We start from the raw sequence: 60,948 nt of genomic DNA on the forward strand, positions 1-60,948 counted from the left end.
AGCTGGGTCTCAAAACTGTAAAATTTGTGGCATTATCTACAACGTAGGTAGAATACATGACAGCTACTCAAGCATGTAAGGAGGCAACATGGATTAAAAGGTTATTGGATGAAATCGGGCACAAACAAGATAATGTTTTTTTTTTTGTGACAGTCAGAGTGCCTTGCACATTGCAAGGAATCCAGCCTTTCATTCTTGGATGAAACACATTGGAGTCCAATTTCACTTTGTACGGGAAGTAGTAGAAAAAAAAGTGTTGATATGCAGAAGATCCATACAAAGGATAACATAGCTGATTTTTTGACCAAGCTAGTGAACATTGACAAGTTTGAGTGGTGTAGATCCTCAAGTGACCTAACGGAAACGTAAGCAGCAGGGAATGACAAGATTGAAAATATTTGTGGAGATGCGTTTAATTCTCAATTAAATCTCCAAATGGGAGAAAAGTTGGCAAAGAATTACAATGCATTAAATGCATTCAACAAATGTGGGCTGGTAACATTCATTTATTGACTAATGTGGGAAAAATAATTGAACGTAGCTGAAGACATTAATGAGGGGAAACAATTTTCAAAGACACGCAAAGAAAATTATTCAAAAGGAAAATTTAGACGAAAAAAGCGCCACGGACAAAAAACTCTATAAATAGAGCTCCCCTCCCTTCATTTCAATTATCCTTTCTTTGAGTTTTCTCTCATCTTATAGCATTTAAGTGCTTAGTTATATAATATTTTTGAGGTGTTTGTTTTCCTGTATTAAAAGAGTGTATGTTCTCTTTGGAAACACAGTGAGTGAGTTGTTCACCATAAAATATTATAGTGAAATTCTTTTCATCTTGCTCGTGGTTTTTATTCTAATAATTTTTAGAGGTTTTTCACGTAAATCTCGGTGTCTAATTTATTCTTTATTTTCATATTTATTATCTCAAATTGCCTTATATGAGACCAATATTCATATGATTTGGATATATTTCATGATAGGAGATTTAGATTTTTACAGTTATTTTCTGATAATTGTGACATTCACGATCTTTAATATGTGCTGGAATATGCAACATGTCAATGACCAATTGCTATCTCATTTCTCTTGTTGTTAAAATCTGCGAAACGTGTTTTTTTTTTTTTGTCAAAGTAATGAAATTAAGTTATAGTTTTGAATATTTTTTTCGGTAATATTTTAAATACTACTTAGTACTGTTTGGGGCGATTGGGCTCATTCCAATTTGTATCAATTTTTTGTTGGTTATGGATGAAAAGGTGGGTATTAGTTAGAACTTATCATTGGTATCTTTAAGTTCCTAATTTTTCCTTGTATAATCACTTACTGTACAAATAGTTATTTGTATAAACATGTCTTCTGTAATGCCAAAAAATTTCCTCTTGAAAAGGAATCTAGCCTATTAGTAAGGGACTATTAGTGTCGACATCAATTTTTTTTATTTTAATTAATTTTGGTATGTAAATTACTTATCATGTGCAACACATAAGAATCTCTCTCTCTCTCTCCACACACACACACACACACACACACGCAGAGAAAACGATATCTAAGTCTCCCTCCCTCCCTACACACACACACACACACAGAGAAAACGATATCTAAATAAAATTGTGGTGGATGATTATCCTGTGCAAGGGCCTGTGTTCTAGGTATTCTGCTAAAGTGGTTGATATTTTCTTGAGATCCATGACTTAATTCATAGAGGTTCATTTTTTCCTACTTGAATATATGTTCCCCTGCATCATAACATTGGTTTTGGTGATTGCATTTTTAATGTCACATGTTTTTCTTTTTCTTTTTTTTTTTTGTGTTTTCAAGTTTCTTTTCAACAAACAGCACTTGAATAGTCACCAGGATTGTTGGGATTGTTGGTGAAGGTGAGTTTGTAGAAATATGCAAGTGCTTTCCTTAATCTCAACCCTCAATCCTGTTATAGAGCCTTTGTGTGGTGACCCCATCCAGAATCACCTACTAATCAAGAGCTAAGCATGCAATTAACCTAAATAACAATAATCAGAGATAATTGCGGAAACGGTCAATAAACAATAGTTGTACAACCCAATCGAAGTCCAGAATAACTCAAACTAAAATATACGGTACAACCATATCGAATCAAAACAGTACTGATAAACTAAATCAACCGGCTACTCAATGTTCTCCTCCACCTCTTGAACCATCCAACCTGAGGTCTGTCCCGTGGGAATGGAGTGTCCAAGATAGACAAAACCGAGGACGTGAGCGATAAAAACGCCCAGTACAAAAGCATGAGTATACAAACTTAAATGACATGTGTTGGAATATTTCATGTTCGCAATATTAATTTTGATGTTAACAAAACTTGTTATTTTTGTTTCTAATGAATTTATCTAAGTGCGCAGATGCTGAAACTGATCAGGCTTCGAACTGATCAGTTACCGAGCCAAAACTGAAGTTATCGAGACGCTAACTGAAAGTGCCAACTGATTGCCCAAACTGAATCAGTCCAAATAAAGTATCAAAGACCAGTTCAACTGATTGTTCAGTTGATAGGTGATTCAGCAGAAGCCCGAGTTCAACTGATTGTTTAGTTGATAGGTGATTCAGCAGAAGACCTTCAGAAGTCCGGCAAGCTGATGAAGAGCTCAACTGATGAAAAGCCCAACTGTCCAGTTCAACTGAATCAGCGAAATCATTTCAGCTGACGAGCCAACTGAGTTCATCAAACTAGCTCAAGACTAGTTCAACTGACTAGTTCAGAGCATCAGTTAGGAATCATTCAGTTTGCAGAACACGACAAGCTTATCTAATAAAATCCAGCTACGCACAATGATACAAAAACAATTATACTATCAATAGTACAATAATCGACGTTGCAGAAAAGCTTAAGGCCAAAATGTTCCGAAATAGCCGCCGGAAAAGTCGAGACACAAATTTCAAGAAATGCATTCAAGGTGCAACTGATACAATTATTGAGTCTCACTGTACGATCAAGCTTCCCACCTATAAATAGAAGATGAAGATCAGTGAGAATAAAGTGGGAAAAACAAGAGAGAAAAGAAAGGGCACGTATATTGCATATCATCTTACAAGGAAGCAATCAGCCCAGTCGAGGGAATACACAAAAGTTATATCAGCTTAGTTTAGAAGCTTTTTTCCCTCAGTGTGTGAGAACACCTTCCCGTTGTATTCATTGTTCAGTTCTCAGACACACACACACACCAACACTCACAAATACAGAGAGTGGAGCTTATAGAATAGCTGAGTAGGTCTTTGCACAAAGACATAAAACAATATGTATGTAGTCTTTGACACACAAACGTTAAACAAGTGTTGGCTGAAAGGTGTTGCCTTCAGTCTAGGCTAGGAGTTCAGATTAGGCAGTAGTGTAAGTCCTAAGCTGAGGGAGTTTGTACAAATCAAAATTTTCTAGTGAATCCTACCCGAGGTGATAGAAGGGGTGACATAGCAGCAATTGAAATCTCCGAACATCCATAAACATATGTTGTGTGCTTAAAGTTTAACTATTGTTTTCAAATTGATTTGATCATTTCGAGCTGTTATCAGTTCAGTTTTCACCATAACTGAACTGATATAAGCAAGAATTTATCCCTCACTTTTCAGTTATTCAGTTTACACAAGTTTAAAAGCTTTCAAACTTAACAGCTTTCTTAACGAATGATTACTTCGAGTATTTTTCGTTTGGTTCTAAACCAAACTCGATTTAATTCATTAGTGTTTACATTCTTAAAACACGAGCTATTGAAGCTCATGGAGAATATTGTGTTTGAAGCACCTTCGCAGGTGTTAGAACCGATCCTTCAACATGCATATGCTATGATATGATATCAAGGTAGTCAAGAAACATGAATCACAAAAGATCTCAACATGCTCAGTCTAGAGGCGCCAAGTGGATAGTGCCGCGCGGCACTCCTCTGGGTCACTACATCCACTACAAGATCAGACGTGGACCTGAAAAGTCCCGGATCACCAAAGCCCTCCCGATCCATCAACCACTATGTACTCTCGGTGTCCATGCGTCCGCAAGACAGGGCTGAACGGCCCCACAAGATATAGCTTATCTCGAAAGAGATACAACTCAATAGTAAAGGCTATCTCAAAGGAGATACGACTCAACATGAAATGCAACATGCAGCATAAAGTGTGACATAATTGCTTGCATCATATGACATATATCAATGCAGTAAAATAATCATGCAACACATATAAGAATGTGTACTCGACCAGGATATCTCGGATAGTACTTTTGTACCTCTATCACTGCAATCCTAATCCACAAGAAAAACCAGGTCTAGTCCAAGCCTATACATCAAGTGAAAACCATCACTAAAACATATCTACCAAACTTAACTAGAGTATCAAATACTCCTGAAATAATAATGATACAATTCCAAACCTTCGTCCGTCGTCAGCCCGCTGATGACGATGCTCTGAGTCCAACATTTCCAAGTTCGAACAGTTCGTTCCCTGACTTCTTCGTTCCCTAGCTGCCCTATCCAGACTACTCTGCTCAGTTCTTTCTGGACTGCTCTGTCCCGTTCGGACTTCTCCGCTCTGTCCGGACTGATCTGTCTTGTTCGGAATGCTCTGCCCTGACTGCTCTGCTCTGTCCGGACTGCTCTGCTCTGCCTTGCCTGGACTGCTCTGCTCTAACCTGTCTGGACTACTCTGCTCTGTCCGGACTGTTTTGCTCTGTCCTGCCCGGACTGCTCTCTACGATGGCTAGAACTTGCACTATAAACACACAATACCCCCTTCATAGTGAGAAATCCGACCTCAGTTCGGTATTCCCGAGCCTTATCATGCATGGACGTGTCAACCCAATGCCATGCACTTCGACACCTGTCCGGCCACCTGTCACTCGGCCACATGCACAAAGACACATGTCCCAACTTGTGACACGTTACTGGACACCTCAGCTCAAAATCCCGACCTCCATCTTTGCTCCCTCACTAACATACTAGTTCGGACATATTCCCTAGAACCAGTTCGGCTCAGCCACTTCTGCTCAGCCACGTCAGTTCAGTCACTACCTAGGCTGCCATGACTTCTGAAATAAGCTATGGCGGTTCCAATGTAAATTAACACATGATTTACTTAATTAAAGACACTTAATCATGTTTGATTAACTTAGTAGAATTCGGGCTACTACATTCTCCCCCACTTAAAAAGATTTCGTCCTCGAAATCAGGTTTAGAGGATGAACAAAAATGAATAATAATATCGTTATTACATCTCAATTGTTGTTGAATACAACTTATATTTGGATTACAACTGAAAACACAAATACATCCAAAGTACAAATACAGTACAACTCAAAAGAGCTCTGGATGCTTTAAACGCATACGGCTCTCTAACTCCCAAGTGGCTTCTTCAGTACCTCTGCGCTGCCACTGAACTAAGACAAGAGGAATGATCTTATTCTGCAACACCTTGTCTTTGCGATCGAGAATCTGAAGAGGTCGCTCCACGTAAGAAAAATCCGAATTAAGTTGGACTTCATATGGATGTAAGATGTGAGACTCATCTGTTACATACCGTCTCAACAAAGATAAAATGATAGCAACACGAACGCTTTCCATACCCTTCTGATGCTTGAAGTTAAGCCCCAACGAACAACAATCCTGGACAACACTAGACATAGCACTGGTCTGGAGTGCAGAAACTCTCACCTTGCGACTAAGAGCATCGGCTGTGAGGTTCGAAGAACTTGGATGATACTTTATCACAGTCATAATCCTTAAGTAGATCTATCTAACGACGTTGTCTCATGTTCAACTCAACCTGAGTGAACAGATACTTCAAACTCTTATGGTCAGTAAAGATTTCAAACTGAACACCGTGCAAATAATGACGCCAGATCTTCATCGCAAACACAATAGCTGCCAACTCCAGATCATGAACATCATAATTCTCCTCGTGAGATTTCAACTGTCTGGAAGCATAAGCGATCACATGACCATTCTGCGTCAACACACACCCTAAGCCTTGTAAAGAGGCATCAGTGTAGACACTGAAACCATCAGATCCTGACGTTAACACCAAAACAGGTGCAGAAGTCAGAAGTCAGCGAAGCTCTCTGAAACTATCTTTTCACTCAGATAACCACTCAAATGGAACATCCTTCCGAGTAAGCTGAGTCAATGGTCTAGCTACCTGAGAAAAATTCACGATGAAACGACGATAATACCCTGCCAGACCCAGAAAACAACGAATGTCGGCCACTGTCGTCGGACATGACCAATTCAGCACTGTCTCAATCTTGTTAGGATCCACAAAAACTACTTCCTTGGAAATCACATGACCAAGGAATACCACACGATTAATCCAGAACTCGCACTTACCCAACTTAGCATACAATCGCTTCTCGCGAAGAATCTGCAACACAGTCCTCAAGTGCTGGGCATGCTCCTCCACACTGTGAGAATAAATCAAGATATCTTCGATGAAAACCACAAAAAACTGATTCAGATAATCTTGAAAGACTCGGTTCATCATATCCATGAACACCGCTGGTACATTCGTCAATCCGAATGGTATCACTAGAAACTCATAATGTCCATATATAGTACGGAATGCAGTCTTTGAAATATCAACATCTCTGACTCTCATCTGATGATAACCAGCTCGCAAGTCAATCTTGGAGTACACAGAAGTACCCTAAAGCTGATCGAACAACTCATCAATACGAGGTAATAGATACTTGTTTTTGATCGTCACACAATTTAGCTAGCGATAATCAATACACAGTCGCATAGATTCATCTTTCTTCTTGACAAACAAGATTGGAGCTCTGCAAGGTGAAACACTCGGGCAAATATAACCTTTAAGAGGATTTTGAAATCCATTTTAATTGACATTTTTAAACATATTTTAAAATATCAGCTTTCAAATGTCCTTCTTAGAACAACTCGTTCTGATACCAATTGATGGATAGTGTGGACACCTGCGAAGGTGCTTCAAACACAATATTCCCAATGAGCTGCAATAGCTCGTGTTCTAAGAATGTATGCACCGATGAATTAAACAAGTTTTGTGTTAAACCAAGCGGAAATACTCGAAGTAATCCTTTGTTAAGAAAGCTGATTGATTTAAAGGCCTTTTTAACTTGTGTAAACTGAATAACTGAAATTAAGGGGATCAGTTCTTGCATTTATCAGTTCAGTTATGGTGAGAACTGAACTGATAACTGCTTGAACTGATCAAATCAATTGAAAACAGAAGTTAAGCAGTTAAATACACAAGATATGTTTATGGATGTTCGCAGACTTCAACTACTCCTATGTCACCCCTTCTACCACCTCGAGTAGGATTCACTAGAAGACTTTGATTTATACAATGATTTGTATTAACCCACTCAGTTTAGGACTTACCCTACTGCCTAACTGAACTCCTAGCCTAGACTGAAGGCAGCACCTTCCAGCCAACACTTGTTTAACGTCTGTGTGTCAAAGACTACATACACAAGTTTATTGTCTTTGTGCAAGACTCACTCAGCTAATCAATACCCTCTTATTTTCTGTATATGTGAGTGATCGTGTGTGCGTGTGTGTGTGAGAACTAATATATGAATACAACACAAAAGTGTTCTCACACACTGTGGGAAAAATACTTACAAACTAAGCTGATAACACTTTGAAGTGTTCCCTCAAATCTGGGCTGATAGCTTCTTGAAAGCTGGCGTGCTTTACGCGTGCCCTTCTTCTCTCTTGTATTTCTACACACACTTCTATATATTTGTTGATGATCTTGGTCTGGTATTTATAGAGGCATGTATGAATGTACACCAAGGCTCATCAAATATGTTCGTTGCAATTTGAATTCGTTCCTCGAAATGTGACTGTACTTTCTGACAGCCATTCTGAAACATTTTCGCTTTAAACTCTGCCGCAACGTCTATTATTGTCCTTTGACTAGATTAAAGCTTTTCTTTAATGTGCACAGCTGGAGTTCATTAAAATAAGCTTGTCGTGTTCTGCAAACTGATTGATTCCTAACTGATGTTCTGAACTGGTCAGATGAACTGATCTTGAACGGTTTTGGTGAAATCAGTTGGCTCGTCAGCTGAATTGATTTTGCTGCTTCAGTTGAACTGATCATCTGGTCTCTTCATCAGTTGAGCTCTTCATCAGCTGGTCGGGCTTCTTAAGACCTTCTGCTGAACTGACTGTCAGCTGATCAATCAGTTGAACTTGTCTTTGATATATTAGTTGAACTGTTTCAGTTTGGACAATCAGTTGGCGCTTTCAGTTTGCATCTCGATAGCTTCAGTTTTGGCTTGATAATTGATCTGCGCACTTAGGTAAATTTATTAGAAACAAAATAACAAGTTTTGCTAACATCAAAATCAAGATTGCAAACATGAAATGTTCCAACAATCTTCTCCTTTTTGAAAATCACAAAACTTGAGCAATTAAAACGATTTTAAAATTTAAATTTTCAATTTACTGATTCTCTCCCTTTGTGAGAATCAAAAACATTTAAGGCGATTTAAAAAGAATTTTTCAGTTCGAGGGATAATTTTAAAGAAAACTCCCCCTCAAAAATTGAATTAAAAACGAGTTTAAAAATATTTTTCAGTTCGAGGGATAATTTTAAAGAAGACTCATCCTGAAGAACTGAATTAAAAAATCCCCCTTAAAAATAGAATCATTTACGCGATTTAATGACTTGTATTATACATTAAGCACACCAACATGTGTAAGGGAAATGCTACTACAATAGCAAATATTAAACAAAGTTTATACGTAATAGAATTGAATATATCAATAACTGGTTGCTTTGAATGCTTTGAAATGCTGCATCGATCTTGAGTCACTTTTTGCCAGAAGAGCAGCTAATTTGCCTTAGACTTGATCTCTGTGCTATCTAACTCGTCGAGCTGACTCAAACTGGACTCAACTGATGCTGAACCGCATTGATCATCTACTCTGATATGATATGGCAATGAAGCGGCGGTATACTGCTGATGATTAAGCTCTACTTTAATCATCTAATATTTCATCGTGGCAGGATTTCATCTGTTGATCAGCTGAACTGGTAAGATGGCAATTGAAATCTTGTCCACCGATTAGTTTAGCTTTTCTGCCATCAGTTGAACTCAAAACCCTGCAAGTTGCTAAAACAACAAGATCCGGAGTAGAGAGAAGTGGCTACAATGTTAGTTGCAGATCCAACAATCTTCTCTCTTCCCATGGTAAGCTCATATAAAATTTTTAAGAGGATTTTGAAATCCATTTTAAATGACATTTTTAAACATATTTTAAAATATCAGCTTTCAGATGTCCTTCTTAGAACAACTGGCTCTGATACCAATTGATGGATCGTGTGGACACCTGCGAAGGTGCTTCAAATACAATATTCGCAATGAGCTACAATAGCTTGTGTTCTAAGAATGTATACACCGATGAATTAAATCGAGTTTGGTGTTAAACCAAGCGGAAAACCTTCGTTAAGAAAGCTGACTGATTTAAAAGCCATTTTAACTTGTGTAAACTGAAATTAGGAGATCAGTTCTTGCATGTATCAGTTCAGTTATGGTGAGAACTGAACTGATAACTGCTCAAACTGATCAAATCAGTTGAAAACAGAAGTTAAGCAATTAAATACACAAGATATGTTTATGGATGTTCGGATACTTCAACTGCTTCTACGTCACCCCTTCTACCACCTCGAGTAGGATTCACTAGAAGACTTTGATTTATACAATGCTTTATATTAACCCACTCAGTTTAGGACTTATCCTACTGCCTAACAGAACTCCTAGCCTAGACTGAAGGCAGCACCTTCTAACCAACACTTGTTTAATGTCTATGTGTCAAAGACTACATACACAAGTTTATTGTCTTTGCGCAAGACTCACTCAGCTAATCAATACCCTCTTATTTTCTGTATATGTGAGTGATTCTATGTACGTGTGTGTGAGAACTGATATATGAATACAATACGAAAGTGTTCTCACACACTGAGGGAAAAATGCTTCTAAACTAAGCTGATAACAATTTGAAGTGTTCCCTCAAATCTGGGCTGATTGCTTCTTGAAAGCTGATGTGCTTTAAGCGTGTCATTCTTCTCTCTTGTATTTATGCACACACTTCTAGATATTTGTTGATGATCTTGGTCTTGTATTTATAGAGGTAATGTATGACCGTACACTAAGGCTCATCAAATATGTTCGTTGCAATTTGAATTCGTTCCTCGAAATGTGATTGTACTTTCCGACAGTCATTCTGAAACATTTTGGCTTTAAGCTCTGCTGCAACGGGCATTATTGTCCTTTGATTGGACAAAAGCTTTTACTTAATGCGCACTACTGGATTCCATTAAAATAAGCTTGTCGTGTTCTGCAAACTGATTGATTCCTAACTGATGTTCTGAACTGGTCAGATGAACTGATCTTGAACGGTTTCGGTGAAATCAGTTGGCTCGTCAGCTGAACTGATTTCACTGCTTCAGTTGAACTTCTCAGCTGGGCTCTTCATCAGTTGAGCTCTTCATCAGCTGACCGAACTTCTGAAGATTTTCCGCTGAACTACATGTCATCTGATCAATCAGTTGAACTGGTCTTTGATATATCAGTTGAACTGTTTCAGTTTGGGCAATCAGTTGGCGCTTTCAGTTTGCATCTCGATAGCTTCAGTTTTGGTTTGATAACTGATCTGCGCACTTGGGTAAATATATTAGAAACAAAATAACAAGTTTTGTTAACATCAAAATCAAGATTGTGAACATGAAATGTTCCAATAATATATTTGTTTAATATGATATAATTATTTGTATTAATTTATGAAAAGCTAAGCTCTCGAGCTTATCACGAATTATTAAACAAAATAATTTTAGCTCGAATTTTTTAGAACATGTTAGAGTTCTATAAATTCAAATATGAATCGAATGTTTTTTTAGAAATATCGATTCGTTTGCACCCCTGGTCATCACTATTTCCTTTTGTTCAAATATGCTGACACAAAGATAGTATCAATGTCATTTCTTTCACTTGAAGCATAAACGAATTTGGATTTATTGGCAGTGCAAGGATTTAACACTAATATGTTTCATGCGTTATTTTTTTTCTTTGGAAATATGAGAATTTTGCTGGTGTTAAAAGTTTATCAATAATAAAGATTTCAGTGAGAATGTCAGCGCAATAGTAATGTTGACTGTTTATCTTTTCCCCTTACAGTGTTACTCAATTTATTTGCAACTGTTGACACTCCATATTGTGTTTGTTACCTTCAATGTGTTCCAGGTAATTTATTATGTTCCCACATTTTTTTGGTATAAGGTATCAGAGTGCTTCAAAATATTGTTCATGTTGTGAATTTTTCTCAATTGCATGCAGTCAATTTTTGTTCAAAAATAATTTGGTTAATATTTTTCATTTTCCTTTCTGTTGGAAGTTGGGGAAGTGGAACTAGTTGAATGGACAGATCTCTATTCAATTCATGATCAATTGCTCCAATGTGGGATGAAGATGGCCGATACCTCCTAAAATCGTCACATCTGAACGGATCCGAGCTCATGTCAAAATAAACATTAGCCCTATAAGAGTTAGGCCCCATTATTGGGCAAGGGCCCGACTACTGAGCCCAACCATACAGTTAAAAGTCTGATCCCATAGGTCCGAGCCTATGAATCCCCAATAAGCCTACCTACCCAACCCCGTCTACCAGAGGCCCGAGCCCACCAAGGGGTCGGGAGATCCGAGCCCTGACACAGTTAAGAGATCTGAAGATGTTATCATTAATGGACAAAGGGTCCCGATAAGCACGAGTTTCGGTTAAATCTAATCAAGATGAGACAAGAGTCATAGCCGCCATCAAGAATCTCAGTTGTCATGGTCACAAAATCCCGTTGTTTGAGGTCTCATATCTCACGTAGGATTCTACTTCAGCAAGAGTCTTACTCCAACAAGATAACTAATCTCCTATCCATATAAATACCAGATATTGGTCACGGTTTTAAGACACTTACATTATTTTGCTCACATAGCATTAATATAGCTCTCTCTTAAGTTTGCTCTCCGGATTGACTTAAGCATCGGATAGGTCACGCTGAAAAACTCTGTGACGCCCCCTAACCCTATTTCTGTCTATACAGAACTAAGAGTCTCGACCGATCCACCCAACTGTACAAATTTGTAGACTCGCTTTACAGGCCGAACTTGAGGTAAAATTTAGGTATCATCAATATCCATCTTTTCCAATGGAAAGAGCAGATTGAATTCATCTTAGTTTTTGAATAATCCATAGTTGAAGTCATTTAAACAGTGTTTTAACGCGTTACAGAATTTGTACCGCTGCGCCATGAAAATTTCAATTGAACTTTGCTAGTGCAATATCATGAAAGTGGTTTCCGTAAGTGGTTACTTATATATTGACCGTTCAATCTGTTGGTTTTTCAAACCGAATTTCAAAAAAAAATTATATTTTGCAGAAGCTTTGCATAGATCGAATCGTATAAAACAACATTTTCCACCAAAATGTTGAACGATCAATACCTATATTAATTTAATAAATAATCAACAAAAGATAGAATATACTTTTGTCGAATGAGGTTGGAATACTTTGAGTTAAAACACTGTAATTCTTCCACGCCTACTCTCTCGAACCAACGAACTGACGTGTGGGCGTCACCAAAAACCTTTTGGTATTTTACTATGTTGCTCTATTTTTTTTCCCGTACACTGATATATTTTTCTATTTATATATCTCAACCATTGAGAAAAATCAAGAAATCAAAATATATTATTGTATACAATATCTCTCAATTTTGTTAAGATTTTTCATCCCAAAATCAAATCTTCTATATATGATATAAAAACAAATTTTGTTTAAATGTAATATCACTTCCCTTTTTTTAGGGAAGTGATTTACGTGATTGANTTGTTTGACAATTAATTCAAAATTAATTGATTGAGATGAGATAAAGGTATCGCTAAAGAAAAAAATTTTATTTACGTTTTCCAAACAAATTGAAATTGAGCAATGACTTAAAATTCAAAATTTTAAGTTAATAAATCTATATTTATCATAAGTGTTCGAATTAAATCGGAGATGGCATGGGGAACTATGGACCTATAATTTCAAGCTCCAATAAAATTGATAATAAATTAAACTCTTTAATTTACATATATTAATTTTATTAATTCTAAAGTTATTCCACTATAAACTTGGAATTGCACTCTTGAAAAATAGATATAAAATTACTCAACAAAAATGAATAGTCCATTGATATAGTCACTATATGTGAATCAATCCTCCATAAATTGTCCATAATTAAAGTTAGGTAATTTCAACTTAACCTCTTTAATTATATCTTTTTCCTTAGGTCCCATTGATTCTCTAATGAATAATATGTTTATTATCTAATCATAAATTGAGCCCTCTTATTATTCAAGTCACGAATCAACACTTAAGGGAACCATTTATCTATCTTCTTTTACGAAGAAATGGATTTCGTCTTGTATATTAATATTTTCAGCTATTTATTTTATTGTATTTACAATGTACCAAGAACTTTGACTCCATATAATTTGTGTCATTACTCGATATGTCAAAAAACACAATATCATAAACAGGAGTTTATTAATTACTCAGAATTAAGATTGACTCATATATGACCATCATTGATTAATATTGAATTCTCAATGTGATACGGAAATTTATAGAGATTCAAAATTAATCATGCTCCAATCTTATATAATCAAATTATATAAAGCGTTTTCATAATAATCCGGATAAGATCATTCTAAAATGAACTACGCTAACAATTTTAAATTAAAGATCCCAACTTTAATTTCTAATTGCGGACATATTTAGATCATTATATTTTAAATATTATCCTCATGCATATAACACTTATATACAAATATTTAAAACCACATAATAATAATCTTGGGATTCCAGATATTTATAAAGCATCAAATAACATGAATGCAAAAACAATATTGAAATATTTCTCACATTAATTAAAATCATTTGTTTTTTAGCACAAATCCCAACAATCTCCCACTTGCCCTTAAAGCAAATGAGACATGTTTTTGAGTCACATCCCTTCAAGATGTTGTTCAAAACTTCAAGCAGGCAATGTTTTAGTAAATGGATCAGCTACATTGTTCACAGAAGCGATCTTTTGAACTGATACATCTCCTCTCTTGATAATGTCTCTTATCAAGTGAAACTTTCCCTCTATGTGCTTTCCTCTACGGTGGTTTTTAGGTTCTTTGGCATTGGCCACCACTCCACTATTATCACAATAGAGCTTGATTGGTTCATGCAGGTTTGGAACAACTTCCAGATCTTTCAAGAACTCACGAAGCCAAACTGCCTCATTTGCTGCTTCACAAGCTGCTACATACTCGGCCTCCATAGTTGAATCAGCAACACAAGTTTGCTTAACACTCCTCCATATAATGGCTCCATTTCCTAAAGTGAACACCGCACCGGAAATAGTCTTTCTAGAGTCCCTATCTGATTGGAAATCAGAATCTGTGTATCCAATAGGAATCAAATCCCCAATAGAATATACTAGCATATAGTTTCTAGTCCTTCTCAGATATTTGAGTATATGCTTCACTACTACCCAATGATCTAATCCTGGATTTGACTGATATCGACTAACCACTCCCACTGCAAAGAATATGTCAGGTCTTGTACACAACATTGCATACATGAGACTACCAACTGCTGATGCATAGGGAATCCGTCTTATTGTCTCTTCTTCTTGAACACTGCTCTTTTGAGAGATGAACTCCATGTCTAGAAACCAAGTTTCCTTTCTTGGAGTTTTGCATCGCAAATCTGACAAGTACCTTGTCAATATATGATGCTTGAGACAATTCCACAAGTTTATTTTTCCGATCTCGAATAATCTTAATCCCAAGAATGTAACTTGCTTCTCCCAAATCTTTCATTTAGAATTTGCTTGCTAGCCAATTCTTTATGCTAGATAAAATTTCCACATCATTCCCAATGAGCAAAAAATCATCTACATAAATAACTAAGAAGACCACCTTTTGTCCTTTGATTTTCTTGTATACACAAGGTTCACCTATATTTTGATGAAAACCATAAGATTTTATAGCTTCATCAAATTTTATGTTCCATGATCTAGAAACCTGCTTAAGTCCATAAATAGATCTTTGCAGCTGGAAGACTTTTTGCTCTTGTCCTTTAACTACGAAACCTTCTGGTTGTACCATATAAATGGTTTCCTCAAGATGATCGTTCAAGAAAGCCGTCTTAACGTCCATTTGCCATATCTCATAATCATAATGAGCAGCAATGGATAAGAGAATCCGGATAGATTTTAGCATGGCAACTAGAGAAAAAGTATCCTCATAGTCTACTCCTTCTTTTTTGGTGAAACCCTTCGCCACTAATCTAGCCTTGAAAGTCTCAACTTTCCCATCGGACCTCTCTTTTTCTTGTAGATCCATTTGCTACCAATAGGCTTAATACCTTCAGGTTGATCTACAAGTATCCGGACCGAATTCAAGTACATAGACTCCATTTCGAGTTTCATGGCTTCTTGCCATTTTTCTTGATCAACATCAACCATTGCCATCTTATATGTCAATGGATCATCGTCGCCTCCATCAGTGACTGCAACTTGTGCTTCACCTATTTCATGATAGCGAATAGGCAATCTTATTTCCCTTTCACTATGTCGTGGTGGAGGCGGGGGTGTTGTACATTGAGTATTGGTCTCCTACCTTTCTTTTTCAACAACTTTTGTTGTTATGGGGCCAATCTCATCAGCCAACAACTATTCCAGAACTACTTTACTTCTGGGTTTGAAATCTGCAATATATTTATGCTCAAGAAAAGTAGCATTTGTCGATACAAACACTTTGTTTTCAGTAGCATTATAAAATAGACCTCATCTTGTCCCCTTGGGATAGCCTACAAAAATACACACTTCTGAACGAGGTTCCAATTTTCCAGTATTTGCCCTTAGCACATGTGCAAGACACCCCCACATGCGGACGTGTCTCAAACTAGGTTTGTGACCATTCCACAACTCTAGGGGAGTTTTAGGGATTGACTTAGATGGAACAATATTCAAAATGTATACTACTGTATCCAGTGCATAACCCCAAAATGAGTTAGGCAGAGAAGAATAACTTAATATTGGTCTCATCATGTCGAGCAAAGTTCGATTTCTTCTTTCGGCTACACCATTTTGTTGTGGTGTTCCAGGTGCCGTGAGCTGTGACAATATTCCATTTTCAATCAAGTGGTTCTTGAATTCATAATCCATGTATTCTCCTCCTCGTTCTGATCGAAGAGTCTTGATTGATTTGCCGAGTTGATTTTCTACTTCAGCACGGAATTGTTTGAACTTTTCAAAAGTTTCGGGCTTTCTTTGCATTATATATACATATCCGTATCTTGAATAGTCATCAAAGAAAATGATGAAATATTCATAACCTCCTCTTGCTTTGACATTCAAAGGTCCACATACATCGGAATGTATAACATCTAGAGGTGTTTTAGCTCTTTCTCCTTTTGCCAAAAATTGTCTTTTGGTCATATTTCCTTCAAGACAGGATTCACAGACTGATAGAGTATTAAGTTTTAACTCTTTCAAAGGACCATCCTTTACTAGTATTTATATCCTTTCTACATTAATATGACCAAGCCTGAAATGCCACAAATATGTATCATTATTTTCATCGGAAATTTTTCTTCTCTTAGGGGTTGGTTCAGCGACTTTGAACATTTCCGTTTGAAGTAAATTATGTGAAATTGGCTTAATAAAAAAATAGACCATTCTCAACATAACCAGAAAAAATATTCATACCATTCTTATTAATTGAAACAGAATCAATATCAAAATAAACATAAATAAATTGTTCATGCAACTTCGAAACTGAAATCAAATTGCGTTGGAAACCATGAATAAAATAAACATTGTTCAAAATCAAATATTTATTATTCTTAAATGACAGTCGCACTGTCCCAACTGTCGTCGCTGATAATCTTTCCCCATTGCCTACTCTCACCATGAAAGCTCCCTCCTCAAGATCCCTGGACGACTCTAGCATCTTCAAAGAAACACAAACATGGTTAAACGCTCCTGAATCAATTATCCAGCTTGAGAAATCATTCTCAACAAAGCATGTTTCCATGACAAGTAAATCTAATTTACCTTTTTTCTTCTTTTGTTTCAGCTCATCAAGGTACTTCTTACAGTTCCTTTTCCAATGGCCATCCACGTTGCAATGGAAACATTTTTCCTTTGGTTTGGGTTAAGCACCCTTCCAATTCTTCTTTTGAATCTTTTTCTTGCCCTTAAACTTTCCCACATTTTTCTTCTTTTTATTCTTAGAAGAAGAAGCCTTCCCACAGCCACATTAGCTTCGGCAACATTTGCCTTGCCATTGTTATCATCTATCAGAGATTCATAACTTTGCAGCTCATTTAGGAATTCTGTCATATTACATGCCTTATGATTCATAACATAGTTTGTCCTAAATTGGAGAAAAGCAGGAGAAAGTGTCTCTAAGATCATGCCAACTTGAGTTTTTTCATCAATGTTCGCACCATTGATATCAGCATCATTGAAATGATTAATCATTTTCAACACATGCTCACGAACTGAAGAACCGTTCTTCATTTTGCAGTTCATAACTGCTTTAACAGCTTCATATTGTGCCTGTTCAGATGGACGTCCAAACATTTGTTGTAGAGATTTCATAATCTCTTTAGCAGTCTCAAAGGCTTCATGCTTAGCTCTAAGCACTTCATTCATTGCTGCTAACGGGTAGCAACGTGTCTTGTTGTTTGCAACAATCCAATTGTTATATGCTCGTGACACAGTCCTTGAAGCATTAGCTGGAGGCATTGGAGGACAATCCTCCTTGAGGACAAAATGGTAACATTAATTAATCAAAAGGATATTCATGTTGCTTTTACATTTAAAAAAATTTTCACCAGTCAAAACTTGCGATGCAAGAAGAAAAGAATAGAATTTGACATATTTTCTGAAAAAGTGAGAAATATTTTTGTTGGGTGCAATAATTGTCTTTGCTTGGTAGAGCGATCGAACCGTGGTGCGCGGTTTAAAAGATTTGAGTTGCACCATTACCATCAGCTATAGCTTTTGGTAAAGCGGTAAGCACTCGTTCCTACAATTGGTATCAGAGCCAAGGTCACGGGTTCGATTCCCATTGATTGCAAGGAGTGCAATTATTGGGAGGGAGATTGTTGGGTGCAATAATTGTCTCTGCTTGGTAGAGCGATCGAACCGTGGTTCTTGAGTTGCTGCGCGGCTTAAAAGATTTGAGTTGCACCATTACCACCAGCTATAGCTTTTGGTAAAGCGGTAAGCACTCGGTCCTACAATTTTCAATGTGCAGTTGCATAAATATCACAAAATAATTTAAAGATAAAGTAAATAGAATGCATAAAAGCACATGATAATACACAAAACATGTTACTTGAAGTCTTAAAGAATTATAATCACCACAATTAAATGCCGCCGTAGGGTAGGTCAAAAATTGCTAATTATAATAAGACTTTCTCAATTAATAAATGCTATCTAAAATATCTCATATTTCTAGCATCCTTTAATTTCTTATAAATTTTAGTCAAAAAGATAATTAACTAATTTAATTGCTTTTTTAAGAATGTAACCCACCGTATCAGATTTTAAAACTTAATTTAGTAATTGGCTCCGTAGGGTAGGTCAAAAATACAATACATTTTAAAATCTTATCTCATGAAAAACAACCTTACTATTGTAATTTGTAGACATCCTTCGTAGGGAGGACATAATAAAACGTCTCGAAGCGCTACAAAAAAAATTCACGGTGTTGTTCTAACGGTGGAGACCAAAGGTTAATATTGTCATATTACTCGCTCCCACTCATTATTTTACAAAAATGTATTTGCTTTATAAAATAACTCTTATTTTATAATAAATAGTGAATTTAAACATTTCAAACCACTAATATACAATTTTTAAAATAACTCTTATTCTATAAAACTCTTAATCAATTTAAACATTTTAAATTGTCAAGTCCTATAATTTTAAACAATTTAAAATTATAAATATTGTGTGCATCACTTGAGAGGCACCAAAAGCAGTACAAGAATAATTTAAAAAATCACATGCACATGCCTTGAACACATCAAATCAATCATCATGAATATTAAAATTGTTATGCACGAGACACAGGAACCGAAATTGCAAAAAAAAAAATTCGCAATTTTTTGTAGTTTTACAGAAAAATTTTCACTCTCGATATTTAATATTTAAATTAAATTTTAAACATTTTAAAAACATTTTAAAATTATAAATCGATGACAATTATTGAAGTTTAACAATTAAATTCATAATATTCATTGATCAATTAACTGAAAGTAACAATCAAATTGTATGGAGAAAAAAAATAAAATCATGCTAATTACAGGAAAAGCTTTGACGAAGGACTACAACATATAATCATAGACCAACCAAGATAAATTAGCATAAATGTATCCGAGATATAGAGATAAAAAAATATCTATATAAAAAAATTAAATTATTATAGAGTATTGACCACTCTGATACCAATTGTAGGTTTCTCAAACCGAATTTCAAAAAAAATTTATATTTTGCGGAAGTTTGACATAGATCGAATCGTATAAAACAACATTTTCTACCAAAATGTTGAACGATCAATACCTATATTAATTTAATAAATAATCAACAAAAGATAGAATATATATCTGTCAAATGAGGTTGGAATACTTTGAGTTAAGACATCGTAATTCTTCCACGCCTACTCTCTCGAACCAACAAACTGACGTGTGGGTGTCACCAAATTTTTTTTGGTATTTTACTATGTTGCTCTATTTTTTTCCCGTACACTTATATATTTATCTATTTATAAATCTCAACCATTGAGAAAAATCAAGAAATCAAAAGATATTATTGTGTATAATATCTCTCAATTATGTTAAGTTTTTTCATCCCAAAACCATATCTTCTATATATGATATTAATTTTTTTTTTGTTTAAATGTAATATCACTTCCCTCTTTTTAGGGAAGTGATTTACGTGATTGAATTGGAGGAGACATGATCTCCTCAACTACTCAATCCATTATTATATTATATATAACATTTCTTATCCCCATATATATATATATATATAGACAGATTCNTGCTCACATAGGTGTGCACGGTAGGTGTGCAGCATATCAAATCTCTATATATATATTATCACAATGATCACCATGAATAGTGGAGAAGATCTTGTTTCCATCATAATTCAAAAAATGATTTCTCAAATATTTATCTAATAAATATTTCAAAGAGAAAATAATTGATATTAATAATTCAAAATTAAATATTTGGAATGTATATCCTTTTGTGATCTCTATCACAAAATATTGTTTGACTATTAATTAAAAATTAATTGATTGAGATGAGATAAAGGTATCGCTAAAGAAAAACATTTTTCTTTACGATTTTCCAAATAAATTGAAATTGGGCAATGACTTAAAATTCAAATTTTTAATTTAATAAATCTATTATTTATCATAAGTGTTCGAATTAAATCGGAGATGGCATAAAGAACTATGGACCTATAATTTCAAGCTCCAATAAAATTGATAATAAATTAAACTCTTTAATTTACATTTATTAATTTTATTAATTCCAAAGTTATTCCACTATAAACTTGGAATTGCACTCTTGAAAAATAAATATAAAATTACTCAACAAAAATGAATAGTCCATTGGCATAGCCACTACATGTGAATCAACCCTCCACAAATTGTCCATAATTAAAGTTAGGTAATTTTCGCTTAACCTCTTTAATTATATCTTTTTCCTTAAGTCCTATTGATTTTCTAATGAATAATATGGTTATGATCTAATCATAAATTGAGCGCTCTTATTATTCAAGTCCCGAATCAACACTTAAGGGAACCATTTATCTATCTTCTTTTACGAAAGAATGGATTTCGTCTTGTAGATTAATATTCCCAACTATTTATTTTATTGTATTTCCAATGTACCAAGAACTTTGACACCATATAATTTGTGTCATTACTCGATATGTCAAAAAATACAATATCATAAATAGGAGTTTATTAATTACTTAGAATTAAGATTGACTCATATATGACCATCATTGATTAATATTCAATTCTCAATGTGATATGAAAATTTATAGAAATTCAAAATTAATCATGCTCCAATCCTATATAATCAAATTATATAAAGCGTTTTCATAATAATCTCATTAATAATAATCCGGATAAGATCATTCTAACATGAACCACGCTAACAATTTTAAATTAAAGATCTCAACTTTAATTTCTAATTGCGGACATATTTAGATCATTATATTTTAAATATTATCCTCATGTATATAACACTTATATACAAATATTTAAAATTACATAATAATAATCTTGGGATTTCAGATATTTATAAAACATCAAATAACATGAATGCAAAAACAATATTGAAATATTTCTCACATTCATTAAAATCATTTGTTTTTGGGCACAAATCCCAACACAATCATGCAAGTTTTCTTACTAATTTATCTCAGGACATTTCCGCAGTTTTCAATCAAAATCTAACTGACGGGCATAAGGATACTGCAATTAAATTGCTAAGGTAACAAAACCTCTGTGCTTGAGATGATAAGCTCTCTTCTTTTTCTGAAGCTTCCTTGAACAGGTCATGATATTCTTGCCAGACAACATTTTCTTCGCTCCTAGTGACTTTACCTTATTTGCTCGATCTTCGATTCAGTTTCTTGCGGCTGGCCAACCAACAGGAGTTGAAGAAGTTCATCTTTTGATCCTTTCATCTCAATGGGCTGGTATTGCTCATGTGCAGCAGGTAAGCCAGCATAATTTGAACTCCTTTATAACTTTTAGATTCAATCCCCTACCAAAGATAACCACACTGGCTTTTCATTATTTCATCTGTAACCAAAATATTCTCGGAAATGACAAATCAATTTAGTAAAAAGTTGGAAGTTAATTGTTCTGGAGTTTTACCTTTTCACATAATTTGTTGTTTCCTGAGATGTAGTAACAAATTCTTAATAACTGCAACTTGTGAAATCAATTAAGGCGTCATTGGCAAGAACAAGTGATTAGATAGAGAGAATTAGAAAAATTTCCAGAAGCAATGGCAGGTAGCTGTGAAGTTCGTGCCATGGGGTTGTCCGTTAAGAGTGGCTGAGGACAAATCAATATGATGGTTATTTTCTCGCCCTTTTGCATGCAATGGCATCTTAGATTGGAGTCCATTGCAATCTTTTCTATCATGAAAAAAAAAACAAACAAACATTGGCATGACATTAAAATGCAAATTTGTGATGATTATTAACTTCAGTTAAGGTGACCAGCTAGCTGCAGTGACTATTATGTATAGCTAAAACATAATTTTAAGGAACACCCTAAGAGATAAGGATGAAGCCCAATTAGCACAAAGCTCAAATATTGACAAATCTATGTCAGCTAGCCCATGATGATCCAGTCCAAATCTAAGAAGAATCGAGAAGAACTAAGTGGATAGATTTTATCCTTTGTGGAGGAATATTAGTTTGTTACTACTTAGTTAGCTATGAGCCACAGTAGTGTATAAATATAGGGAAGATTTGATTGTAATTCATGATAAGTAATATCGTTGTTCATCTTTCATAATGCAACTAATTTTCTATTTTTATCTTCATCTTTAATTTATAACTTGGTATAAGAGCGTGATGGCGGAAGCCATTTCACCTTCAACACACACCAGTGGTGGCTCAACCCTTGTGATTGAAAATCCCGCCAACCAAATCAATTCAGTCAAGCTCAGTGACGATAATTTTCTTTCATGGAATCTTCAAGTTTTGGCTGGAATCCGTGGGTGGGTCTTGATCTTTTTATTCTTGATCAACCACCCGTCCCCTCCCAAGCTATTCAAGACGATACAGGAACTGATATTCATGTTACTTCTAGAGTTGATTCTCTTCATTTATCTGATGTTGCTGCTCTATTATTAGCACACGAAGCAAGGATTGATTCTTATACTACTCATGTTGAATCGTCATCTCCTTCTGTGCAAGCTACTACATATCGGCCATCATCAAAGTCCTATTCTTGCCACCCAAACTCTGGTTCTCCTTTTCTAGGACGTGGTCGTGGACGAAATTTTTGTGGAGTTCGTCGTGGTTGGAACAATAATTCCGGACGTCCGGTATGTCAAATATGTGGCGTTCCTGGTCATATTGCTGAAAAATGTTACTATCGTTTTGATACAGATTTTGTTCCCCTTCAACGATCACCTGGTAACTCTTCTTCTACGACACCACGTTCGTTTAGTTCTTCATCACAATCCCATGTTGCTGCTTTTGCTTGTTCACAAACTGATCCACCTATGGAAGAATGGTGGTATCCCGATTCAGGGGCTTCTCATCATGTTACATCTGATTTAAGCAATTTATCTCTTGCCTCAGATTATTCTGGTACTGGTAAAGTTCATATCGGCAATGGAGAAGGTTTGTCTATCTCTCATGTAGGACACTCGAATTTTTGTTCCTTTTCTCGGTCCTTCACGTTGCGAAACCTTTTACATGTTCCTCAGATAACTAAAAATCTCATCAGTGTCAGCAAGTTTGCTTCTGATAATAATGTGTTCTTCGAATTTCATTCTAACTTTTGTCTTGTGAAGGATCTAGTAACTCGAGCGGTGCTTCTTCAAGGAAGCTTACATGATGGTCTTTATAAATTTCATCTTGGCAAGCCCTTGTCTACTCCAGATGGTCCAGTAGCTTGTCTTCATGTTGATTCTTCTGTTTCAAGTCTTTCTAGTCCTCAACAATCAACACCAACATCTTTTCATTCCCTAAACCAGTGGCATTTTAGGCTAGGCCATCCTACAATGTCTACTGTTAAAAATGTGTTGCTCCATTGTAATCTTCCTTTTTCAAGAAATGAAAAGCTTACTTTATGTTCTTCTTGTCAATTAGGAAAAAGCCAACAACTCCCTTTTTCGCATTCTCGTACTGTCTTTTCTGCCCCTTTTGATCTAATATATGCGGATGTATGAGGTCCCTCAAACACAATCTCTAGAAATGGTTGTCGATACTATATTAGCTTTGTCGATGCCTACACTCATTATGTAACGCCTCGAAAATTTAAAAGTCCACGCGAACCACATGCATATGATTTATTAAATTCCTTGTGTATTTCAATTAATTATTTTGATTGCATAAATTAATTATGTTGTGTATTTTGACATGTTTAAAATATTTTTTTCTACATGGTTGCATTAAAATGTATTTTTAAAAGTTATTCAAGTTGCGATCGAGGAACGGAGACCGATGGCTGAAAAATAGAAAATGTTTTTATTAAATAATTGTTTTTAATTATTTAAAATATAGTTGATGCTTTTTATTATTTTTGAAAATAAGGAGATTTGAGGTGATTTTATACGCCGGGACGTAATTTTTATCGGTGTTGGATTTTCAACAAGAATACAAACGTAATAGCAACCCGGTTAATAAATTCACAAACTATTTTTACCAAAACAATTTTAATATTTTAATTAAATCTTAATTAAGACTATTGGGCCTAAATTGTTAGCTTATTAGGCCTAAGCCTTATTTAGTGATTTAATTAGTATATATTATATGTTAAATCACCCAAACCCTTCACAAAATACTCACGCCAACTTTCAGAATTTCTCACCCAAAAATCCTTCAACTACACGACACCACACACTCACCAATTTCAGAAAATTTCGAGGAGCTCAGGGGAAAAGTTCAAGCCAAGGTTCTTGCTTCGTTCTTCGTCAATCGCCAACGTTATTTCGTACGTTTAATACGCAAAGGCACGCCATAATTCTCTTTTTACTCATCCATCATACCATAGTATTTATTTAATTGTGTTTTACATAAAAAAAAACAAGTTGCATCATATATTATTTTCGGATTTGCATCATAGGTGGTTTTAAAGGCTTGTGTTTTCATCCAAAAAACTTGTTTAATATGTGTTAAGGGGCTGCCATGGCTAGGGTACTGATCAAGGACGTTTTTCACAAGTTTTAGGGTCCTAATAGCACACCCAAACACACTGCATCATGATAGAAAACAAATTGTTGCCATCTTTATGTTATGGTAGAGATGGGTTCGGTTTTATGGGGTGTGTGGCTGGGCTTGGGTTCGGTTGGGGCTATGGCTTGGCTATGGTCCGTGAGGGGTCAGGAGAAGAGTCCTAGCCATGCTAGGACTCGAACACCAGGGCTGGGAAGGAGTCCTAGCAAGCTAGGACTCCAACCCGTGAGTGCAAGGGAAGTAGCGCAGGTTGGAAGCTGGTGCAGGGGAGAAGGGGCTCGGCCTGGGGGCTTTGTGCTGGGCTAGGTTAGGTCCTCAGGGTCCTAGAAGGGTGCTAGAGGGGTGGGGTCAGGGCCTGGTTGGGTTGGCTAGGTCCAAGCAACAGGAACAAGAGTCCTTGTCAAAGTGGGTTTCTCGGCTGGTTCTTGTAGCTGCTGTTGTAGCTTCGGTTTCAGGGGTTGGGGTCGAGTCCTTAGGTTCTAAGGGTCCAGTAGGGTCCATAGGGGGTCTGGGTCAAGGTTGGCTCAAGAGGGTTCAAGCTTGGCTCAGGGAAAAACGAGTTTGGCTCAAGGGTGCCTAGGTGTGTTTTTGGGGCTGTTTCTGCAGCTCATGTGTTGCTTCGTTTTTGGAGCTTAGGGTCAGGTCCAATGGGTTCTAATGGTTCAGTATGGTCCCTAAGTGGGTTGGCTGGGGTTTGGCTCAAGGTGGCTCGGGCGCGGCTCGAGTAAATTGGGAGATGGCTCGGTGGTTTCGATTAGGTGTCAATATTTCGAATTTTAGAACAAAAAAATAGATCCAAGGGTCCACGGGGGTGGCTTATGACTTGGAAGGGTAGAATAAATAATAAAAATGCTATGTTTAAAATTTCGGATCAAAATAACGAGTTTTGGAATTAATCGGGATTTAATCGCCGCACGAAACGCTAATTAACGAGTTAATTGAAACGCCTAGTTTTAAGCTTTATAAAATTATGGAAAATTATATTTAAGCTTAAATAATTATTAGAAGTCTAAGTTTTTAATTTGGGAATTTTATATTAAGGTTTGGGTTAATTCGGGATTGAAACGCATTAATACGTCACATTTAAATATTAATTTAAAAGTCATCGATTTAGGCAAAATAAAATTATGGAAAAAGTTATGTATGCTTAAATAATTATTTGGGACATGTTAGAGTCAATGAAATTAATAAAAAGTCAAAAACGGGAAATTTTACGTCTAGGGGTAAAACGGTCTTTTTACATCTAAAAATTAGTAAACGTCATGGCAGTGCCCTGAATGCTGTTGTATGTGCTAATATGATTATTTTCTATAGTTATGAATGTTTATGGAATTCTATATGTTAAAATGATATTTTAAACGTTTATGGGATTTTATATGATATTTTAAATGTATAGGGAATTTTATATGTTTATGATTTAATATGTCAAAATGTTATTTTAAATGTTTTGAGGTTAAAATGATTATTTTTAAATGTTAATGAAATGTTCATGATTAAATTACGATTTTTAAATGTCCATTGATTTTTTGGAGTTAAGGTTGACACTTAAAAGACGTGTTGCATGCTTGGTTTCAAAAATAAAAATGATATGTGATGCATGATTTTTATAAAGTGATGGAAATGTAAAATGTTGAAGGAAGTGAAGTAATTGTGACTATAATGATGTTATGTGGAGATATCGTGAGGGTTATGGTCCCAGTGGGAGCCCGACGATCGTATTTCCCGTGACACCATTGAGGATATGAGGATATGAGGTTTGAGGTAAGAATGGGAATATCGTGAGGGGAGAAGGCCCCAGAGGGAGCCCATTTATTGGAGAAGGACCCAGAGGGAGCCCCGACGATCGTATTTCTATTCGATGAGGATAGGTCAAGGCCCAGTTGACCGGTGAGAGTGTCGCTGGTGTCCCCGTCGCCCAGTACTGTGGTGACATGTAGATGGATCCATCGACTTTTGAGGTTTATGTCATAATGAGGAAAGTCACAATTAATGATCTGAATTCAACAAAAGAAAAGGAAAAGGAAAAATGTTTATGATCATGTTTAAAGGTTTTATGTTATGTCATGTTGAGGAAAAAGGAGAAAGTTAAGGTTTATGTTTGCATGTAATGAAAATGTTTATGTTTAAAGTTGATGCATCATTATGAAAATATTTTATTTAAAGTTCATGCATCATAAAAAGGTTTACGAAAATGTTTATGTTTGAAGTTTATGCATCTTCATGAAAACGATATTTTAAGTACAAATATTTTTCACTGTTGCTTGTGGTTTTATACGTATTACTTGTTATCAAGAATATGACGTGTTGAGTCTTTAGACTCACTAGGTGTGAATGATGCAGGTGTTTATGATATTAATGTTATGGGAGGTCTTGACGGTTGACCTGACTGGACTGAAGGTACACACGACCCGAGGACCAGCGCTTCTAGCTTTCCGCATTTATGATTATGATTTATGTTAAAGATTTTTATGACTTTTTATTTATGCTTTTAAGTGATTTTTGAGGGATTATAGTATGGGCTGTATTTCTCAAATATATAGTTGGTAGTTTTAATTTTAAAATGGTTCTAAAATATTTTTATGCAAATGTGTATGATTCGGCAAATGCTATGTAAGGGTTTAAAAAAAAAATCCCGATTAAATCGTCGCACGAAACGCTAATTAAGGAGTTAATTGAAACGCCTAGTTTTAGGCTTTATAAAATTATGGAAAATTATATTTAAGCTTAAATAATTATTAGAAGTCTAAGTATTTAATTTGGGAATTTTATATTAAGGTTTGGGTTAATTTGGGATTGAAACGCATTAATACGTCACATTTAAAGATTAATTTAAAAGTCATCGATTTAGGCAAAATAAAATTATGGAAAAATTCATGTAAGCTTAAATAATTATTTGGGACATGTTAGTGTCAATGAAATTAATAAAAAGTCAAAAACAGGAAATTTTACGTCTAGAAGTAAAACGGTTTTTTTACACCTGAAAATTAGTAAACGTCATGGCAGTGCCCTAAATGCTATTTTCATGATATTATGACAAATTTTAAATGTTTATGAAATGTTCACGATTAAATTATGATTTTTAAATGTCTGTTTGATTTTTATGATTTAAGGAAGACATTTAAAATACATGTTGCATGTTTGGTTTCAAAAATGAAAAATGTTATGTTACTCATGATTTTTATAAAGTGATGTGAATGAAAAATGTTGAAGGAGGTGAAGTGATTGTGACTAATTCGTTAATAATGATGATGTCGTGAGGGTGATGGTCCCACTGGGAGCCCGACGATCGTGTTTCCATTATTGAGAATATGAGTTTATGAGGTTTGAGGAAGAATGAGAATATCGTGAGGGGAGAAGGCCCCAGAGGGAGCCCATTTATGAGAGAAGGCCCCAGAGGGAGCCCCGACGATCGTATTTCTATTCGATCATGTTAGGCCAAGGCTCAGTTGACCGGTGAGAGCGTCGCTGATGTCCCCGTCGCCCAGTACTGTGGTATATGTAGATGGATCCATCGATCATGTCATGTGAGGAAAGTCACAATTAACGATCTGAATTCAACAAAAGAAAATGGAAAATGTTTATGTTCATGTTAAAATGTGTTATGTCATGTTAAGGATAAAGGAAAAAGTTTAAATATTATATTTGCATGTCATGAAATGTATTTTACGTAAAAGTATTTTTCACTGTTGCATGTGATTTTATATGTATTATTTGTTATCAAGATTATGGTGTGTTGAGTCTTTAGACTCACTAGGTGTGATGGATGCAGGTGGGTATGAGGGAGGTCTTGACGGATTATCTGACTGGACTGAAGGCGCACACAACCCGAGGACCAGCGCTACTATTTTCCGCATTACGTTTTATGATTTTAAGTTAGAGGTTTTTAAGACTATTTATTTATGTTTTTGAGAGATTTTTGAGAGGTCTAGTATGGGCTATACTTTTCAAACTTATTGCTTTTAGGTTTGGTAAACATGCGACGATTTCATTTTTATGACTATTGCACTTGATTTTTAAAATGCTAGATGGTTGGTATTTTATTTTAAAAGAGAAAAATATTTTATAAAGATATTTTCATGTGATGGATGAAAGTTAGAAAAAAAAAATTTCTGGTACTTTTCAAGCAATAAAAAGAGCAGGACGTTTCACATTATACTTAGATTTATTTTTTAAAGCTCAAGTCGGAAGTCAACAGTGTGTTTCAAACATTCACCACATACATTTATTTTCAATTCAATCACAAAATTAAAGCCCTTCAAACTGATGGGGGAGGTGAATTTCGATCCTTAACCACGTTTCTTCACACAAATGGGATTTAACATAGACTTTCTTGCCCTCATACATCCTAACAAAATGGGGTTGTTGAACGTAAACGTCATCACATTGTCGAAACTGGTCTCACTCTATTAGCTCATGCTTCTATGCCACTTTCTTTTTGGGAAGATGCTTTCTTTACAGCTGTGTTTTTAATTAATAGGCTTCCCACTACTGCACTTTCTGGAGATATTCCTCTTACAAAGTTGTTCAACAAAGTTCCTGATTATTCTATACTTCAAATCTTTGGATGCTTCTATAACAGCCACAAACTAGAATTTCGCTCAAAACCATGCACATTTATTGGTTATGGTGACAAATACAAAGGATACAAATGCATTACTAGTGATGGTCGTCTTTTTATCTCCAGAAATGTTCGGTTTAATGAAAGCTTATTTCCTTTTGCTCATAGTTTTGTGGAAGGCTCTACAAATCCTCAACCACATTTTTCCTCAATCGTTCCTCTTTTTCTTCCTTCCGCTTTACCACCCATTGTTAGCATTCCATCCACCTCCTTGTCTTCTAACTCAAATAGGTCTGTGTCTTCTGTCATTCCATCTGATTCTTCTTCTTCTTCTAATTCCAGCTCTACCTCTGGAACATACTCCAGCAATTCGAGTGCTCCTACTGTGCAAGACAACTCTCCTGTAGTCCCTTTAAATGAACATCATATGATTACTAGATCTAAAGATGGAACGTTTAAGCCAAAATTTATTACTAATCAATTATCTATTCTTCATGAGCCACAGACAGTAGGGGAGGCTCAGAAAAGTCAAGACTAGGTTAATGCAATGAATTCAGAATATGCAGCATTGATTAAAAATCATACCTGGTCATTGGTTCCTTTACCTTCTGACTTACCAGTTATCGGTTGCAAATGGGTTTATAAGCTCAAAATGAATCCTAATGGGACTGTTGCTTGACACAAAGCGAGACTAGTGGCTAAAGGTTACTCTCAAACACCAGGTTTGGATTATACAGAGACCTTTAGTCCAGTTGTCAAACTGACAACAATTCTCATAGTGTTAACTATCGCAATTTCAAGGGGTTGGCTTTTTAAGCAAATTGATGTTAACAATGCCTTCTTGAATGGATCTCTCACTGAAACTGTGTACATGAAGCAACCTCCTAGGTATGAGGTTCAATCTGGTTCCATACTGTTGGAACTTTTCAAGTTCGCAATCTTTGCTTAATTTAGATGTTAACAAAACTTGTTATTTTGTGTCTAATAACCTACCTTAGTGCGCAGATAGCTGAAACTGAAATGATCAGTTTACGAGCCAAAAACTAAAGCTATCGGAGATGCTAACTGATCGAACGAACTGAACCAATTCAACTGATGCATCACAACCAGCTCAATTGAATGTCCAAACTGATAGGTAGTTCAGCAGAAAATCTTCAAAAGCCCGGCCATCTGATGAAGAGTTCAACTAATGAAAAGCCCAACTAACCAGGTAACTGAATCAGTTGAATCAGTTCAGCTGACGAGTCAACTGATTTCACTAGATCACTTAAAAGACCAGTTGCCGATCAGTTCGAAGAACCAGTTCAGAACATCAGTTAGGAGCAATCAGTTGCAGATCACGACAAGCTTACTTAATGGATTACAGCTGTGCGCAAAGGTACAAAAGCAATTGTACTATCACTGTACAATTATGAACGTTGCATCAGAAGCTTAAAGCCAAAAGTTCCAGAATGGATTCCAAAGAACAAATTTAAAATGCAACGGATACAATAATTGAGTCTCACTGTACAATCAAGCTTCGCGCCTATAAATAGAAGATCAGTGAAGACTCAACAACAATGATACACACAGTGTGGTCAAAAGAGAGAACACAATAAAAGAAGAGAGGACACGCATATTGCATATCTGCTTTGAAGAAGCAATCAGCCCAGTCGAGGGAACACTTAAAATTTATATCAGCTTAGATTAGAAGCTTATTTCTCTCAGTGTGTGAGAACACTTTCGGGTAGTGTTCATTGTTCAGTTCTCACAAACACACGCACACACAAACCACCACCTAAATTACATTCTTGCACAAAGACAATAAACTTGTGTATGTAGTCTTTGACACACAAACGTTAAACAAGTGTTGGCTGGAAGGTGCTGCCTTCAGTCTAGACTAGGAGTTCAGTTAGGCAGTGGGTAAGTCCTAAGCTGTGTAGGATTTGTACAAGGTATTGTATAAATCTAAGTCTTCTAGTGTATCCGACCCGTGGAGGTAGAAGGGGTGACGTAGGAGCAGTTGAAGTCTCCAAACATCCATAAAAATATTTTGTGTCTTTTAACTGTTTAACTGCTTGTTTTGTTCTTAACTGATTTGATCAGTTCATTTGATATCAGTTCAGTTCTGTCCATAACTGAACTGATATAAGCTCTAACTGATTTTCCCGTAAATTCAGTTCTTCAGTTGCACAGTATATAAAACATATCAGTTTTCTTAACAAATGATTATTTCAAGTGTTTTCCGCTTGGTTTAATACCAAACTTGATCTAATTCATCGATGTATACATTCTTGGAACACGAGCTATTGCAGCTCATTGATTTATTGTGTTGAAAGCACCCCTAAGGTGCCGAGCACACGATCCGTCAATTGGTATCAGAGCAAGTTGTTCTAAGAAGGACATTTGAAAATTGATATCTTAAAATGTAATTTAAGATGGTATTTAAAATTGTTTTTAAAACCCTTTTAAAAATTTTATATATCATGCGTTTATTGGAGAAGAGTGGATTGGCTCTGCAAGTAACATCTCAGCCACTTCACACGACTCCGTAATTTTGCTGTTTGAGCAGCTTGCAGGGTTTTGAGTTCAACTGACAAAAGAACAGAAAAAAACTGATCTATAGACAAGACTTCAGTTGCCAACCTACCAGTTCAACTGATTAGCAGATGAAGCCCAACTAACAGTTGAAATGTTGGATGATTAGGAGGTTAATCATCAGCAGTATGCCGCCGCTTAACTGCCATATCAGATCAGAAGAGATGATCAATGCGGTTCAGCAATCAGTTGAGTCTAGTTTGCATCAGCTAGACCAGTTAGCCAGCACAGAAGTCAAGTTCAAAGCAGCTAGTTGTTCATCTGGCAAAGGAAATCAAGATTATGCAATATATCAAGCATTCAAAGCGACCAGTAGTTGGTACATTTAGTTTTACTATGTGTAAACTGATTGATAACTGATGTTGTTTAAAATTCAGCTAAGTGTAGTAGCATTTTTCCCTTACATAACTGATGCGCTTAATTATAATACAAGGGAAGTTTATTTGATTAAATAAACATCGAGTTATCCAGTTAGTTTAAATATAACTGAACTGATATTTCCAGTTTTTGTGTAACCTTAACTGCTTGAATGATAATTGCTGCTGAAAATATTTTAAAATCACGTGACTGATTATATTTTTAAAGGGGAGTTTTTAATTCAGTTCTTGAGGGGGAGTTTTCTTTTCCCTCGAACTGAAAAATGTATTTAAAATGTTTTTAACCCGTTTTTAAATTCAGTTTTTGAGGGGGAGTTTTTTTTTTAAAACTGATTTTAAATATGTCATCCCTCAAACTGAAATTTCTTTTATTTGTTTTAAGTTTTTATCGCTTTAAATGTTCAAGTTTTGTGAGCATCAAAAAGGGGGAGATTGTTGGAACTTTTGAAGTTCGCAATCTATGCTTAATTTAGATGTTAACAAAACTTGTTATTTTATTTCTAATAACCTACCTTAGTGCACAGATAGCTGAAACTGAAATGATCAGTTTACGAGCCAAAACTAAAGCTATCGGAGATGCTAACTGAAAGAACCAACTGATCGAACGAATTGAACCAGTTCAACTGATGCATCACAACCAGCTCAACTGAATGTCCAAACTGATAGGTAGTTCAGAAAAAGATATTCAGAAGCCCGGCCAGCTGATGAAGAGTTCAACTGATGAAATGCCCAACTAACCAGGTAACTGAATCAGTGAAATCAGTTCAGCTGACGAGTCAACTGATTTCACTAGATCACTTAAAAGACCAGTTGCTGATCAGTTTGAAGAACCAGTTCAGAACATCAGTTAGGAGCAATCAGTTGCAGATCACGACAAGCTTACTTAATGGATTACAGTTGTGCGCAAAGGTACAAAAGCAATTGTACTATCACAGTACAATTATGAACGTTGCATCAGAAGCTTAAGGCCAAAAGTTCCGGAATGGATTCCAAAGAACAAATTCAAAATACAACGGATACAATAATTGAGTCTCACTGTACGATCAAGCTTCGCGCCTATAAATAGAAGATCAGTGAAGACTCAGCAACAATGATACACATAGTGTGGTTAAAAGAGAGCACACAATAAAAGAAGAGAGGGCACGCATATTGCATATCTGCTTTGAAGAAGCAATCAGCCCAGTCGAGGGAACACTTAAAAGTTATATCAACTTATATTAGAAGCTTATTTCCCTCGGTGTGTGAGAACACTTTCGGGTAGTGTTCATTGTTCAGTTCTCACACACACACGCACGCACACACCACCACCTAAATTACAGTCTTGCACAAAGACAATAAACTTGTGTATATAGTCTTTGACACACAGACGTTAAACAAGTGTTGGCTGGAAGGTGCTGCCTTCAGTCTAGACTAAGAGTTCAGTTAGGTAGTGGGTAAGTCCTAAGCTGTGTAGGATTTGTACAAGGTGTTGTATAAATCTAAGTCTTCTAGTGTATCCTACCCGTGGAGGTAGAAGGGATGACATAGGGCAGTTGAAGTCTCCGAACATCCATAAACAAATCCTGTGTCTTTTAACTGTTTAACTGCTTGTTTTGTTCTTAACTGATTTGATCAGTTCAGTTGATATCAGTTCAGTTTTGTCTATAACTGAACTGATATAAGCTCTCACTGGTTTTCCCGTAAATTCAGTTCTTCAGTTGCACAGTATATAAAACATATCAGTTTTCTTAACGAAGGATTATTTCCAGTGTTTTCCGCTTGGTTTAATACCAAACTTGATCTAATTCATCGATGTATACGTTCTTAGAACACGAGCTATTGCAGCTCATTGATTTATTGTGTTGAAAGCACCCCTAAGGTGCCGAGCACACGATCCGTCACATGCCTCTTGTCTGTAAATTACACAAAGCAATCTATGGGCTCAAGCAAGCACCTAGAGCGTTGTTTGATAAGCTTCGAAGTGCTCTTCATTTCCTAGGATTCATGAATTCAAGGGCTGACTCGTCTTTATTTATTAAACATGACACGAAGTTTATTATTTACATTCTTGTTTATGTTGATGATATTGTCATCACCGACAGTGATCAAGATCGAGTTAACGAAATCATTTGGCAGCTCAACAAGCAATTTTCTTTGAAGGATCTTGGTATTTTATCATATTTTTTGGGTATTGAAGTTGTCAAAAATTCTGATCACTCCTTGCTGCTCAATCAGAACAAGTATGTTACAGACTTGTTGGTCAAAACCAAAATGAATCTTGCCAATTCCTTCCCAACTCCGATGTCTATTGGAGCTAAGCTTTCCTCTAAAGATAGTGGGGCTTTTGAGGATGTTACACTTTATAGAGGCACTGTGGGAGCACTGCAGTATCTTACAATCACCATACCTGATGTTGCATACAGTGTAAATCAAGTATGTCAGTTTATGCAAACTCCGCTCTTAACTCATTGGAAAGCCGTGAAACGCATACTTCGATATCTCGGTGGCACATTGGATTATGGTATCAGTTTAAGTGCGTCCTCACACCTTTCTCTTCATGGTTATTGTGACGCCGATTGGGGAAATGATATTGATGATCGGAGATCAACTTCTGGCTTCTATTGGTTCTTGGGAAATTCTTCTATATCTTGGAGTTCGAAGAAGCAGACTGTTGTTTCAAGATCTAGTACAGAGGCAGAATATCGGAGCTTAGCTAATGCCACTTCAGAATTGTTATGGATCCAGTCTCTTCTGACAGAACTTCGGGTTCATTGTTCTGGCATTCCCATTATATGGTGTGACAATATTAGCACCATTGCGTTGAGTGCAAATCCTATTCTTCATTTCAAAACAAAGCATCTTGAGTTAGATATTCATTTTGTTCAGGAAAAGGTTGCTTCAGGGTCGCTTAATGTTCAATATGTTCCATCCTTCGATCAAATAGCAGATGTTTTGACCAAACCTCTGACAGCAATCACGTTTACTCGTCTTCGTTCCAAGCTGAGTGTTGTTCCCAGAACTCCACACAGCTTGAGGGGGCAAGATAAGGATGAAGCCCAATTAGCACAAAGCCCAAATATTGACAAATCTATGTCAGCTAGCCTATGATGATCCAGTCCAAATCTAAGAAGAATCGAGAAGAACTAAGTGGATAGATTTTATCCTTTGTGGAGGAATATTAGTTTGTTACTACTTAGTTAGCTATGAGCCACAGTAGTGTATAAATATAGGGAAGATTTGATTGTAATTCATGATAAGTAATATTGTTGTTCATCTTTCATAATGCAGCTAATTTTCTATTTTTATCTTCATCTTTAATTTCTAACTCTAAGTATCGAATATGAATGAATGACTTGGCTCCTCATATTTTGTAGTTCCAAAGGGTTTGTGTGTTTGTTGCTTATTACTGCCAAAAGGGTTTTGTTTTATTTTTTAGATATTTTGTCTCACTTGGCTTCAACGGCACGACCTGACTGGTGAATGTATAGCTTTTCTTTTGTCGTCCTTCAATTTTTTTAAAAAAAGCATCCATGCAGGAAATTATGGAAGGAGGTCTTCGGCACCTAAAAAGAGTATATCTCAATTGTAAGAGCCCGAGGATTCAAATTAAAGAGCAAGAAGCCCACTACTATGATGATTTATTTCTTCTTTCCAGGTATGAAGCAATTACTACAACTCCTGTTTTCATAAGAAGTGAAGTTATAATTTCTTGGAAACCCATTTTAGTATTCTACTGAACAGGGACAGAAGGCCGAGGCATTGAAGTACTTGCAAAAGGTCGCTGCTTATGATCCCTGTTACAATGTATATTTGGAAGACTTGGAAAATGATGTGGATGATTTTGCCGTTCATCTAGCTATCGGGAGGAGATTTTTTGGAGTCTCTGAATAGTTACATAGGCTTTCTAGAATTTCAATCACCATTCAAGTGATGACCCAAGTCCGACTGTTAATCCATTGGTCTTGCAGGATTTTTGGTGGTTGTCACCATGATTGTTATTAGTTAATGGAGGAGAGCAGTTGGTACGTACGTACAAGTGTATGTGGAATAAGGATTGGCCATAGTTGATGCATGTGAATTGATGTAATAGTATTTAGTAATAGACACATGTTTGATTTTGGTCCATCCAGTCCAAGGAATGAGAGCAACGTGGATGAAAGGCAACCAAAATATGAGGTGCCAGAAATTGTTGAGTTGGATACATATGAATGTTCAACACTTGGGGATAGAATGATTCTATGTTTGATCTAGCACGCATTCTGGTCTAAATATGCGCCACGTGGCATGCAACGTACACTGCACTACATAGTTTGTTTTTCACCACACGAGACTGCTCGTGATCCGTAAACAAAACGACCCCATCACCACGCAGATTTCATTTCTTGTTCTCTTTCCCACTTGCCAAAATTAATTAAGAGTAGCTCTCTTGTGATCATCGTTGGTCGGTACTATGAGAATATTAATATTGGTTGAGGTATCCAAACAAACAAGTATCGGAGTATGCGTGAACCAACACCTGGAATTAAAAGACAACATGGCTGTGGGTAAAGTTACTTATAATCAAACAAAGTATAAAAGTAATACATAAATCATCATGATTAATTGTGCTTGAGAGTTGTGGGATCGAGGGGAACCAGCTGTATGTGGACAGAGACTGGCGTGAATAAAACAATAGTGGATATTTTATTTTGACAGAGGGTTGTTTTGTGGTGTATAATCAAATAATAATGATGATTATATTACAATAAATGGAATTATGCCCATTCAATATATATATATATATATATATAGACATAAATATAGGGATTGATCGTGCTCGACCATTCTTCGTATTTGGTCCATGCAATTCTGAAGATGATCCTACATTCTGTCTGCAAATCTTTTTCTTGAATCTCCGGCATAGTCGGACACTCTCTCCTACCACCACCATTCCTTTTCAACTCCCAATTTTCACTCTCACACCGCACACTCTTTCTACTTCCCCGCTCTGTCCTTTCTTATTTACGTCTAGTACGATCTCACGACAACCACCTTCATTTCTCACCATGGAACCTCGAATCTGTGAGCTCTGCGATGCGGAGGCCGTCGTCTTCTGCCCTTCCGACGCCGCATATCTGTGCTGGACCTGTGATGCTCAAGTTCACCAGGCTAACTTCCTCGTCGCTCGCCATTTTCGGCACCCACTAATCCTTACTCAACCCGGAGATCATGATGATGGCCTAGATTCACTGTCCTCTTCCAAGGAGTACTCCTTCGCCGGCAGGAAGAAACCATGTTCTTCGTCGTCCTTCGGAGAGTTGAAGACTCAACATGCAAATCCTAGGCCGCCGGTGGGTTATTTCAAGACTGAAGGCATTTTCTTGAATTGGATCGGTAAGCTTGGCGTGGGTGGTGAGGGGGCCGTAGGGATTGGTTGCAGAGCGTTCAACGTGTGTTTGGATCGGTGGAAGGGTTGGCCTCTCCGCTTGTGCCTTGCGGCGTCTCTATGTTTGGGGTTGAGGGCCAAGTCGGTGATGACCTGGCAAGTCCTGAAGAGGCTTGAACAGTTATCCAGCGTTCCGGCGAAGCTCATATTAGCGGCGGAGTTCAAGCTGGAACTGAGAGGTAGCCGGCGGCGACGGCGGGTGGAGCTGGAAGAGGGATGGGCTGAATGCTAGTGTTTTCTAAAATGAACAAAAGAATCTGAAAATTAAAATTGGTGTGTAATTTTTGTGTGGTTCCGATTACACATTTTCTACTTTATTATTATAAACACTAGGATAAATTTATATTTATATTATTATTAAATATCAACAATCGCATTTAATATGGAGTTAAGAATATAATTTTGTTGAACCTGACCTAATAATATAATGCAAGTAGTGGATAAAAAAATCTCACAGGGTCACATTGGGTTTGATAGATAGTATCCATATGGTTAGTGACTTCATCCTCATGACCAGAGCTGCACCTATTGTGAGGCGAGAGAGGCCATCGCCTCAGGGCCCGGCCTCCACAGGGGTCAAAAAAAAATCATTGGTCTCATGTTGTTGAGAACATTTAAAAAAAAATTGGACATTGACCCATTGAAAATATGATTAAATATGATGATTGTGTTCATTGGAGATTTAATCAAATTATGTAAAGTCCGAACAATAAAGCTACACGGCACATTAATTAAAATTTTAAAAATTTTGTATGCATAAAATGATAATGTTTGTCCAATATATTTATTATTTTATCTTGTGTCAACTCATGTGTTAAACTTTTATACTTTACTTGTCAATTATTTGGCTTCTTTTCTTGAATTTATGTATTTGGACCATTTCAAAAAATAAAACACAAAAAATTGTGATACTTACCTATTTTACATATCTTTATTTTCTATTTTCTTGAATAAAATATTATATTTATTATTTAAAACAAATCATATATTTTTACAATATTGGTTCATTATATTTATCATTTTGTTATTTTGATCGTTTATATTAATAAATTCTAATTTTAGCAACATATCTTACAATTTTTGTCAATTTCAATCTTTTTTCAATATAATTGTTCATATAACACTGTATTACGTTATAGCCATGTTGATGTTGTGGCGCACGAAGAAAAAAATCGCAAAGAGATTAATATATAACTCGTAAATTATATTTTTCTTATATATATTGTTTAGTTATTTTTAATTTTCAAACTGAGCTTTACAGTTATTTATCACAACAAGATTTTTTTTAAAAATATCGTCTCAGGCCCTGTGAACCACAAGTACGGCTCTGCTCATGACATTATCTTGAGTGATAAATCATAGTCAGTCATCTATATATTTGTGTCATGTGTTGACTGGATAAATACGCTATCCTCATGACATGTGTGTTGGTTAAATGATTGTACATGTGTCATGTGTTGATTAGATAAATACACTACCCTCGTGACACGTGCGTTGATTGGTAAATCATGACCTTTCATCTATATACCATTATGAAATGAGTGTGCACGTATGTTGAGTGGATAAGTACAATACTACACTACCCTTTATGAATAGCATAACAAAAACGTAATAGATTGATGCTCATTAATATACTAGCATGAAGCACGTACAAGTACGTAAATATTAATTATATATTAAAAATTAAAAAATTTATTTTCTAAAAAAATTGAATCATTTTGTTATTTATCTGGATTTAATCTCTTGTTACATTAGACGAATAAATTAATTAAAAACTTATATAACTATTTTAAAAATTGTTTGTCAAGTTAAAATTCAAGTTGTTGATTTTATGTTATATAAAAAATTATAATAAGCATAATATATAGACGAAATGAACTAAAACAAATTTAATATATATATATATATGGGTAAATTGTAAATAAATCCCTAACACCCAACTCAAATTTATTCCAACTCCCTACACCTAAAAATATTTGTTTAAACTCCCTAAAAGTTTAAAAAAGACAAAAATACCCCTTCTTCCTTAAAATTCTTATATTGATCCTCGCGCTTCACAAAATGGTATCAGAGCTTAAGGTTAATTTATTTCAAACACAAAATTTATTGTTACAAAGAAACGAAATGTTTGAGGAGGAGAATTTCGAAAATTATGAATCCGAACTTAGGTTCGAGAAAAATAATTTACAAGAATTATTCCAATATTTTGGAATATAAACAAGGGAATCTAACTACTGTTAGATATCAGAAACAGAAAGGGAAGCATCAGCACCCTCAGGTAAACTTATGATTCAATCTAATAAGTTTATGGAAATTATACCAGATTCTTCTAAGCTCTCTTCAGATCTTAGAGAAATTCAGAAAACAGTACAAAATTATGGCAATATACTATATTTTGTACCACAACGAGTTGAGAAGATCCTTGAAAACCAGGAAGAAATTCTTGGAATATTAAAGGATATTCAAACAAGAATTCAAAAACTAGAACAACAACCTAGTTCTAGTAAAAGAAATTCAGGAGGATGGTTACCACCATCATTTGTTACTGAACCTTTGTTACATCAACAAGGAAAGGCTAGAGTGGTGTCAAAACCTTTGACTGAAGAAGAAAAGATGATCAAGCTAATTAAGTCTGTCTCAGAAAAGAAATTAATCTGATGACAGCTCTAGAAAAGATTGGTCTGGAGGATCTACAAGAACTTGCAGAATCTTTCGCAAATCTCAAAGTTGTAGATCTAAAGATGAACATAGCAGGAGGTGAAACACCTGCTATAACTTGGTCATCTTCACAGGAACCACCAAGGGAAAGTGTGGGATCTCAAAATATACACATGAGAGAATCTCAAACTGATTTCCATACTGGTGGAGGTTCACACCCTGCGGGAACAAGGACAATGAGAAATCAAATTCCCTTGCACCAAACCCCATATGGGAAAACTGTTTTAGATCCTATACATCCTTACGGGGTTATGCTTAACCTTGATATATTAGATTTCAAAAACAGAGAAGAACTCATAGACGATTGGACATCTGCTATGAGAATTGCAGCAGGAACACTTGATCTCAACAGAGAAGGATTCATTAAACTCCTAGAAATGAGTCTTATGGGATCAGTGAAAATTGCTTGGGACATGACTTCGGTGGAAACTAAAGAGTCGGTCCTAGCCGGAGAATCTCTAAGTGAGATAGTCGGAAGAATGGCTACCCTATTTAAAGCACAATTTATAGGGGTAGACTATTTTAATAGTCAAGACACAGAGAAGAGGAAGAAATATACTCAAGCTCTGTATAGTCTTGAATTACATGACATCTGTTTAGTAGATGAATACATTATGTTATTCACTAAATATAGATGGAATTCAGGAGTCGAAGAAGATATAGCTATGCAGCTTTTCTTCGCAAAAATGCCAAGTCCCTGGAGAGAAATGCTCATAAGGGAATATGTACCTGGAAATCCAGATACATTGGCACGAAGAGCTTCTTTCCTTAAAGGAAAATTGGCGGAATGGTGCCATTTGGCAGCATTACAAAAGAATTACAAACGATTAAGGGGTATTAACAAACGTACTCCTTTGTGTTGTAAGGAAAATGATCTTCCAACAATTATTGGAAGTAAACCACAAAAGCATAGAAGGAAAAGTCTCAGAACTCATCCTTATGCTAAAAGTGGAAGAAGTTCTTGGAAACCAAGAACAATATGGTCCAGACAAAAGGCCAGATCTTATAAAAGAAGCGGACCATCAAGGAGTAGGACATCCTCCCAAGCATCGAGTACATCTCGAAGTACTTGAAGAACACCTACAAAGAAAACTTTCAGAAGAGCTCATACACGAGCTAATGAAAGTTTTAAGGATTGTAATTGCTGGACATGTGGAGCAAGAGGTCATATCTCGACTAACTGTCCAGAAAATGAAAAAAGAGGTATCAAACGCTTCGATCCAACTCCGGATATTGAAGAAGCAATTTATTACTAAGATCTTATTCAGGTATACCGATTTGAGGACATTGCCTCAGATGAAATTATATATGAAGAAGAAGAAGTCCTGAGTCAGGAAGAATCCGATGGAACTGAATCGGAATCTGACTGAAAACGAGGTGTTTCGACATGAAACACATGAGGATCTGTCTGGGTTCTTTAGCCAGACAACAATATCTCATAACATGGTCCAAAAGATCATGAAAGAAAATCCTAGTCTACAGAGATATCAAGGATTCTCTGCAGGACAGGTAGAAAAGTTCTTAGGAAATCTTGGCCTAAGAAATAGAAAGCAGCATCTGATCTATAAAGTTTCCAGAAGGGAAATGGCAATCCCAATGGAACTTACTGGAAATAGAATGGAGATGCAGTTAATTCCTTCTGAAGAAATTAAGGAGGAATTACAAAAACTCAAGATTGAAGTAGCAAGGACTATGTCCTGGATTCATATTGGAGCAATCCAGATTATGATAAAAGCTACTTTTAAAGAAGGTATAGATTCACCCATTGATATTGCTATATGCGATAAAAGAATGGGGAACCTTCAAGATTCAGTACTGGGAACTATCTCAGGAAATCTCTGTGCAGGCAAGATTGTAGGAGTAATCTATCCAAGGATAGCCTATAACTTAGCAGATCGAGATTTCAGTCGAGCCTTGACATTACATCAAAATTTCAAGGAGAAAAGACTAATGAAGGAAGGTAATAGACCATATTCTATTACCTATCAAATCTCATATGCTCTATCTAATACACATCATTCAGAATTGTTTATTAGAAATGAGTTTATTGAGATACCAGAAATATTTGGAAAAGTTGCTCAGGCAATTTATCCAGAACGAGTTGAGTTTCCGGTAATACAGGAAACAGATATCCAAATACAAGACAAACCGATTTTACAAAGGAATCAAAGTCTTAGATTGGAATCAAGAAGACTATCTTTTCAAGGAGATAGGATTACAAGTTACAGATGGGGGAAAACCCCTGTTCAAGAAACCCAACAGGAGCTAAAAAGTTTTTCAACAATAGGAAAACTTAGATGCCCAGAAGGGTGGAAGGAAGTCGAAATAGTATTTGATATTACGAAACAAAGGAATCAATTTCCTTGTAATACAATTTACTATTTAGAACAACCCATGATAGGAACTTACCAAGGAATGATCCAAGTCGGAGAATTGGAAGTTCATATCACAGGGATTCCAGGTAAAGAACCAGATCAATTGGTTCTCGGACTAGAGTTTCTTGAGGAACATAAACCTTGGAAACGTATAGAATATGGAATGGAGTTTATGGCAGAGGATAAGATTTGGAAAATCCAATGACCACAAGCCTATTCTCGATATACATTCCAGTAGGAATGTTATATGAACAATATAAGGCAGAATATTTTGCTGCTTATATTGATTCAGGTGCTGGTATTTGTACAGCAAAACGAGAAGTTTTTTCAAATAATTTGGAAGAAGAATTACCAAAGATTGCTGGAAGAGATTTTTTCAGAAGAATCTTAATCTTATGTAAAGGGATTAAGATGACTGAAATAATGATTGGCGGTGCTGGGCAAACACCTTGGAACAAGGTGAAGACACCACCAATTTATTTTCATGATACAAGAGCTGACATTTTACTAGGAAACAATTTCCTACAAATGTTCAAATCCTATACTCAAGATAATGAGACTAGAAGATTAGTGTTTACAACTCCTTGTAACCACAAAATCATAGTCCAGAGACTAAGAGAGGCATTTTACAGAAAATTGCCGATCCAGTTTCGCAGCAAGCGTGGTGATTCAGGACAACTTCTGAACCCAAAAATGAAAGATTCCAGAAGGTTCGGAGAAACAATTCTCCAGTTAAGAGTAGATAAAGAACTCCAACCAGAAGAGATAGAATGCCTTAAGATAGCTCTACATAAAAATGAAGTAGAGTTTGAATCTAAGGTATCCTTAGAGGATGTCAAGAAAAGGATCAAAAAAAATTACAATGAAGATCCTTTGGCATGGTGGGACAAAAATCAACTCAAAGCTTGCATTAAAATTAAGGAAGGCAAAGAGTATGAATTTGTCCGTTGCAAGCCTATCCCAATGAATATCATTGACCAAAGGGATATGCAGATTATAATCAAGGAACATTTGGACCTTGGATTAATCAAAGCAGGAATGTCACCATATAGTAGTCCAGGTTTTCTGGTAAGAAATCATGGTGAGATAAAACGAGGATAACCCAGATTAGTTATTAATTATCAAGAAATTAATAAGATTCTGGAATTTGATGAGTATTTTATACCTAGTAGAGAACATCTAATAAGTTGCATACGCAACACAAAGATATTCTCTAAGTTTGACTGTAAGTCTGGATTTTACCAGATTAGGATGCAAGAAGAAAGCAAGAAATTCACAGCTTTCTCTACACCACAAGGACATTATATTTGGAAGGTATTACCAATGGGATTGGCTAATTCACCCCAGATATTTCAAAGAAAAATGGATAATCTTTTTAAAGATTATTTTAAGTTTATGTTTGTTTATATTGATGATGTTTTAATAGCATCTAAAGATATGAATGAACATGTTAAGCATTTGGAGATTTTCTCCAATGTTTGTAAAAAAGAAGGACTGGTATTATCTGAAAAGAAAGCAGTCATTGCCACAAGAAAGATTGAATTCCTTGGAATTGAGATCGATAAGTCAGGAATAATTCTGCAAGAACATATAGTAGAGAAGGTGCAGAATTTTCCAAAAAGTCTCAAAGACAATAAGCAACTTCAAAGTTTCTTAGGAGTTGTTAATTTTGCTGGGATGTTTATTAAAAACCTAGCAAAACACAGAAAAGTGTTTAGTCCATTATTGAAAAAAGATGCTAGATTTATATGGACAGATGAACACACAAAGGAATTAATCCAACTAAAGAGATTTGTAAGAATCTTCCTAAAATGGCTATTCCTCAAGATGAAGATGATTTGGTATTGTATACCGATGCCAGTGATCATTGGTGGGCTGCAGTTTTAACAAAGCTCACACCAGATGGAGAACAACCATGCAGATATTGTAGTGGTTTATTCTCAGATGCAGAAGCCATAAGATGACATATCAACGAAAAGGAATTTTATGCAGTAAAAATGGCTTTTGAAAAATGGCCATTATTTCTACTCGCAAAGAAATTTACTTTGAAAGTTGATAATACACAGGTGAAAGCTTTCTTAAGGAATAGAATTGAATCTAAACCTGAGAAGGCCAGATTATTAAGATGGCAGGCATTATGTCAAAATTATATTTTTGATATTATGATAATAAAATCTCATGAAAACATTCTTGCAGATTTTTTAACAAGAGATGGACAGCATTGACATTGATGCTATTATCAAGATGCAGAGGCATTTGAGAGAACACCTTGAAATGCTTCAAACCGAGTTTAACAAGTTAGCACTGAACGCAGAAGTTGCGGGAAGGCTTCAACAAGCTGATAAGAGATTGTCTCTGATCGAATCACAGGATGTTTACAGGCATATACTCAGTTATGGTCTGTAATGCAAAGGCCTATCTTCCAAGGCATTGAGAAACCATTGGTTTCCCAAATGGAGAGTTTTCGAGTACAGGACTCTATACCTGTAGCGGGGGATTCAAATACCCCTTGCACAAGTGTTAAGTCGGGATCATCTATAGATGAGTCGGCTAAAACAAAAATTGAGACTCCAGATCCTTATCTCGAGTCCTCAAGTCAACCCTTCACCTCAGGGATTGAAGAGGGAGAGATCAACCTTAGGCCTCGTATTGACAAAGGCAAAACTAAGGTTGGTACTAATGAAAATACAATTTCTCCATTTCAGGTTTACTAACAGAATTGGGAGAAATTAAACACAAGAATTGGCATCAACCCAGCTATGGTTCGAGTTGATGTTGCAGGAAAATATCCTAGGGTATGGATGAAACAAAATTCATATCCAAAGGAGGTCAAAGCCTGGTATGAATTTGGGGCTCTTGCCTCGGTTTATACTACTTCGCCCAGCTTCCCGGAGATATCATCATTACCAAAATGGATTCAGGAAGCTGTTCATGAGACTTGGGCAAATAATGATCATTTGTCCCGATGAGATGTTTTGGAGCTATACTTTTTCAGTGCAGCACCAGAACCAGTAGGAAAAGGCTCACACGAAGCCTTTCATTTTATCAAGCTAAGGAGGCCAGACATGAATTCTCAAAAATTTATAAAGGATCCTCCTACAAATGAAACCCCCTTAGTCTCTTCATTTAATGAAGATGATATGACTACCAGGAGAGCATGGGGTATCTGGGTCTGTCTCACAGAGATGGACAAAGTCAAGTTTCCATTTAAGTTTTACCAAAATTCTTTAAATGGATCATTCCTGTTAAACACTATGACAGGAAAAACTACAAGTTTTGCAGAAGACCTATTTGAAAAGAAAAGAAATCTTATGTGGAACAGCAAGCTGCCGGCTAGTAAAGAGACTCGCCGAAAATTCTGTAATATGGCACATATAGGAATATGGTCAGAAAACATCTGTCCTGAATGCCAGAATCAGAAAGAACCAGAGTTCGGTAAGGGTTTCAAACCGAGATCTGATCGGAAACATTCTACCGAAGCAAGGACAAGTGGGGAAGGACCACATTCACATTTTTCTCGAGGATACAAAAAGCCTAAGATTCCTCGACACAATTAAAAGGGACATGTGATCAAGCCCACTAACAAAAAGAAGACTACCATGTGAGTGGGAAAAACAGGACCACCAATAATCGGTGGAAAAAAACACAAGAACCACTAATAATGAGTGGTAAAAGACGAAAGAACATTGGATACTTTATTCAAAAAAAGAATCCAATAAAGAAAACAAGAAAACTGGTCCCGAAATTTTCATCTATAAATAAGGACCGATAGGAACCAGTAAAACACACCAAGAAAGAAACCTAAAAGAAAATGTATTTTACATATCTAAAGGTTTTAAAAAGAAAACTAAAGTATGAAAGGAAGGAGCTGAAAGCTCTCCGATCATTAGTTCTATTGTTCCAAGAGAAAGGGGACAAAATTACAGCTGATCTCGTTCAAACGCATTCCTACTGGCAGTGCGGTGATATAAAAGAATGGGAAAAATTGATGTCTAGATTAATAATCTAGAAAAAGACAAGAAAAGTGGAAGGACCATTCAACTACTACATGGTCCCAAGGCAAGCTGTAAAGGCTTATCAAGATTTGAAGTCCGAGTTTCAAATCCGAAGAAGCCTTCTATAAATAAGGCAGAAAGAAGGAAGTGAAGATCATCGAACATTTTCCTCATTTCTTTCAATAATAAGTTGTAATATTTTCTCTTTCAAGTTTATGTGTGGTTCAAGTTCGGCTACTATAAGTAGCTAAGCAAGTTCCTCCTCCTCTACAGGAGGTTTCAATGTAATAATAATATGTCTGTGTTTGAATAAAGAGATCTTTGCTTTCAGCCCCTCTCATGTATTATTTTCAAAATTTTATCTTTTATTGTACACCCTAAGGTAGGAAACGAATTAGGGTTGTGCTAAGTGATGCTGAAGGAATCTACGTCTGTAACCATCGGTTGCGATCGTGTGGTTGGACTGTGAGGAGCAGTTCGTAAAATACGGTGGATATAACCCAGTGGCATTCTGGTCAAAAAGGTAAAAGATTTAATTTATTTTACGGAAGCATGATGGGCCTTTATGTTTAAAAGAAAAAATCAATTATTAGAATAAAAAGGATAAGGGTATATATATATATATATATAAACACCACATATAATACATAATAACCTAAAAATAACCAAATTATGGATTTTATCAATTCATAATTTATTTAAGTGAAGCACACTAAGGACAAATAATTATCAATTAAGATACTCGTGACTAACTCATCAAAACAATATCAAAACTAATGAAATAATAATATTGATAATAAAATATACACCTTAATATTCAAATTAAATAATATTTAACCTCCTACAGAACTTTTTTATCTTTTGTTTTTAGAATTCTATACGACAGATAATTAATTTTATATCAGAATCGATCTTTTGTAGAGTACATTGGTGACTATTAATTTCTTACTAAATACAATTTTAAAATAATAATTAAATCAACATATATAATGAAATACACATTTAAATAAGATTATATGGTAAATATAAAATAAAATCAAATAAACTCATACAATAATTATTAGATATAAATTTTAAAATATCATATTATTTTCACCATAAAAATTTGAAATAAAACCAAAGAAATAAAATTTCATTAAAAAAAATTATATTTGTATTTGTTGAATTAATTAGTTTGATTTCAAAATAATTAAATAAAAATATTAAAATATTATATGTAAAAGCTTTAATACTTTGAAAAATGCTAATGATCATTATAATTTATATTTATTATAAAGATATTTATAGTAGAAAATAGATTCTGTGTCTTTTAATTGCTTATTTATATATCTTTTTCATGTATTAGATATTTAGGGTTTTGATTGATGATTGATTTTGTTGAATAGATACATGTAAATTTTTAGTTATATAATTTAATAAAATAATCTTGCNAACATTTCAAATTATTTATTTTTTATAATCCATTTTTTAATATCTAATATGCCATAGTATCGAACATTTGAAATCATTTGGTTTTTAAGTGTTAGAGTTGTATTATAGTTAAATTATATACAAATATTTATGTCACTTACTTAACTGTGAAGTTCTTTATTTTCTTAACATTTTATAAATAATTTAAAAACATATATAAAAATTATAAATTATAAATCAAAAGATCATATACACGGAAATTTTGTGTATTTAATTTATAAATTTGTCTGAAATATATTTTTATCAAAAATTGCTACTATGATTCATTTTTAAATATCAAATAAAATAGTCGTACAATATGTGATACATTAAAACTAATTATTTAACAATTATGCCTTAAATTTATATATTATGAGAGCTGTTTTATAACCGAAGTCAAAAAAATATTTTAGTTCTGATTTTAGTTTTAATGTTCCGGAAAACTTTAGTCGGTTTACCTTTAGACTATTAATGACTAAATCTTAAACATTCTTAATAGATGTTTCAAATATAAAATTTTATTTATTGAATTTATAAATTTGTCTGATAAATATATATTTTTTAATAAGTGCTACTAAAATTTTTAAATTTTTTATTATAGCTAAACTCTCCGAATTCTTCTAAGAGATTCATATTTTATGATAATATTAATATATTAATATTCATAATTGTTGATATAAATTCCTAAATAATTTATTAAACTCTTTACTTTCATTTCTTAGTTAAAAAACCATAAAATATGTTAGTATAAAACTTCATATTATTTTATTATTATATACTAATCATGCTATTTTATTATTGCATATATAATTATTTTTCACATATTTTCATACTATAATTTATTACTTAATTAAAAACTCCACTAAAAATATAACTCCACTAAAAATATAATTACAAAATTACGTTAAAATCATAAATTAACATGTAGAGAGAAAATTAATTGGATAAACTATTTAAAGGTAATATAAAGATTAATTATTTGAGAAAATTAATATGGAAGTTACATTTTATTCTTGAATTAACATAAATAACTATAATCAATGTATATTGTAGTGATAATTCATTAGCAAATTAGGTGGAATAAATATAAAATTAAGAACAAAAATTAAATATATTTATTCCATATCTTTATTAAGTTTTTGAATTTGTATTGNTAATATTTTTTCAAAAAATTATGTATCAAGAAAATATTATTTTTTAAATATATTTTTTTATTAAATATTAATTTAAATTTTCAAGTAATATTATTTTCGAAATATTTTATGTTATAATTTTCTATTTAAAAAATAAAAACACTACTGTCATCCTCGTGTATTTAACAAATTCAAAAAAAGCAAAAACTTAGCTTAAAAGATCACAGCTTCCCAAATTCTCAGACGCCTCTCCCAGAGTCCCAAGCAATCCCTCAAAACCAATTCTCTCTTGCTGGAATTCAGTTTAAGCTGCTCCAGATCGAAGACTTCGCGAATTTCGGCTCTGGATAGCAAATTATGGGAGAATGGCGGCACCGAAGAAGACAGTCGGTTGGATAATAACAATGTTGCGTTCAGTTTAGTCTCGGAAGAACATTGATAGGTAATATCCCAATTTAATATTGATAGGTAATATCCCAATTTAATTAATTATTCAATTCATTATTGAGGCTCAAATTAATTATAAAGACCCAAGCCGGTTATGCACCCTAAAAAATTTATAAATAGGAGATGATTCTCATCATTCAAGAGTGAGGAAGATATACTTTTTAGTTCTCAATTTAAAGTTTTTTACGAGCTAGCTAGAATATCTTTGTGCGATTACTTAAATTCGATTACGAATCTACGGAGTAATTCAGATAATCACAATTTTTGGCTATATCAAACATAATTTTCAATGCGAGGTACGTAGCTTCTCTTTATTCTTCATTCGCATTGTATGAATTCAAGCTGGTATACTCATTTCTTGATAATTCGTTTCATGTTTCCCCTCTTTTTTTGCTCTGTCCTAATCAGAATTCGAGCTTTTATTACCTCTAGGTATCTTGTACTGAGCTTTGATTTTGAATTTATCACGAACTTTCCTATTCCTTTTCCCTTAGAACAGAAAAGTGATGGCCATTAATTTTTATTCTGATTTATTTTCACTTTGAGTTCAGCTGAAGAAGAGGTGCAGTCTACTCAATACTTTTCCTCTTTACTGAAGATTTTAACTTTCTTTTGAGTTTCGGTTTCAAATGTGGTTTGCTTCTTATAAACTCACAAGTGGAACTGTTTTATGGTTTTGCTTCCAGTGTCATAAAGCGTGGTGGCCTTAAAACTGGAGATGGGAAGTACATAAAAGTAGCCGTTCGATTTTAATGATTGTAACTTGTTCGATGTAGCAACATCCTTTGTTCCAAACCTGTAAAGCTTGTTGATAACCTTTTTCAAACATCTGAAAAAAATTGAAAAGTGGGGAGCGTAAACTGCGTTCTACTGATATAAGTATGTTTGATGCATAATATTTCAGAATCAATAATTTCAACAAAGGTGTCATCGTTGAAAAAAAAAGATAATTTTCCTCCAATAACCGTAATTATTACTGTTCAAAATACATACTTTTACAAGAAAGCATGGAAGCCGGAAAACCACAAACAACATTAAAGAGTTCTCGAAACATGGGTTGATTCTACATGTAGTTGTATACAAATTGTAACTCTTGAAATCTTCACCAACGAGAGCATATTTCAGCAGCATAGTCTTATTGTAAGTACCGTCTTTTGAGAGACGCAGCAAAATCTTGGGATGGAGCTCTTTTTTTCTGGACTCCTCGTTTCCTTTTCTGTTAGACCCTCCTTTGCTTCTAACTAACAAAAGAAAAGCACTAACGTGAAATATGTTCTATAAGTTTGATGATTAATTTGGAATTGTTGGAGCTTGGTCAATTTATTCACTAGGATACCCTGGAGTGTGGAAACCCACAACTCATTGCTAGTAAATGAAAGGCCTCAAGAAACAATTCTTTTTACACTTGTTTATGATTTGTTACGGCTGAACTATGGAAGTTGAAACCCTTTATGTGGATACAATTTGGCTTCTATGGTAGAGGATAGGCATAGGGTTCGAGACTTGTGTCTTCCACTATCTTCAAGTTTTGTCTCACCTTTTGTCGTAACTTCATACTCTTCGAATTCCTCTCATGAGGAGTACTAGCTCGCTCTTATCTTTCTTATACCATTTATGATCTCATTACTCCTTTGCTTGACTTGATAAGAATTTAGTTCCCCTTGCTGTGGGGAAGAACAAGAGTCTAGATTTTAATTTTTCAAATGCTCTAGTAACTCCATTGATTTGGAAAATGAAATGATTAATTCCCAACTTCAAGTTCTTCTTAACCTCTCAAGAGACTGAGAATGGGAAAGATCCAATCCTTACACCAACATTGCTCCAATCTCAATTCGCTTTAATAGTTAACTTGAATACTTATGGCTTATGATTATGATAATGACAGTGATACATTTGTTTTTCTGTCAAATGAAGGCATTACGAGGAGAATGGATTGAAAGGAGACATAAACGAATACATAATGATAGTGAAATATTAACTAACTTTATTGGACGCTTCAAATGAAAATATCTATCTAAATGTAACTACAGGCATAACCTTTAAGTTTATTAATTTGAAAATGCTGAATAAGTAAGATTAAGTTCTAAAGAAATAGTGGGAGTAAATGATCGGGTGTGCACATCCTACTTTCCCGAAGCTCGGAACTGTTTGGAAGATAGATATCTAATTTTTCTCATGTTGGAGTTTGGAAGAATTCTTATTCTTGGCTCCTGCGGACTAGTTAGTGTCATTGTACTTGATAAGTCACGATAGGAATAGTTAGTTGTTATTGTATATAGTACATATTTGGATATTTCAAATCGCTTTTTCAGCTTTATTGTGATGTCATCTCTCGTATCCTGAAGGGTAATTCAGATCTTAGACCAAGTAACCAAAAGGATATGGATTCGGTTTTAAATTTGACGACACCACCTCTTGTGATCTCATAGGAATCTCGACTGGTGGAGGGACAAGAGCTGGGCTTTTTAGAACGCCGATATCTGGTGGAGTACAGAGTGCAACTTCTGCTGATGGCTCACCTAGGCCGGCCTTTGCAGTTCGAAATTTAATGGAACAGGTAAAACTTTTAATTTGCTGATGTATTTTGTGCAGTCATAGTGATATACCTATGCTGGTCCAATCTTATACAAAAACTGCCTCTAATGAGTTGTTCCTCTATTATATTGCTTCGTTGAAATAAGAGAAGGCTAGATTTGCTCATCTGTGTACTGTTATGTCTCGGATGCACCACCGTCGGGAAAGCTATCCATTTGGTTCCCTCGTAGATTTTGCAGCAGACCCTATTGGGTGTAAGTATCATAAAGTTTTTTTTTTCTTATGTCCACCTCCGGAACGCATCATAAAGTTTTTGTTCTTATGTCCACCTCCGGAACGCCTTGTTTGTTTTTTTGTTGTGTCATGTTTATCTTTAGTTTCAATACAATTTTGATCCATTTTTGTTTATTGCGATATTTCTTGGAATCTGGAAAGTTATTATTCGTTAACATGTGTAAATTGGCCTCAAAATGTTCTCTTTAATTATTGACAAAGCAAACTTTTAGACTTGTTATTTGAATGACAGTAGAGATGCATTTGGTTCGTGAACTGAATGTAAGGATTCAGAAAAACACAATTGAGAGAGCAGAAAAAAATTGATGCACCAGATGCAGCTTTTGGTACTAGTCATTGGGTTTTTTTTGGGTACAGAAGCCACTCCTGATTCTTTGTTTCAGGGGTCATTAAGATCTCCCTATCAAGCTCTTAAAAATAATAGCCTGATTGAGTCATTGAGAATGCCTCATTTCTTTAGTATGACATGCTATGAAGGGTTGCCTCGAGGAAACAAAGACATGATTTTGCCAAGCATTGAGTGATCTAGAGTCTGAAAACTACTCATTATTTACCTCTTATTTACTGGACACATTCTACTTGATAGGCTTAAAATAATAATAAGAATTCATTTTGAGAGTGGAGTGGTTGTTTGACTTATCTTTGCAGATCCAATCTTTTCATTTTCACCATTGGCTATACATACAAGGAATTTGTTAGCCGATCCAAGGTGCACACCTGTGGTACAGGTAGCTGGTTCGTTTTGCAATTTTGTTAGCTGTCATCACCAAAAACATTGCCATGTATTTTGTATGTGGCTTTGACAAAGATGAAAATTCACTAGATTCTTGGGTGGAGTGGCTTGTCAAATGCACGTGTAACAATCTTTGGTGATGTATACCCACTCCCGAAAGACCAGCAGGTGATTTTCTTCTTCATCTGATTTCATGACATTAGTAAATGTTTCACTTGATATACTATATATATGGTAATGACATGCTTTGGAATTCTCACATGTGCATTGCTAGTAATTAGAATGACGTGTGCCCGTGTCACTACTGTTTAGAGTTATTGGTCATCTCGCCACGTATGTGGAAGAAATTCTCATCTGAATTTTAGGCCTTCTTTAATGATTGATACTTGTTGGCTTTCATTTAGAAACTGTATATGTAAATATGAATACTAATGCTGATTCCTGAATGTTCCATACATATTAATAAAGTTACTGTATACAGCTTCATTTGTCTCAATTGACTTGCATTTCACCACCCAATTGCTTACAGTTTCACTCTTTATTTCTTGCTGGTGATAATATGTCTAATTGCATTACAGGAATGGGCTCATAAACAATATATGTCAAAACATCAACAGGACCTTCTCAACAGTGGGGAAGTTTCTTCTATTTTTGGATGCAGAACATAAGGTTTGTGAATTCTTTGACATAGTTGTTCACGATACTTAGTTTTAGAAATGATCGGTTTATTTTTTATGTATATTTACGACATTGTATCTCAATATTAGTCGATTTTGAGTTGTTGACACCGTATAGAACTGCATGGAATCTTCCACTGCCCTAGCATGACCTCCTGCATCTGTTTCGTTGTAGTGCAGTGGTGCTAGTTTCGTTGAATAATCTTCACTAGGCATCACTAAAAAAGAAAAATATGCTTCCATTTTCTTCCTATTTTTGAATAAACAATTGTTAAATCGTGATATATCGTCCAAATTAATTCATGGGGTGGATTAACCAAATCCTATTTTTGGCTCTTTGCCACGTGAAGTGCTGCTTCAACCAAACAAGTCATCTGAATAATTATTGTAACGACCCATTACAGGCCCAGTGGACCGCCCATACGGCCCACTGCCCCGATCGACCCAAGGATATCCCGATCTTGGGCTCCCTCAAAGGGGCCTTTTCCCTCACGGGCTTTCCATAGGCGTCGTACGGGTTACTCATAGAACTCTCCAGCCCATGCACTGGAGCTTGTGCCTTCCCAGACTCGAACCTGAGCTCAATTGGTACCAGACTTGTGCTGAGTATCTATATATCCATGTGATCTCAAGTTCGAGTCTGGGAAGGCACAAGCTCCAGTGCATGGGCTGGAGAGTTCTATGAATAACCCGTACGACGTCTATGGAAAGCCCGTGAGGGAAAAGGCCCCTTTGAGGGAGCTCAAGATCGGGATAGCCTTGGGTCGATCGGGGCAGTGGGCCGTATGAGCGGTCCACTGGACCTGTAATGGGTCGTTACAATTATGATAGTTGCATAACTCAGGATTACTGCCTTTATGTGTGTATCATGGACATGACACTTGTTTGATTGTGTTGAGGTATTTTGGTGTACTGTTTGTATTTTGGCTAGGAATAGTGATGTTGGGTTGGTCACCTTCGATCAAAATTCCTTGATCAGACTTTCTATCCACAGCTGTATTTTGGATTCAGTGGCCCTATTTGCTACATTTACTTGTAACATAGGACTGGAGTTCAAGCTTGATGCTGCTCTTTATGTATTTTTTATGTTTATTTGTGAACAAGCCCGAATCAATGGTGATTTTAAAAAAAAAGGAAAGAGGAAAAGAATAGTAAAATGAAAATCTAATGCAATTGTTGGATCTCGGTTTTCTACGCGTCCAATCGCAGCGGAAGTTTTAAAATTTTTATTTTATTTTGACAATCAAAATATATTTAATTTGGATGCTCGTATGGTTTTACGATTAAACATTCATAGGGAGTTAGAATATTATACCTTTGGTGAATTAAATCATTTGGCTCCAACTATTCCGGGTTAGCGGTAATAGCTCTTGTTGTAATCCCTACGAACTTTCTTCAAAAACTTGTTTCCTTCAATCCTTCTAATCAGGTCCATGACTAGATGATTTGTTCCTCTTCTAATTTGCACTAGAAAATTAGAAGAAGTTTTACGTTTGAGATCAAAAACACAAAATGGTTCAAAAACCCAATTGAGAGCAATTTGGGGTNCTTGCACTAGAAAGTATAGAAGATCTTTTCGTAGAGATAGAACACAATTTGGTTCAAATTAAAACCTTTTGAGATCACAAAATTGGAGGAGCCGAAACTATTGGAAGAGCCGAAACTTTTTCTTGCAAAATTCCAAGAAGGTTTCGTATGAATCTTGTGAAATTAAGAATAAAAAATCCTTAATTATTTCTTTTATCATCATTTACTTAATTAATCTAATTAATTAAGTAAACTAAATATTTGGAGGAATCATGGTTGTGACTTTCGAAAATCACTCACAATGAAAATTAGTATGTTGTGGAGGCTAGGGTTTTTGTCACCTACTTAAACCAAGCCTCCATGACCTAATTATTATAATATTATATTTGAGCCTTTTAATTAACATTAATGGACTTGATTAATTAATTGGGCTAGTCCAACTAGTTTAATCAATTAATCAAGGTCCATTAAAATTTTAATTATTTAGTATGTTGGACTTGTACTCCTACAAGCCCATTAAATATACTTCCCACTACATTTAAATTAATATTTAATAAACTCAACTTTTGAGCTTAATAAATTAAATCGATTATAAATTCAACATTTGAATTTATTATTTAAATTATAAATTCAACTCCTTGAATTTTATCACCTCCAAAATTTAATATTTAATAAACTCAACTTTTGAGTTTAATAAATTAAATTCTCAAATTTTATAAATTCAACTTCTTGAATTTATTCTCCCAAAATTTAATTATCATAAATTCAACTCCTTGAATTTATTATATCATAATATAAATTCAACTTCTTGAATTTATTCTCTCAACGGGAACAAACTATCCAGTGCTTGTGTGACCCTCAATGGTTCAGGGATACAACTAGCCGTGGGTTCACAACTCTTTGTGATTCAGAACATAATCCTTTATTCGGGCTTACCCTAGTTAGCCCCATTCTTTTCATCAACATCATGATCAAGAATGTCAGAACTCGTTTCTGATTGCACCCATCGGATCATGGTAAGAGCGTCTAGTAGCATCGCCCCATGATCCCCTAGGTATAACTGATAGTGCCTGCAAGAACCAGTCGATTATGATTAGCGTACAGTACGGTCCCTTCATCTCATATATCCCGATCGAATCTGCAACCATTGGTTCATCGAGGGTTGCATAATAATTCGATAACTATGTGATAAATATAAATAGTGGCATCGCATGTACCGTTCGAGAACTCCTTCTCTAACGTACATCTCATACTCTGGCCAGATATTCCACGCACTATAATTTCATCAGATCACATAGGATATCCACACTCGTAGGTGAGCGGTGAATCCCCGACTACAATGCACTGGCTCCTATATGTGTCGCAACTGTACCCAACCTCGCCACCTGATGGCTCTCCTGGAGCCGGTAAACGAGTCAAAGCACAGCCCTAGCATATTGAGCCTCAGTGTTGTCCCGGGTCGTAAGGACTAATGGTGCACAATCATAACCACGGACTTATCCTCTCGATGAATGATAACCACTTGGAAAGTTCGAGGGAGGGTTGTTCGGTATAATCATCATATGACTACCCATCTGCATGTTTGGACATCTCTATGCCCATACCAAGAAACGCAGTACACAACATCACAGATGCTAGTCTCGAGCTCAAGCGACTTTTATCCATGTTTTAGGCGGCTGAATCGACTAGGAACGAATTTAGAATATGCAGTGTTTACAGATGAGTTTCAACATCGAATTACGATTCATTTGTATTAAAGCATAATCAAGGACTTTATCTATGCTGCTTGCATGGGTATACAGATAAAGTATAACGAAACCATTAAAAAATAAATTATATTAAAATAAAGACTGTTTATTATACTTGAGTCAATAAATTCCTCAGCCAACAGTTGACTTACAGGACATCTACTCTAACAGCAATGTCATACTGTTGAGATGAATAGCCTTAAGATTTTGATTTGCATTATAACCTATTAGCAGTGATATCTATTTCATTTGAGGCTTTGGAACTGTTGCTTGGGTTGATGTTAAAGAATATGAAGCCCTTCAACCCGATAAGATTGTAGCTGATGGAGGCGATCAAAATCTAAAGGTTTATCACCAAAACTTCATTCCATGTTTATAACAAAGAGTTGTGTCTTGATCAAAGTGATGTTTTATGGCTCCACTTTCTTTTGGTAACATTTATAGTACTCCTGTAGGAATTAAATGCATTATTTTCGAAGCCTCTGAACGTAGTTTTGTCTAAAAGTAGTACGAGAGCCGGGGCGATATTCGTGTGCGCCAAGGCACCCAGGTTGCCTATAGATTGTCCTGTTATATATATAGAAGATGTTGTGTTGTTTGTATTATGTTTTTTTATTGGTTTTTATTACGTCTCTCACAGTTTAACATTAAGAGAATTTCATTTGAACAAGGGCAGATGGTTGAAACACTAGAGGAAGCTAAACCAGCGGTTTGGAAGCTAATAAATAGAGTTGGTAATTTTTACAAATGATTTTTTTTTTGTTTTTTTGTTTCTTTTGTAAATACGGAAGTGTGCGCTTGTAGATTATATTATTATCACCACCACCACCATCATCAGGAAGAATGCTATGAGGAATAAGAGTGTTCATCGGTCTGTTTGGTTTTCGATTTTTTTATTTCGGTTTTACAAATATATAATCCGATATCCGAACTATTTTTCTTCGGTTCGGTTTTCTACCGAAATGATTCGGTTATTTTGATTTTTATACAATTATTTAAATTAATAAGATAAATATATTGTAAAATATAATATGTTATCTTTTTACATGACTATTTAGTAAAACATTTAAATATAAAGTATAAATGAATTACATAAATAACAATCAACTAAATATTATTCAAAATAATTCATCATTTACTAATATCATCTCAAAAAATATATAATAAAAATAAAAATTAATTTAATGAAGTTTCGGTTTTTTCGGTCGGTTTGATTTTGATATATATAATCTGAAATCGAACTAAATAAATTTTGTTTTAATATTTATATCTGAATTATAAAATTCGATTTTTGGTTCGATTCAATGTTCGATTTTTCGGTTTGGATTTCCGGTTTTTCGGTTTTATTCGAAGTTTGAACATCTCTAATGAGAAACATCTTGTATTTTTGGGCGTTCATATTTTATTATTGTATTTATCTCTGCTATAATAATAATAATATGCATTTTCTGAAAGACAAGTGCGCTATTAGTAATTTGTCCGGGCTCCATGAAGAAGTGTGTGAGCGAGGAGGAAACTCCTACACAAATGCCAACTCACGTGATTGCGTATGATGTACTTTTTGTTTTTAATTAACGAATTCGTTTTTATGTAAAGGAAATAAATCCAAATTTCTAAAAATTCTAGGATACTGTTGAAAAATTATTTAAAAATGTGAAAAATATTTGTGTTGAAAATGTGAATGTTGAATGTTGAAAATTAGGTAAAATTAGGTGTTGAATATTGAAAATTAGTGTGTGATGATGTAGGTAATGATGTATTTTATTTTTGGATTATTTGTAAAAATTTTCTATAAATAGATCTCTCATTTGTGAAGAAAATCACAATTGAGTTGAGAGAAAAATATTATAAAGTGTGTAGTGTGATAATTTTGAGAGTTTGAGATTTTTACTTTTTACCGTAAATTTTTACTTTTTCACAACACGTTATCAGCACGAAGCTCTAAAAGTCCTCCATATTTTTCCAAGCTCCGAACAGAAGAAAAAGGTAACAAAAGTAATAATATTTATTTTACTGTTATTTATTTATTGTTTATATATGTAATATATAATATAATGTTATTGTTAGAAATAATAAAAATAATTTTTTCAAAAACTTGTTATAAATCCTGGGAGGATGTTAAGACGACATCCCACACTCCCGGTAAGGGATACGACAAGTATAAAAGCCTATAAGGTTTTTAAACAAAATAACTTATGACACCTAATTATAATAATGTGATATGATATACATAATTATTTAAATATGACTAATATTATATACACCATATTATTACCATAAAATTATACAAATACATACATTTATTTTCTTATACACCAACGGTAATAAACGGTAACAAAACGGCTAGTTTTTGCTCTATAAATACAATCTCACAAATACATTCAATCACTCCAACTTTCTCTTCTTCTCTAAAAATTATTCTTCATCAAATTTTCGAAGAAAAAAAGAAGATGGCTTTCACGAGGTTATTTTTAATTATTTTGGTTATCATACTCACCAGTCTTGTATTTATCGGAGAATATCCTCCTCGTGTGTTTTCTTTATTTTTACGAATACTTGTACTTGTTGTTTATCCATTACTTTGTATTGCAATATTCATTAACTAATAAAATGCATCGTAATTTTTAGTACCACCATGGCAAACTTGGCAAAGCTCGAATTCATCGCTCTTGATATTACTGGGAAAAACTATATGCCATGGACTCTTGATGTAGAAATGCATCTTGAGTCATTGGGTCTAAGCGAGACCATTAAAGAAAATGGTATATCTTCATCACAAGAAAAAGCAAAAGCTATAATATTTTTACGACGACACCTTGATGAAGGTTTAAAATGTGAATATCTCATCGAAAAAGATCCCATGGCTCTGTGGAAAGGATTAAAAGAGAGATTTGAACATATAAGGGAAGTTATACTTCCGACCGCCCGTGATGAATGGAATATGTTAAGATTCCAAGACTTTAAAAAAGTCAGTGATTACAATTCAGCGATGTATAGAATAATCTCGCAGTTAAAATTTTGTGGACATGAGGTTACAGAATCGGAAATGCTTGAAAAAACATTTTCCACGTTTCACGCATCAAATATAACACTACAGCAACAATATAGAGTGCGTGGATTTGCGAGATATTCTGAACTCATCGCCTGTCTTCTTGTGGCGGAAAAGAACAACGAGCTATTAATGAGAAATCATCAGTCCCGACCCACTGGATCAACAGCATTTCCAGAAGTAAATGCTGTAAGTAAAAATGAATTTAAACCTGGAAACCAAAATCAAATTCAAAGACAAGGTTTTGGTCGAGGTCGAGGTCGAGGTCGTGGACGTGGACGTGGACGAGGAAGTGGTCGTGG

General features: G+C 35.1%; 2 protein-coding genes, 1 long non-coding RNA gene and 1 pseudogene across 3 annotated transcripts; 3 read left to right on the plus strand and 1 right to left on the minus strand.

The window, feature by feature from the left end:
* Positions 1-14,070: 14,070 nt before the first annotated feature.
* Positions 14,071-14,751, minus strand: LOC140977685 (secreted RxLR effector protein 161-like). Its single transcript, XM_073442429.1, has one exon. It carries the CDS (start codon positions 14,749-14,751, stop codon positions 14,071-14,073), a length of 681 nt encoding a protein of 226 aa, XP_073298530.1.
* Positions 14,752-35,966: 21,215 nt separating this feature from the next.
* LOC140976658 (uncharacterized) lies at positions 35,967-36,735 on the plus strand. The gene is made up of 3 exons (XR_012175267.1): positions 35,967-36,196; positions 36,283-36,563; positions 36,594-36,735. It is a non-coding gene; the product is annotated as an uncharacterized lncRNA (long non-coding RNA).
* Positions 36,736-37,176: 441 nt separating this feature from the next.
* On the plus strand, positions 37,177-38,344 carry LOC140977536 (B-box zinc finger protein 32-like). The gene has a single exon (XM_073442283.1). It carries the CDS (start codon positions 37,290-37,292, stop codon positions 38,196-38,198), a length of 909 nt encoding a protein of 302 aa, XP_073298384.1. The 5' UTR covers positions 37,177-37,289; the 3' UTR covers positions 38,199-38,344.
* Positions 38,345-51,942: 13,598 nt separating this feature from the next.
* LOC140977686 (uncharacterized) lies at positions 51,943-58,389 on the plus strand (annotated as a pseudogene).
* Positions 58,390-60,948: the final 2,559 nt, after the last annotated feature.

Source organism: Primulina huaijiensis, chromosome 5 (genome assembly GCF_012295235.1).
Source record: "Primulina huaijiensis isolate GDHJ02 chromosome 5, ASM1229523v2, whole genome shotgun sequence".
NCBI lineage: Eukaryota > Viridiplantae > Streptophyta > Magnoliopsida > Lamiales > Gesneriaceae > Primulina > Primulina huaijiensis.

Bases quoted from the DNA above. Each gene is read 5' to 3' on its own strand.
- LOC140977685 (XM_073442429.1), bottom strand. From the start codon at position 14,751: ATGGAGTTCATCTCTCAAAAGAGCAGTGTTCAAGAAGAAGAGACAATA.
- LOC140977536 (XM_073442283.1), top strand. From the start codon at position 37,290: ATGGAATTATGCCCATTCAATATATATATATATATATATATAGACATA.